Source organism: Alligator mississippiensis, chromosome 12 (assembly GCF_030867095.1).
Source record: "Alligator mississippiensis isolate rAllMis1 chromosome 12, rAllMis1, whole genome shotgun sequence".
Lineage (NCBI taxonomy): Eukaryota > Metazoa > Chordata > Crocodylia > Alligatoridae > Alligator > Alligator mississippiensis.
Genome location: NC_081835.1, coordinates 51,485,286 through 51,541,698, shown reverse-complemented (window position 1 = coordinate 51,541,698; position 56,413 = coordinate 51,485,286). Strand labels below are relative to the sequence as shown.

The window sequence follows — 56,413 nt, the reverse complement described above, 5'->3', positions numbered from 1 at the left end:
GTTTTGATTGGTGGAGCCCATCCAGCAATCAGGAGGCATCAAGAGAAATAATGCCACACCCCTTTCCTGAGTGGAGGGGAGAAGAGCTTTTCCAGACCTGAATGAAGACTGCAAACTGTTAGGTCTGGAAGACTTCAGGGGCGGAGCCCTGGAGCGTATAAAAGGAGCTGTGCGTTGATGCGTCGGGACAAAGAGAGAAGTGAGGGGCTTAGAAGAGCTGAGGAGAACTGCTCAGCAGGGTGAAACAGTAGCCCAGGAAGAGCTCCTGAAGACTTCTATCAGGGGAACGTGGCACGGCTCCAGCGGTTAGACTCTCGGTGCGCAGCATGGCGCACAGCGTCCAGATCCTGGGAGCTGTGTGCAGTGGCTCAGGTCTGCAACCTTTGGCATGCAGCCAGAGACATGGTGCACAGGCCAGCGCACAGAGCAGGATCTTTGTGGTCCCTGGGGCAGCTCAGGTCCTCAAACCCCAGAACAAGGCTGGGAGCTCGGTGCAGGAGGTGCTGCACAGAGGGCGAGAGACCCTGGGAGCTGCTTGAGGTAGGTGGCTCGGGTCTACAGCTGCTGACACGGGGCAGCAGCTCAGTGCAGATGACGCTGCCCAGAGGGTCCAGGAACAGACTGAGCCCCAGTGCTGCACAAGGCTGTCCAGGCCTCCAACCCCTAGCACAAGGCGAAGCGCCCACTACACACAGTGGTGCATGTGGCCCTAAGCCAGGACAGCGGCAGCAGAGTCAGGCAGCAAGAAAACCTGGCAGGAAACAGAGCTTGACCTGAAGAGCAAGAGGCAACCCTCTGGGACTGTGGAGTAGTAGTTACCCTGGAGAGAGGGTCCCCACAGGGGAGGGACCCCCAGAGGGTTGTGAAAGGCAACCATGTGGGCTGCTCCTGGGTGATAGCGGGTGAGCTTAGGAGTCTTTGGGGTCTTCCTCTCCTTTTTCTTTCCCCCCCACCTCCTTTCCTGTAGTAGTACCTTGGGAGTGGGGCCCTTGCCCTGAAGGGTACCTAGGTAGTCTAAGGACTGCTGATTATATTTGTGGACTGTGCCTCACAGTTTATGTGAATAATTTGAAGTAATAGTCTGTATATGAATAGAGTTATACGGTTGCCCAATCAATATCCTTTGGTCTGGTTTGTTCTATTGTTCATCTGTATTTTAAATGATAACTGGGTGTGCGTGTATATATAATCTATGTCCTTACCCTTTAATGGTTTTGTTAATAAATTTGTATATAGTTAAGTAATTGATTGACTGGACCTGACTCTACAGGGAATGGAGGCGGCTGCTGGGCTTTTGTGTCCCTCCACAGCACGCTGCCCTGACAATAATTCCCTCAATTGGAGAGGGAAGTACAAACCTGTGTACACCTGGGCTACATTAATCTGAAAACAAGCAGAAGGTAGGACAGGGTGACACCTTTCCTATACATGTGCTCTGACGTGTTATAATTAGAATGCTTTGGAGCAGACTCAGTTAATTCTAATTAGCATGTTCCAACATGCTGCAGCATCACATGTATTCAGCACCCCACATTTCAAAATGTCACCAGGGCACTTTAACTAAAACTCGTTTAATGAGCTTTAGTTAAAGTGTCCCCATGGCCATTTTGAAATGTGGGCTGCTGAATACATGTTACATTGGCATTTTAATTAGAGCGGCTCTCTGAGAGCCGCTCTAATTCAAATGCCATCCCCCGACCCCAGAGCATATGTATAGACACCCTTAGAGAGTAACTGGTTCAGAGAAATGAAGCATCTGATGGAGTCAGTTGCACACACACAAACTCATGCCTCCCTGAACCAGTTAGTTCCCTGACTTTCCTCCTATCTAGATTGGGGCTATGTATTGGAAGGGACCTGATACCCCACTGCTGGCCAAAAGAGCATGCTGTCTCACATGGCAACCCAACATCCAACAACAAGTGAATTTCTAATATAATTGAGGAAAAAAGCAAACCCCAAGCTATTTTTTTAACGTGATCTTTCAGGGTTGGGATTTACCAAAGGACAAGCTAGTAATGTGCCAGCACATGGAAAATACAGGACAGCATAGAAACACACCCATTTTCTAGGCTGTGCTATTCCCTGGTGAACATGAGATGAAATACATGGCATGTCATGTCTCAGCTGGGACATGAGTTTAGAGGAGCATAAAATAAGTTTTTTCACTGTTGTTCAGTTAAAGATTTGGCAGGAGGAAAGAGAGCCACATACAGATTGGGGCTGATACTGACCCTGAGCAGTTGTGAGATTTCATTGAGGTCTATGATGCCAGCACTGGAATGTGCACAGAGCTTTAGCTCTATTCACCACAGTGAGGGGGAAGAAGAAAGCTCTTTTATATGGGTCAGTTATCCTTATGACTTTATCAGTGGTACCTGTGGCATGGACTGTGCTGATGTCACAGCTAGACTCTAGCTCCACCTTTCTCCTCATTCTGAAGGCTGCATATAGCTTTAGAGACAGACTCTGCACTTGCTGCTTTGCTAATTCACAGCTTCCTTTTTTAACTCAGCAGATGCAGGAGAAGGAGCCTAATGTCTTGGCGTGAACTTCTTCCCCCTTGCCTAGTTATTGTAGCCGGGCTAACTGGGATCCTGCTGCTTTGTGTCTCTACTAAAATTGTCAAGATCCCCCCTGGGAGCAAGGTAAGGTGCACTGTGCCTGAGTTGGGTTTAGCCAGGCATAAGGCTTGCAAGGGCTTCTGGTGTTAATGGTGGCATTAATGTGCACAGAACACTAATCTTTTTGCCTTAATGAAGGGAGCCTATCTTTTTGCTGAGGCTTTAGTTGGAGTATTTTGTCTAGGTCCTTAACAAGTACCTTGTTGTCTCATTGTTAAATACTGTACTATTAAGTAAACTACCTCAATAGTAAATTAATCAAGCATTGTTCCTTCCCCTCTAAAGGGACATAAGTCAAAGCTTGGTACATAGTACTTCCTCTAACCTGAGGCAGCTAGCAGTTGCAGCAAAGCCCAGTATCAGCAAAGGTCATTTTTGCAAAATATTAATTACTGAAAACCGCCTGGTGTTTGCAAAACTTTTCAAGTTGGGACACTGCATGAAAATATTTGCTGCTAGGTCTGTCCTTGGTTGCAACCCACAGGCGAGATGTTCAAATAACACAAAACAATGTTTTTGACCATACGATCATTCAGTTTGACCATGAGCATGCACCCTTTTTATTTGTGTTTGATAACCGTTAGTATAAGGAAGTTTGTCAGCTTGGATAATTAGGGCATATCTTTTTATTGCACAAATTCCTGCATTTGCAGACTAAGAGAAGAACTTGCACTTGACCAAAATGATTTGCTATTCTCCTAAAAGGTGTAGCTGTCCAACTGCGAAACAAACAAAAGAATGTGATTTAGGTGTCCACCTGGGCAACCAAGCTGTAGGCCAAATAGTGCTTCATCCATTTAGCAACTACATAATAGTGAATGCATTTTCAGGGCTCAGGTTTGGTTCTTGTAAGAAGAGCTAAAGGACATTTTCATAGGTCTTTGTGGAAGTTCATGCCCATTGTAACTTAGTAGGAATTAGGTGCTGAATTGCACTTTGTGCAATTGGTTCATCTAGTTTTCTCTGTTGTGCAGCAGCTCACATGTTCTTACAAATCCTTATTACAGACTTTAAATGGGGCTCCCACTGTCAACAGGCAGCATTGCCAGATTGTGCCTAGACATTTTTAGTATATGCAACATTGTGGTGCAGTAATAATTGTCATGTTATATTTTTGGCACAGGGCTATCTTGCCCATTACTCATAAAGCAGCCAGTTGTATTTCTTGCTTTCCTCTTTCATTTCCCACTTCCTCCAGCACTTTGCAGACAGCTAAGTGTTATATGGTGCCCTGAAAACACAGCCCTGCCCCGTCAACCATTGAATTCATGCTGAAAGCAACTGTCTGAGTGGGTACCCAGCACGAAGTTACTTTCTGTGATTAGCCTGGCCCTTGTTCATTAGGCAGGATTTGAAAAATCTACTTGTGCATAATGAGTGAGAAGATTCCTCTACAGATGTGCCACCAATCTACTTGTGCATAATGAGTGAGGCGATTCCTCTACAGATGTGCCACCAACTTTTGCAGAATCAACATTTTAATTTAAAGAAAGTTTCTAGCCTGGTTATAAACCTGAGTTTACAAATGTTTATGGGGAATGCTTGATGAAACAAAGTCTGGTAAGTTTAATTTGTCTGGCCTCGATGCTCTGACCAGCAGGTAGGTGGCTGGACCTATTCATGGGGTAGGTGACTTGTAAGATCTTGATGAGATGAAGATGAGAAAGGAATAACACTAAAAAAAACAAAGAAAGGGTTAGAGTAGCAGAGAGCCACTCCATCACAGCAGGCACCATCTAAGAGAATAATCACAGGGCGTTACTCTTGCAGCTGGCCATACTGAGTACTTGTGCAATGTAGCACAAACGTGTAATAACAAGAGTGTGAACATGTGTGCAACAGGAGAATATCTATGTATGATCTTGTGGGTTTTTTTCAGTATGGCATTGTTCTGGATGCTGGGCCATCCCACACTACCCTTTTCATATACCAGTGGTCAGCCAAGAAGGAGAATAACACTGGGGTGGTCAGTGAACACAGCACCTGTACTGTGCAAGGTAAGATAGCTGATTTGCTGCTACTGAGTGGATGTCATTTATTTCTGGCACTGGGTGGATGGAAACTAAGGAAACTTGTTTTAAAGACATTTCTTTGCAAGCTTCTTGAGTCAAGCATCCTATATAGTTAAAGGTCAGGTTGCTGATGATACTGAAGACTCGGCAGCCCAATCTTTCTGAGTGGTCTTTATACATGGGTAGCTATCACCCTTCACTTGAGGATCTCTGAGCAACTAGAGGTGAGTGTTTTTACTTCCACCTTACAGATGATGAAATGGAGGCACCAAGAAGATCTCACAGTTGAAGTTCTAACAATGAATTAGTGGCACAGCCAAACATACCAACTCTCCTTCCTAAGGCATTTCCCAGTGGAACAATAATGGACGACAGCAGAAGCAGAACTAATCACAGTGGGACTTACATATATATTTTAAAAGCTTTTAATTCTGAAAACTGCTTTCTGCAAGATCAACTCTTGCAGAAATCAAAATCCCATGTCTAGCCTTCTTCACTGTAAAGAAGCTTCCTCAGTGTTATCTCGATACCTGAAGAAAACTGCTTCTAGTTATCCTATTGTAGCAGCAAAGATGTCAAACCCTTGTCCTCCCTTATGTTTAATTCAGCAAAGAGAGGAAAGAGCTCTGCCTGTCACCCGCAGCTCACACTCCTAAGTGGTGAACTGTGGTTAGATGTGTCAACATTACAATTATGGTAGTAAGCAGTTCGTAGCAGCCCTAGTTACATCTAGCATCGATAATGCTCACCCAGCAACTTTTCTAACCATCTAGTCAGCCACAGCCTGTCACTAGCTTAGAGCTTTTGCATGTTATTGGCTGCATTTGTACCAGTGAATGCTGGGAAAATCTGAACACCTCTCACACTATTGTGGTTCTCCAGGGGAGGGGTGCTGGATGAACAGGCACAGAGCAGCACTCTCAGCACATGTGGCGGTGCACTCTTGGGTTGTCTTACATGGAAAACTGAGAAGGAGGAGGAGCAGAGTGAAATCCAAAGTCCATAGTTAGGCCCCTAAACTTCTGTACCTGAGGAAAGTTAGGGGCTTCAGAACACCTGGCACGTTAAGTGGAGACAACCTAAGATGGCCAAAATGAAATGCTGAGGAAGAGGCATGCCATGCCCCCTTCAGGGCTTCCATAGCTAATTCTACTTGGGATTCATAGCCCTGACTCCTCTCCTGGAATTAGGCATTTAAACCCTTTTGGACTGGAGTTTGCTCCTTTCTTTTAAAATAACCAGGGGGGAGATAGTGCTTTTGATGCAATAGCTCAGGGCATTTACTCATGATGTGGGAGACCTGGGTTCAGTTCCTTCCTCTCTCTGAGGGGGTACAAACACACACCTTCCACTTCTCTGGAGAGTGTCCTCACTACCAGGGTCTCAGCTGCTCCAGGGTGGTAGTGTTCTTTACTCTTCCTTTGAAGCTGTGCAGAAAAAAACTTAATTAGGCCAGAGAAAGGGAGCAAGAGGAAGTGTGACTGTACCCTGCTAGTTTAGTAATGCAGCTGGTAGGAAGGACTTGTGGGTTCCAGGACTGAGCTCTGTGCTGCTATGGCCACATGTCTGCATAAACTGCAGTCATACCTTGAGTTGCGACATAAGCATATCCTAAGCTTTCATTATAAGCCTAATTTCTTATTCCCCTTTTCAAACAGTGAAACATTTGATATAAAACTATAACTCTAAACACTGTATGTTATTTCATGACTAAGAATGCATTTGTTGTTACTATCTTCAAGCCTAGGCAGAGTAAACCTAAGACAGATTTTTTTTTTAAATCAAACTTCAAGGAAACTGAACAAAGGTCACTTAAATCCAATATTGGCATGTATATTAGAGACCAAAAAAATGGATCTAACATTGGCACTCTGTAGCAAAGGAAAATTGGAGAAAATATAGCTTAATCTATTTATTTTCTCAAGAGCCAATATGTGGGTCTAAAGATTATTGGTTAAATTCTAACTTTAAAATCTTCCCACAATTACCACTGCAAATAGCTTTCACCCAGTGCTACATTCTTTCCTTCTGCTCCTACATTTAATAGTCTATTCTGAAATTATGGGAATATCATTGGGTTCCTACCAGTGTTTTGTCATCCGATGACATCCTTAATGAACAATAATGACTGAGGCAGGATCTGATCTCCAGGACACATCCTACTGAAGCCTGAAAGAGAAAGGGTAATAACTACCGTATATGTTTAAGCCTAGCAAATACATAAATAAGCAGCCACAAGCATGGTGTACAGGTACTTATTTAGGAAAACACTTACACGTACATAAAATCATTAGTATTCATGAAAGTCTGGGTTTAAGTTTTAAACACCTACTTGTATTTAAAGGCATGATTTCTTAAACTGGGTCATAATCAAACCAAGTTCAAGAGCTATTAAATTGGATACCCGATAGCAATGGGCTAGTCCTGTATAACTGTAAACACTGTACATTATTACATGACAAAGAATGCATCTGTGGTTATCAGGGATCCTGGTTTTCTGTTTAAAAATTGTAAATTCTCTGATAAAAAACTACAAATTTTCTGATTAAAATACCCCAAATCTGTTATTTAAATGAAATGCCACTATATAGCAGTTGAACACAATGTTTTATTGATATATTTACAATTTTAAAGCACTTTGGAACCCTACCATTGCTTCAATCATTATAATAAAAGAAATTCTAAATACCTATATATTTTGGCATTTGATTTTGGGATTTTTATCATGGAAAAATCAGAGCTTCCCCTATTCGCTTTGTGTGGCAGGACAGAATGAAGCCAGGCAGGGAGGCTTATGGTGCTGCTGGGAGCTCCGCACCTCCATGGTTAGGAGCCCCCTGCCTAACCAGCAGCAGCAAGGGACACAATGCTGTGCTGCTACCCTTGCTGCTGCTGGGAGGGCAGGAGGCGCCATGCCATGGTGGTACGGGGCTCAAGGCAGCAGCACATAGCTTCCCTCCTCTGCCCTGCTCTGCTATGCTGGGTCCTGCCCACTGGGTTATGAAGGCCCTGGCGGTAGGGCAGCAGGGAAGGGAGCCCTGAGCCCACAGCAAGCAGCCCGCACCCACCCTGTGCACAAATCTGGGGGGCATGTTCCTTCCATGCCTCCCCCGGAGTGTGTGCAGTGCCAGGGAAGCAGCCCCCTGGATGACCCAGCCATGGCCTTGTCTCACTCCCCAGCAGTGCCCTGTGGCTGCACGTGGCCCCATGCTAGGCAGCAGCCCCAGCCCTAGCCCTGCCCAACTCCCGCCCTCCCACATACACGTGACTGCCTTCCTCCAACTCCCTCTAGCCCCTTGCAGGCTGGAACTCTGCCAGCCTTCAAGGGAAAATCCACCATTTCCTGTGTTTTTCTTCTTTAAAGGAAAAAACACAGGTTTTTCTGCATTTTTCCGTGGTGAACGGAAAACCCGGATCCCCGGTGGTTACTGTTTTTACATGTAGAGTAAACACAAATGTTTGTTGTAAGAGATTTTTCTAGTTCATCGGTTCTCAACCTTGTTAGATTCAAGGCACTTGTAGTTAGATTCCTGCACCCCTGATAAAATGCCAGCTCCTAGTTTTCACTTGGTTTTTTTGACTACAGAAAAATAACAGACCAATTCTTCTGTTGCAAACATCTCAGAAAGACCACAGCAGATCAGAAATGTTTTTCAGACTATGGATTCCTATTTAAAATCTCTGGGATTGGTTTTTTTTTTTATGAATCACGTGTCGGTATTTGCACACCTAACACTGCTAATATTGTGCAGCACCCCATGGCACCATTAAAAGGATCTCATAGCACTGTGGCTGAGAATCACTGTTTTAGCTGTTTATTTTCAAAGTAATTTGTTTTAAAAATATTTTAAGAAAAAAATCACTGTGCGTGCATAGGACACTTCTGGGCTCTGAGCAGAGCCTTCCTGTACAACTGCTGCTGGCAGCCACAGTGACTTCTAGAAACCTTCCTCTACACATGAGGAAGTGGTTTGAGAAGGGAGCAGACACATGAGTCCTGGCTTAGCCTGCTATGTCTGTGTCTTTGTCTCTTTCTTGAGAGCAGAGACACTCAGTCATGTCCCTGTGGGTTGCGATAACCTCAGATCTCTAAGCCAGAGCTTTTAGGGCTGATATAGTGTAGCTTGGTAGAAGTAGCTTTGCAGTTCTTGGCCTAAATTTGCTGTGTCATATTTATTCACATTCATTTTTATCTCCCTGTGCTGAAGCATCATGGTTGAACATTTCTGCAGGCAGGATAATGGTTCAACCTGGTGTAATATTTGATGTACAGCTTTGGTCATATCTTTAGAGGCGTCTTAAAGGTGAAATGTCTCTGGCCGTGTCCAGATGTACAAGGGTGTATGCTTGCAGCAGCACAAATAGTAGCAGCACAAATTTGTTCCGCTACTTTGTGCTGAAGCACAAGCCTCTGCACATGCACTTTGTTGTGGGACACATTATTGTCCCAAACTGCCCATGCCCAGCTCCTCCCAGCTCCTGGCATGCTGCTTTGACTGGGCTCCATGTGCTGTGCGGGGCTAGCCAGCAGGCAGCTGTTGTGCTGAGGTACCCTGTACTCCAGCCAGACAGCAGCAAGTGGAGACAGGGGAGCAGGCAGCCCAGGGCACACCTCCTCCCATCTCTGTGCACTGTGGAGCCTCTGCACTGAGGGACACTGCACCCCAGCCAGCTGTGAACATTGCAGCAAGGGACGTTCAGGCTGGATATTAGGAAAAGCTTTCTTGCTAGGATGGTGGTGAAGCACTGGAACAGATTACCCAGAGAGATGGTGGAATCTCCATCCTTGGAGGATTTAAGGCCCAACTCGACAAAGTGCTGGCTGGGATGATCTAGCTGGGGATGGTCCTGCTTTGAGCAGGGCGTTGGACTACATGACCTCCTGAGGTCCCTTCCAACTCTCATTTTCTATGGTTCTAAGATGAGGGAGCAGGCAGCCCTGGGCTTGCTGCTCCCCTGTCTTCACATATCTCAGTGTGGGGGCTCCGTGCTTGTCTTGGCACATGCTATTTCAGTGTGCTTTGCACTATTTCAGCTTTTTTGCTACTGGGAAATCTCTGTAGCAAATTATTAATTTAATGTGAAATGCATGCGGTTTGTGGTGCCACAAATCGCACATGCCTGCATGTGTGGATGTGGCCTCTGTGTCTAGAGGCTCCTGACCCCCTCCATCAGTTCATTCTGTAGTAATATTTCTTGAGTTTCTTTCCTGCATTTACCATAGGCCCTGGAATCTCTGACTACTCAACATGCCCTCAAGAAGCTGGAAACAGCCTAAAGGCATGCCTGAAACAAGCAATGGAGGCAATTCCAGAGCAACAGCACAGCCAAACCCCTGTCTACCTGGGAGCAACTGCTAGTATGAGGCTGCTTAAGTGAGTGGAGGTTTCAATTGCTCACATTTATAAACTATATAACATTGTCTTCTACTCTCTGTTCTATAATAATGGTTCATCTTTGACTATACTGAACAGGTAAGCTTGGCCAGCAGAAAAGACAAAAAGCCTTAGGGTGGTTGTACATATGACAGGGGTTTGGTCCATTGGGTTACTGTCTATGCCCCCTAAATTGAGTTTTTAACTGAAACCTCTCCATTTCAATTTCTATCACTGTATATAAGTGATTGTCCTGGCAGCTGCAGGTGTCTGCTGAAGGCACAAGTGGCAAGCAGCCTGATCCTTCCCCCCCCACATTCCCCCCACCACCTCGGGGAAGCCTGGCTGCCTCTTCCGCAGCACCTCTCCCACCTAATCTGGGCCAGTGATCTGTCAGCTCACCTCCTGGCCATGGGAGAGGCGGGCAGGCTCCACCAAAAAGAAAAAAGAGTGGGCCCCTTCCTGCGTCTGCCTTCAACAGGCTCCTGTGGCCAGCAGGATGCCTGGGGCTGCCTGGGAACAGTCTGGCTTGCCCCTGGTGCAGCGTGGGGAGGTGGCAGGAGGGTGGCAGTGTTTGCTGACAGCTGGAGAAGGTGACAGGAATGGTGCATAGGGTGCTGGAAGCCTGGGCAGGCTCAGGGAAATGCTGGATCAGGCGCCTCCAAGCTGGGGCAGCACCCAGCCAGCTAGCAGCCCACCTAGGCTTCCAGCACCCTCTGCACTGTCCCCACCGCCTTCTCTGGCCACCAGCAAACCCAGCTGCCCTCATGCCGCTTTCCTGTGCTGCCTCAGGGGCAAGCCAGGCCAATCCCAGGTGGCCCCAGGTGCAGGAGCCTGCTGAAGGCAGAAACACTGAGAGGCCTGAAAGTTTTTTCCCCGTGGAGCCTGCCCGCCTCCCCTGTGGCTGGGGCGAGCTGACTAACGGCAACATTGCGAACTAAACTACATTGGGAAGTTTGCAACGATGCAAACTCATTTTAAACCCACAAAACTCAGGGACATGTAATGTCTGATGCCATTAAGCCATGCAAAAGAGAATTTTTGTCACATGTCCATCATGACACTGTCACAGGGACAAGCATCCTTATTTGTGCTACCAGCTAATTTACAGTCTTCCTTACTGTTTATGCTGATGAGGAAGCCTGCATTTTTGGGAGATGAAATGTGTGCAGGGTAGGTAATTTAGCTGGTATTAACCATGTCTTTCTGTAACGCATGGATATGTACCAGGGATACTTGCCAGAATGCTGCAAGCTGTAGCATGAATATCCACTGTATCCCAGGAACTTATGTGGCTTCCATTACTGGTTTCCATGTTAGCTGAGCACCTCAGTATTTATGGTATTTATCCTCACAACACCCCGAGAAGGAAGGGCAGTGCTGGTTTGCTACTTCAACAGAGGAGGAACTGGAGCATAACCACCTGAAATGATTTACCTATGGTCACACAGGCAACCTGCTGTGGAGCAGGGGGGCTAAGCCTGTTTCACCCAAATTCCAGGCTAGGGGCCTAAACAGTGAAATCACCCTGAGACCTTAGTTTTTGCTTCCACAGTCTGTATGTACTTGTTAGGCAGCATGACTGTGCTAGTAATTGGTGCAGCTAGTTAGTGCAACATTACAACTACATCTTGTTGTGGTAGTTCTCAAAGTAGGCATCGTATCAGGAGCACTGATGCAGTTGCCATTTGACATTGTTCCTGGGGCTCCTTATTCACTAACATGCTTCTTTCCTCTTCACTCAGTCTCACCAACCCTGTGCTCTCTGATGCTCTTCTAGCTGCTGTGACCTCCACACTGAAGTCATACCCCTTTGACTTCCAGGGGGTAAAAATACTATCCAGTCAAAAGGAAGGGGTGTTCCTGTGGGCTGCTGTTAACTATCTCCTGGAGAACTTCATCAAGGTAAAGGGGTCATAACGCTGAGTTGTGTCAGCATAATGGAGTGCAGAAGTGACTGGAAGTCTCTCATAATCAAACAGAGATAGAATGAAGGTCGGTGAACTAACCTTGATGGTTTGGACCCACCAGAGCTCCTGACAGTGGCTTAAAACAGTACACTTAGGAATGGTTTAAATTCAGTTATGGCTGAGCCACGTTTTGGATGTGTGGTTGGTTGAATAATATCCACCAAATACATCATTTCAGAATGGTGTCTAGCTTTAATAAAGTGCTAGGCAGATCAAAGCACTTTACAAGTGAGAGCAGCATCATTATCCCCATTTTCCAGGAGGGGAAGCAGAGGTGAACTAACTTACCTAAGGTCACCCCAGCAGCCAGTGGAAGGGTCAGAAATAAAACCCAGCTTTCCTCAGTCTCAGTCCAGTGCTTTATCCCCTGGGCCCCACTGCTTCCCATTATTTCAGAGAGAACTTTTTGTCAAGAATTTGTTAAGTTCTTGACAAAAAGTGATCCAGGTCTCTTTCAAAATCCAGCCCCAGTCTGTAGTCTGTACACCCTTTCTCTTGTTCTTTACCAACCATTCCACTCAAATTCTTGAGATCTGCTCCATATGCAAAACTGTCTTGAGACTATAAATGAGTCTTGTTTATACTTCCCTGGCTGCCTGGTTCTGTTTCCTCCACAAGTTGGCAGCGCTCAATAGTTCTGCTTTGCCTGATTCAGAATCACAAATCTGTATAAAGATTAAACTCCTAGATGTTCAGTTATTGTCTAAAGGGCTGTATTCCACTAGAAAGCCGATTTCATGTGATGTGCAGTGTAGCTCTGGATTTCACACAGGCCTGTCTGTTTGGACAGGTGCAATGCAGAAGCAGCCTCAAAGGGTGGGAGGTTTCATCCAAAGAGAAAAGCAATAGTTTGCAATGGGGACTTGGATGGGGGAGAACTTGATGTTGCAGAAGAACGGCAGGGGCTGCAGAAGAAGCAGCTCTTGCTCAGGTTGGTACAAGTTGGGGCTCTTCTCTGCTTCTCAGGGTTAGGAGGATCTCTGTTTTTAAAACCTTCCTCTCCGATTCCCTTTGGTCTAGTATGCATGGACAGGACACTGGATCCATTCCAGAAAAGGAACAGTAGGAGTCATGACCCTAAGAAGAGACTCCTTACAGATGACTTTCATGTTGAAAGGAGAAAGCCAAGATCCTGAGAAGGAGGTGATGCTACAGCTGTATGGGCACACATACAAGGTCAACACCCATAGCTTTCTGTGCTATGGCAGGGACCAGGTCCTTAAGAGGCTGCTTTTGAAAGTTGTACAAGTGAGTGTCTGCCAGGGTGGTGCCCACCTACTTCATGACTGCTTCAAACCTGTCACATTAAATGAGTATAACTAAAAAGCAATAAAGTTAGGTCACTGAAGTCAGCTCAGACACCCTGTAACGTTGATACTCCCTTAGTACAAGCAAGGAACATGTCTGTAACAAGTAGTTAGCAGTAGGTATGCTTGAACTGAGTAACTTCAGTCTGCTTCAGAAGATAAAATGAGTAATATACAGTTCTCCAGCAGCCCAGGATGCAGCATTTCCTAGCCCTCACTCACGTCCAAGGGATAGAGCCCAGGGCATTTATGCACATACATTTTTGATCTGCAACATGCTGGAGATCCAGCGTGTCAGAGCAGATTCAATTAATTGCACACTGCACTGCATCATGTGTGGTTGTACCAGTGGCAAAATGAACATCAGCGTGGAGAAAATGGTGGTGGTGTGCTTCTGAACGAAAACTCCTTTGATGTGTTTTAGTTCAAAAGCACACCACTGCCATTTTCTCAGTGCTGATGCACATTTTGGCTCTTATACAACTGCATGCGACACAGCGTGGATGCTTTTAAAAGCACCTGAAGCTACAGTGCAATCATATGTATAAATGCCCCAGGTGTCCTGGCTGCTGGTCATACCCCTGCCCTCTAGTGACAACTTAGAGCTTTGCACACAAGAAACAATCCTTAACGTACAACTGCTCAAGCACATTGTAACTTTAACATTACTTAACCTTCCACAGATTTAGTATGGTCTAATTGTAATATGTAACTTCACCTGTATGTGAAAGGACTGAACTGACACGGATGAAAAAGTTGGGGATGAACTGCTTTGAGAAGGCGGGTTGGACTAGGTGACCTCCTGAGATCCCTTCCACCCCTAATTTTCTGTAATGCTATGAAATAAGAATGGAACATTTACTGCAAACTCAAACTGAAAAAGCCTGCTCTTCAATCCTGAAAATGTGTATGACTTATTCAACTCTTTTAACTTTCTCATGCCTCTGCTTCCCTGCTTTGGGATGGAAGAGAAGATCAAAGTATTGTGAGAAAAGCTGTATTTCTGGCTTGGCAAGAAACAAGAAGGAGCTGAAATCCTAGAAGGGGCATTTTTTTCTCAGTTTCCAGCCTGGAGGGTGGCAAACACTGGCACACCCCGCTGAAGCCAGAGTGAGAGCATTCAGCACCATGTGGGTTTAAGTCCCAACTTGGCACAGGTTAAAACAGTTTAGGGCAGCTAAATGGTTCTGTACTCAGTTTGTAAGAACCTTTTGAAATCTACCTGTCTCTATGATAAACCTGGTTTGCTGAAGCCAAAGTGTTCTAAGTTTTGTTGCCATTTGCCTTCTTGTTACAGACTCTAATCCCTCATTCTCTGTATACCTGTCCCTCTAGGACCAGGGCTATGCAAGAAATGCATCTAACCCCTGCTGGCCTCTTTCCTACTCCCGCAAAGTTCTGCTTCATTCTGTGCATGCTGACCCCTGCACTGTCAGTGACGGACCTTTAAGCGTACCTGCCCACGAGGACACGTTTCACATCACTGGCTCCAGTAATTCTTCTGCCTGCAGGAGACTTGTGGGAAAGTTGTTCAATTCGTCCTCCTTCTGCAGCTTTTCAGATTGCCCTCCACATGGAACTAAATTTCTGGTAGGTTCTCATTTATATTAGTGTATGCTTTAAGCAGGAGTCTCGTAAGAGATGCACCCAGGTGACAAGCTGAGAAATATAGTAAAATTAGTAAGTGTGTATGTGCATTCTCTGCTGGAATTAATCAGAATTGGTCTGGCTATATGTAAATGCAGCACTACTTTCTTCCTCTATTGCATGGCTGTTCAGCTTGTAAATGGCCAAGGGCTGCATGCTGTGCAAGCTACACTAGCGAGACTGCATTATTGTGAGCCATGGGCCACTGGGCTGTACCCTCCTACACCATACATGTGGGCATCCCCTCTGCCACACTGCTGCACCATGTCATAGGCTCCCCCAGTGCCACAGGCTGCGTCATCTCACTCCCTAGGGAGGATGCAGGAAACAAAAACTGATGGAGGTGAGGAACTTAGAGGCCCCAACTTCAGTAGCTGCCAAAGAGATAATGGGGGCAGTGGTCAGTCAGGTAGGAGGCCAGGGGGCAACACATTAACTCCTCATGGACTGCCAGTTAGATAGCCTTATTCTATTGGACGGAACAAGACCTCTTCAACCATATGCTAGAACCATGAAACTAATAATGGTCACAAATTTTCTTTGAGCTAAAGGGGTAGGGATCTGCAGAAGTGGCCAAAGAATCTGAATTGTGTTACCACAATAGGCTCAGAAGGAAAAGTAGCTCCCCATTTTAATTCATGGTGTTTTGCAGGAAGCACCATGAATTACAACAATCCCATGGACCCAACAGACATTCGCTGTTGGGTCTCAGACGTTGGGGAATCAAGCCGCTGTTTATAGCAGCCGTGAGCCTGCAGCTGCTCTCCCCATAGCAATGTCCCTCCTTGCTCCCAGCCCTGGTGCTGTTTCCAGAATGAGAGGGGGGAAAGGGAGCAGAAGAAGCTCATTCTGGGGGTTTCCCAGGGGATGCTGGAGGGTGGGGTGGGTGGATTTGAGTGCCCCCCCACCTCAGGGAGGGACTCTAATCCACCCGCTTCATCCTCCAGCAGAGGCTGAAAAAAACTCAGACTAAACTCCTTTTGATCCCTTTCCACACTCCCATTCTGAAGACAGCACCAGAGCAGGGCTGAACTGCAGTCAGTTACTGAAGGTGCTCTGTTTTGGAGTGTTTTCATGTGATGAAGGTTCAGATTGTGGCAGGAGTGGGCCTTTTTACAGTGCTCTGCAGCCATGCACTTGTACTTGGTCACAGAATGAGGTTTGGCCAGATCAGGTGATCCATTTCTGTCTGCACCTAGTGATATTCAAAACAGTGACAGCCTGCTGCTTCACAAGTCCTCTAGGATCTAAGGGCACCTATATATGTGACAGACCTCTTCTCTGATGTGCGCTAATTAGCACACTCAATTAACCGAGTCTGCTGGAGCATGCTAATTAGACCACTCTAGCAGCCTCTGTGTCACATGTATTAAGTGTCCCTGCATTCCCAAATGGTGGTGAGGATGCTTTACCTAAAGCCTGCCAAATGAGCTTTAGTTAAAGCATGCCCCCCCGCTGCCATTTGGAAGCATGGGACGCTGAATACTTGTGGTACTGTGGGCGCTTTAACTAGAGCGACTCTCAGAGCCGCTCTAATTAAAGTGCCTCCCTTCCTCCCCAGAGCACGTGTATAGACGCTCTATATGATCAAGGGTTCAATGCAACTTGCAACATTATCTGTCTGTGTGGTTTACTCACTAACTTTTAGGTTGGAATATTTTTGGTTCAAACACCACAGTGGGATGATGTAGCCACTGTATCCCAGTTTCTCAGTGGTCTGCAGTAAGTTCTGGGGAAAACTTTACAGTGAAAGGTCCTAGATGAGCTCCAAATCTATTTTGGGCTTTTATCTGCTCTAGTATCTGCAGTCACACCTTCAGAATACATGCTTCTGGGGAAAGTAATGAAATGTAGTAGATTGCAGGCCCTAATAAGAGTACTGATTCCTGGCATGTGAGGCCTCCATAATGAGCTCTCTGAGGGCATATATATGATTACTCATCTGCCTCACTTGAGGGATTGAGGGGGTATAATTTGTATTGGTTATTTTTGCCTTGACCTAGGTGATTTCTGAGATGTTGAATTTCCTGAAGGAGATGGCACCCTATACTGACTTGGGCCAAGCGACTGACTTACTTTGTGGGATGTCTAAGAAAGAGGTAAGTGAGAGAAAACCCACTTGTGTACATGGGGTAGGCAAAACCCCTTCTGGGGCTACAACTACTAAGACCTTTGGCTCCTCCATAAGCATATGTAAGACATCTGAAAGCATTTCTGAGTATTGCAGCAGTTCAAAAAACCATAGCACAGAGCAGGGAAGGGGAGATTTGGTCATACTAGAGGACTAGGAAAAATGTGATCTGTGAATATTTTAACTTTTCAACAATTTTTGTTATTAGCTGAATGAGAAGTTCAAGGAAAGGCCAAACATGTTTGCTGACCACTGTACCCTATCCACTTTCATCTACCATCTACATGCAATGGGATACCAGTTTGACTTGGACAGTTCTGGCCAGACTGCATTCCAGGTCAGTAATGTAGAATGTGATGCTTCAAGTAAGAATTGTCTTTTCAGTGAGTTAGATAGGAGTGCCTTAGATACACATCATAAGCAAGCAGGTTAAAATTCCAACAAGCAACTGTGCATCTATTGAAACAAACCATAACATGGGGGACATAAGACTTTCATAATTAGTGGAGGAAGGCAGATAGCCTGGAACATATTTAAAAAAACAAAGGTAAAAAGACATCTTCATGGCTTTCTGACTGGACAGTTTTGTCTGAGTTAAGAGATCCTGAGTGTCAGGATCAACCAGGCCATGGGTGGCCAGTCACTTAATGACTGGCTAGGGGTCACACCAAGTATCTATGGAAATCCAAGTCATCAGGTCAAGGGATGAGGTGGTATCATGGTCAGGACAGATGGAAGATCAGAGACAGGAGGTCCAAACAAGGCAGGTGCAGGGACTGAGATGAGGCTGGGATGAGGCATGAGCAAGGCAGAGGTCCAGAGGCACAAACAAGAGTGTTGTTGCTGGGACAAGTCCCACAGGATGTAGGAGGAGTTTTATATACCTCCTGTCAGGGGCTCGCAGTTCCTCCTGGTCACTTGACTTCTTATTAACATCCTCATGGGAGGGACCAGGCTGGGATGGGGCTGGTATCTGACCAGGCAGCTGGTGGAACCATGGACTTCACCTCTGTTTGCTGGCTTGGCTGCTCTGGGTTTGAATCCAAGTGGTCCTAACAAGGGACTTTCCCTGCATGTTGAAAGTCCCCAGAAGCTAATACTCACTTATGTTTGGGGATCTGATATAATCTCTTTGGGTTCATTTTAAAATTTGGGTTCAGATTTTGAGTCCTCTAAAGACAGAGGTGTTTTATTCAGAGCTATCTTTAAAAACTAACCTCTCTGCACTTCTTGGCTTTGGCTAGGGCCAGAAGCAGAACATTTTAAATACCTAAGGAGGAGCTGGGGCTTCTCTCACAGGGCCTACTCTTATGAGACTTCTGAAGTAAAGTGACTTAGATCAAATTAACTGAGCTTTGAGTACAACTGCTGTGATCTGTTTGAACACTCAGACCTTTTCAAATGCCACCAGTCTCATGATCCCGACCCCCTCTCCTCCTCTCATTATTTTTTTCATTAGATCAGTGATACGTCAGCTGGCTGGGCTCTTGGGTACATGCTGAATCTGACCAACATCATTCCTGAAGATGAGCTAATCCTTCTGAAAGGGATTGAAAATGGGGTTTGGTCATTACTCCTCATCCTTTTGGTTCTGCTGCTCACTGGCTCCTTCACACGCATTTCATACCGAGTGGTGGTAAAGGATGATGCGCACCCGGAGAGTTGAAGGACTCCTCCATGAGATTCCAGTGACCTGGGAGGTTATTTCAATCTGCTAACAGGCTGCAGGATTGTAAATAGAGACAGGGGACCTTGTTCTGCAGGACATCTCAGATCCAGACATGAAGCAAGCTAGCTGCTATCCTACACCAGTGGAAGAAGAGAAGCTGCATAGCTGTTGTCCAAAGCTCTTTATTGTCCATTTCCCCGCCCAGTCACCTCACCAAAAGGCAAAGAATGAGAAGGGGCTTTCAGAATTCAGGGCAAGAAGGGAATTCTGACAGCCAGGCCTCCTCACTGGACTAATCATACTGTAAATTCTTACATGGATGCCATAGACAGTTCCCTGATTGCCCTGATTGCTGCAAACGCATTGGTAGATGGTTTCCTCTGGATCTGTGAAGGCAAATCTGAGTGGAAAGGGCTCTATTCTCAGTCACTCCTAGAGCAGCCATAGGGTGTCTTGCTGGAAATCAGTTACTCTCTATTTACAACTTTTTAACTGGCCCATCTGAACCAGTTGGAAATCTGTAAATGACAGGAAACTGGTCTTGAGTTCTTTGGAGAATCTGACCCATCAATGCCAAGCAGAACCATGTTGGTTTTGTATGAGAACAAGTCTTAAATTGTCTGTACGAAATGCTGATGAAATGTTAGCCGGCACAAGGGAACATCAGATTAGGACTGAGGTATTCTGAAAATGCAGCCAGAATGTAATTGCAATTGGCTTTTGATGTTCTGGTTAGGAAAGCAGTTTATTAGCCTTGGTAACAACAACCCATTTGTCTTCCATCTTACTTTTAACAATGAGTGTCCACACGAGTTGTCCTGGCAACCTATTTTTTCTCATAGGTAAGAATCTTAAAAAATAAATGATTTTTATCATCTTTATTTGAAAATATTGCTATTACTAATTTTCATCATGGTATCACCTCAGGCTCCAGGGCCCAGCTGTGATAGGTGCTGTACATACACATTTGAGTGCCAGTCTCTGTTCCAGGATCTTCCAAGCTAAGAGGACAATGCAATGAAACATGGTAGGGAAACTTGAGGGGTGAAGTTGTTTGCCTGAGGTTATGCAGCATGTTCATGGCAGAACCAGGAATAGCACTCAGGACTCTTGCTTCTGGTTCAGTGACTGGCCTGTTAGACCATGCTTTTAAGTTACACAGATGTCTACATTTCCAACCATGTACTTCTGGCCTGCCATGTTGCTGCAACATTCTTGGAATACAGGGCTTCTGGGAATGACGTCCTGTCATTACTTAACCGTTGCCTTTGATGCTTTGCCATCTTCCCCGATAATAACCTTCATTTGGTAACACGAATTCTGGGGACATAGTAGTGGTATAGGCACAACTCAGGATATTTCAAACTGCTGCAGAAGGATTAAAAGAGAATCCCTCAAGTAAAGAATGTAGGGTGCAATTTCCAAAAATGTCTCAGGACTTAAGAGCACAAGTTCTACTAAAAGTCAATGGAACTAGTGCTTCTAAGTCACATACAACCAGATTTGCCTAAAGGTGTGGAGGCGTGGTTGGCAGGATATTGGAAAGTGTCCTGGCTCATTTCTTTCAAGGGGAGTTTGGTACCTTGCACTTTTGAAAATCTTACTAAACACCTAAAAGGTTCTTTTAGGTGCCTAAATGTCTGTAAACATATGACCCTAAAGCACATGAAAACAGAGCTTGACCCCTACATCACTCAGATGTTTTCAAAACTAATGTTGCTGTGTTTATAAATTCACATAACAAGGCAGTTCATGCATTTCAGGGTAGCTAAGTAAGGGTCTGAAGCCCCCCAGGGGAGTTTGGGGAAGGATAGGGAAGCAGAGTTAAAACGGAGTTAAAGCAGAGTTAAAACTTTGGCTATATATTTTGAGCAGCACATTGGTTATTTTTAACTGTAACATTTTGTTAAAGTTATTTTAATAGGCAGCTTGTGCTATTCACCAGTGATCAATATGGGTTTTTCTTTGTTGTTGATACTTACAATTTTTTGTGAAGAATGGGAACAATTTCTATCTTATTTTTATGAATACTGCATGCACCTGTGTTCATGACTGTTATGCTGTCTTTTGCCTAGGTTCAAAGAGCTATCACCTGAAAGAGCTCTCTCTCCTTGGCAGGAAGGCTTAGGCCAGTGATTCTCAGCCAGAGTGTCTTGAGATCCTTTTAAGGGTACCATGGGGCCCTTACAAGGTTAGCACGGTTAGATGTGCAAACATGATTCACAAGATAAACCCAGAGATTTTGAATAGGAGTTTATACTGTTTAAAACATTCTGACCTGTTGTAGTTTTTTCTCAGATTTGGGCAACAGAATAATTGCTCTATTATTTTCCTGTATTTTAAAAGGAAGAGTGAAAATGAAGAGCTGGCATTTTCTGTGGAATATCTTGAGTCCAACAAGAAGTTTCATAGATGTTAGGGACTGGAAGGGACCTTACAAGATCATCAGGTCGAGCCCCCCTGCACTGGGGCAGGGAAGACCGCTGGAGTCAGATGACCCCAGGAAGATGGGCATCAAGACACTTTTTGAAGATCGCCAGGGTGAGTGACTGTACCACCCCTGGGGGAGTCTGTTCCAGACCCTCAGCATTCGACTTGTAAAGATTTTTTTCCTTATATCCAGTCTGAAGCAATCTTCAACCAGTTTGTGCCAATTGTTTCTTGTCTTCCCCTGGGGTGCCTTGGTGAACAGGTTAATTTAAAAAGTTTGCAAAATGCTGCTCAAGGCAATCCAGTCTATGGTACCTAATTGGTCTTGTACCTGCCAGTGCCCTTTACCTTTGACCAACCAAAGCTCATCAGTCCTGTCTGGAATGGGGGAGGGAAGATTCATAGATGTTTGGGTCAGAAGGGGCCTCAGTAGATCATTGAGTCCGACCCCTTGCCCTTGGCAGGAAAGAGCGCTGAGGTCAGATGACCCCAGCCAGGTGGTAGGGGTTCAGGCAGGATTCTGCAAAAAACTCTTAAGGATGTAAAACCCTGATGCCTTAAGATCAAGGGAAAGCTAATGTCTGGAGGTGCAGAAGGAATCATACTCCCAGAAGCATGAGTACCCGGAAGCATGAGCTGTCCCTACAGTCTGATGGAAATACTCAGTGTGAAATAGGATGAGTATGGAGACCTTTTCCTGATTCCTAGGGACAGAAAAACACAATTTTGTTTGGAAGAAGCTGCTATAAGTAAAATAATTGCAGCCCCTAAAAGTTCCTAACACCCAATTGAACCTGCCGAAGAAGAAAACACAGTCAGTAGACATGGAAGACTGCAGCACAGAAACACAGTTAGGGAGTGTGACTAATTTGAAATTCCATATTGAGAGGGAGCAGAGGCAGATGATTTTATATTATTAAAGGGATGGGTGTTTCTGGTAAGAAATGTATGCTATCCTGATACAGGAGAGGCCTACATTCCTCTTGCTTGGACCACTGGTGACTCTGCATGTTGCAGAAGTGGTATGCTAGGTGTCCAGAGTAAGAACAGCTGTGTAGGCAGGGTGGAGAAGCAGAGAGTTATGTTGTTTTCAGGTTTCTTCTTTACCATGGAATGTCATGGTACTGGAGTTGTCTGATTTTCAATATTTTTGATTTCCCAAGGAACTTTGCCGTTTAAAATTTCCCCAGGAAAAAAAACAAACAAACTGAAATTCAGAAAAACTTGAGTGATAGATCCTGGAAAAGTGGAGTTCTGAAAGAAGGCAGCTCCTAAAGTGGAAAGACAAATAGTATCCTATGCACAGATCCTTTGGAAAACAGCTCCAATTAAGAGGGAACCAGGGGGAGAACTAGAAGAACCAACAGGGAACCCACAGCTGGGGTACTGTGTCCAGTTTTGGGCTCCACGATTCAAAAAGGATGTGGAGAAGCTTGAGAGAGTCCAGAGAAGAGCCACATGCATGATCAGAGGTCTGGAAAACAGACCTTATGACGGGAGGCTGAGAGCTATGGGACTCTTCAGCCTGGAAAAGCACAGGCTCAGGGGCGATCTGATGGCCACCTATAAGTTTATACGGGGTATTCACCAGGATCTGGGGGAACGTTTGTTCACCAGAGCACCCCAAGAGATGACAAGGTCGAGTGGTTATAAACTCCTGCAAGACCGTTTCAGGCTGGACACAAGGAAGATCTTCTTTACTGTCCGAGCCCCCAAGGTCGGGAAACCCTGCTGCCGGATGTGGTTCAAGCACCTATTTTGAATGCCTCTAAGAGAAATCTGGATGTTTTTCTTGCTGGGATCCTATGAGCCCAGCTGACTTCCTGCCCTTGGGGCAGGGGGCTGGACTCGATGATCTTCCAAGGTCCCTTCCAGCCATAATGTCTATGAATAGGAAGCATCAAGACAAGGATTTTCATATCATTCCCTAACTTTCATGAGTGTCCCTAAGGACCATGGGTGTGTCCAGATGTGCATGGATGTTTGATTCCCTGGGGATAAATAGCAGCAGCGTGCTTTGCGCTGCTGCTTCTTGTCCCTGGGGAATACCCGTGCCACACGTGCTTTAATGCACATATTGCCCTGGGTGGCATAGGAGAGGGTCCCCAGAAGCCTTACCTGGGGTCCTGGGGCCTCCTGGAGCTGCAGCCATGGCAATCCTGCCGGGTGGAGCCTGGCTGTCAGCTGCAGTGTGGCTCTGAGCGGCCCGGCTCTGCTTTTTAGCAGAGCACGCAGCCCTAGCATGCGCTGCTTTGGGTTTTTTTTCTCATGGCTTTTTTGACCCTGGATGTCCAGGAGTAAAAAAAAAAGAAGCAGAAAAAAACAAAAGGAAACAGAGCAGCACATGCTCAGGCAGCATGCCCTTGCAGCACAGAGAACTCCGAACTGTGCGGTATGTGGTTCTGCAAATGAGTTGGACACGCCCCATGGGTGCACTTGTCAAGGCTGAAGTTTGCTTCAGACTGAAAATCTCTTCTGAACTTAGTCTGTTTTGCTCTGCTGTTAGGTGAGTATGAAGGCATACTTAGAATTTCTTCAGGCTTTTTTCTGCACTTTTTCACTCATGCAGCTAGTCCCTTTAATTAACTAGTCAGCCAAACAAGTGCTTACTGGTTTAACTCTCCATAGCTACATGACTTTACTACGGATTTTCAAACTAGGTTACCACAGGCAAAGTTTCTTACTGAGTAGCACAATTCAGTGCAGATTGCTGATGGAAGAGGTAAAAACATTCCTTATTTGCTTCCCCCTACATTGATGCATTGTGCACCTGGGCATGCCCATGATGGGGTCAGAGCCTGGATATCTCTAGTGTTAAATTTCTAGGTCCACTTCAAAATTCTCTTCTCCTGTGCTTCTGAGAGATGATTGAATTGAAGACAACCATTGACAGCTGCAGTGGAAGAGTTCTGTTGATGACTATCAAAGAGGGAATAATCCAAGGGGACTGTTTACTTTGATTTCATTGGGCGTGCGCACACATGCAAGCACGTGCATTTGCAGCAGCCCAAATAGAAGCAGTCCAAATTTGAGCCAGGGCTTTTTGCCTCAGTGCACATGCCTGGACATGCACTTTGGTGTGGGGCAAATTGTGCCACTTGGGGCAAAATAACCCTGCCTGGCTCCTCCTGGATCTGCAGCCAGGTGGAGCTAGAGCCCAGGACCAGCACCTGTGCTGTCCCCAGCAGTATAAAAAGCTGCCCTGTCCTGGCCCCAGCAGTACAAAAAGCTGCCCTGTCAAGTAGCTTGGGGCTACTTGCTCTTAGGAGCTTCTGGGGCCCAGCCAATTGGCACTTGGGGACATTACCCTTTGTGCCAGCTGGACTGCTGAAGCAGCCCTGAGAGTTCCCTGCACCCTCTACCCACTGCAGCAGTCTGGTGGTGGGGGTTGCTGCCTGGCTGTGACCTGCTGTGCACCTGCCAGACCCGGATGGGGACTGCATAGCCAGTAGAGGCATCTGCCCCTCTGGGACAGCTGCCAGTGGGCTGTGGCTGCAGAGTTGACCTTGGTGTGCCATGTGTGCCCCTGCCCAGCCATCTTGGCAGCTATCACCCGGAAGATGTTCCCAGTGCGGTGGCCTGCTTTGAACTGTCAAAGCATATCCTCCTGACCCCAATTGGCCAGGAGGTCAGCCACCTCCAGCTGGGTCCAAGGTGCAAGCTCTGAGCAGCCTCCTCTGCCTGAGTCCTGCCATTGGCCTCCCTAGCAGGAATTCTGGTGTTCCCTATTGGAAAACTGAAAAATCCCTGATAAAGAAATCCCAAAGTCACTCTGTAAAATACCCCGAAATCCATGTTCCTCCATAATTAAAAAAAAAGACCACTATATATATATAGAGAGAGAGAGAGAGAGAGAGTGAGAGACAGATCAGTTGGGCAATGTTTTATTGATATATCTAGAGTGTTAAAGCAATTTGGAAGCCTACCAGTGTCTCTATCGTCATAATAAATTAATTTTAAATACCTATATGTTTTGCTGTTTGCCTTTTTTTTGTTTGTTTGTTTTTTTTACCATAGAGCAGTTAGAGCTCCCTGTGACCCCTTCACTAACCAGGATGTAGGGATAGCTGCCCCAGCAGCCACGGCTCCTGCCAGCAGGTCTAATCCTGTCTGACAGCTGGACACACAGGGAGTATGCTGGGGGAATGTGGGGTTTGCAGGAGGAGGGTAGGAGGGGAGGTGGGGGGATGTGGAGGGCTGTGAGGTGTGTGGGTAGGTGTGGATGGATTGCAGAGGGACTGTGCAGGGGGGCTGCTCAGAAGGGGAGGGTCCCCTGCCCCCACATGGTGCAGCCCCCCTGCACAGCTCGCAGACTGCCCCCCACAGGGGCTACAGCCCCCACACAGGGGCTACAGCCCCCTAACAGGGCCCATAGCCCCCCACAGGGGCTACAACCCCCCCAACAGGGGCCACATCCTCCACCCCTGCTTACTCCCCCAATCCCCCGGATTGCTGCCCCACCTGGCCCCATCCCCTGCCAGCAACTGCAGCCCCCCAATGGCTGCCCCACACAGCCCCACTCCCCGCCTGCACCCCCATCCCTGATGGCTGCCCTACCCGACCTCAGCCTTCCAGCACTTAAAAAAAAAAAAAAGCCAAAATAAAAAAAAGCGTTGTACTCACTGGCAGTACCGAGGCTGTGGGGGGCTCTGGTCAGCAGGGCATTGTGCAGCTTCAGTTGTCACCCAGCCCGTGCTGCTGGGGGACAAGGGCAGCTGCTACTGCGGTGAGTGCTGGGCTTTTTTTTTTTTTTTTTTTTTTAATTTGGGGGATGTGGGGCATGGATCTGGGCAGGGCAGGGATCGGGGGTGTTCAGGGTCCAGGCGGGGCAGCCATCGGGGGGCTGGGGGAGCGGATGGGGCTGGCGGGAATCCTCCCCATGGCCCCCTCTCCCCTTGTCCAGTCCCCCTTGCACTTACTGGCAGGAGCCTGGGTCCAGCTCCCTGCAGCTGGCATGCTGCCTGCTCTGGACAGGTAGGCAGCATGCTTCATCACCAGGGTGAGGGCCAAACATAGAGATGCTCTGGCAGGCTAGCAGAGTGTCTCTGTGGAGGACCCAGCCTCCGGTTGCCTCAGGACACAGTCCAGTCCCGTGCCCTGCCCCACTTTTTTCCTGTGTGGGTTTTTTTGACCTCATTGCCCCCATGCTGCAAATTTGTAGTGCAGGGAATATTTTTTCATTTCCCGGAAGAGGCACCTGTGGACTTATCTGGATATGCCCATTGAGTTGCATTGAATTTTGGGTCAGGCCCGCAAGCAGGAGAAACAATGGGTGCATCTACATGTGTAGTTACTGCGCAGTAACCTAAAGTTAAGTTACTGATGTTAAGTTACTGCGCAGTATGGGCGGTGTCTACATGTTCATGCCCATACGGCACAGAACTATGGCGATGTATGCCCACTTACGCATAAATTTGATACCTGCTTAATGTATGTATCAAATTTATGCCCGATTAGTTACTATGCAGTAAGGCACATGTAGACATCTTACTGTGCAGTAACACTGGGTGAATCTACAGCTGCACCCTTAAGGCAATGTAAGAGAATTACTATTGCATTAGTCACCTTAACACTATGTGGGCTGAGCAGGTGGGAGCCCAGCATACAGGGCAGCGCATGCTACTGCAGACACTGGAGCCGTGGTTCTGGCAGCAGGGAAAGGTCCCCCTGCAACTCCCTGCAGGGGAAGTGGGCAGCGCAGCACAGCCAGGCCTGGGGCTGTGTTGTCTGTCTGAAGGACCTGATGCTGCTTTCCCTGCCCCACAGAGTGAGCTGCTTGGCTCAGCCTGGGGGGGGGGGTTGGGGCTGTGTCTGCTCCCAGCTCCTGGTGCTGAAACCCAGCCTGTGCACTGGGCTCCAGCCTGTTCCCCTTGGACTGGAGGCAGGTTATATAGCTGGGACTGGGGCTGTTCAGGGTGCTGACCAGGGCAGACTCACATGGTCGCTCAGCAAGCCAAGTTATGGTGCCTTAAGGCGTTAATGGCTGTACGTGTAGATGCTGGCCTAAAAACTGCTTACTGCCAGTAAGTTACTGTGCAGTAAGTTACTGTGCAGTAAATGCACATGTAGACTCACCCTGTATGTAGACTGATGTTTTAAGCTGTTAAGTGATATGTTTGAATGGGAAATCTCTGCTGTTTTATAAATGATAAAAAAGATTGTGATGGCTACTTACACAACATCTGCTTCATTAAATGTATTTATACCTGAAATTTATTTAGTTCCCCAGTTGTGGGTGTTTGACCTTGCAATGTTGGAAGGAAGCTCCTGACAAACCTACATATTGGCATGTCTACATTAAGAGATAAGTCTCCAGAACCAGAACAAGGTCCCTTCACAAGCCCTAGAGAGTCTATCATTTTAAATATTTCCTGAAAACTTTCAGAGGTTTCCCTTTGTCTGAGTGGAGACACATTCTGGACAATGATCTCAGTAGGGACAAAATGTGGAGTACAGAGGCAAACTGAAGGAAGGAGAGTTGAGAGGTGGAGCCAATATTGTAATTCCTATTGCCTGGAAAAAACACTCAGCTCTGAAACTCCAATCCAAAGGACAGCCTGATGAGAAGATGAATGGAGCTCCCATTACAGATACCAGCACCAGCCATGGAGAGGGCTGCACAGCAAAACCTCCTTGCTTTACTGTGCTTAGCAGTACCAAATTGCCAGACATATGCAAAAGTAAGTAAAAGACCAATCTTACCTTCATCAGATCCATAAGTCTGGAAGAGTTTCATTTTGAAGGAAGGGAATGGGCTGGGCAGAGCTATTTGCTACTCATCTTCTGTGCTGTTGGCTGGATATAGTTACTTTGGGGGCTGGATCCAGTCTGTGAGCCATAGGTTGAGCACCACTGTCTCAGAAAATGCCTAGAGAGATATTTTGGATAAAATGGAACTGTGAGGAAAGAAATAATCTCCTGTTGTTGGAATCTAACTGTGAACATGGAAATAGGAATTCGTACCTCCCTTGTAAATAAACGGGAATGCATCAAAGAATGATCTATTTCTACCATCAATTTCTTCTCTTCATAGAAACCAGCAAAGACTCCAAATTCTGGTTACCTGCTATGGTCAAACAAGGCTTTCAGTTCTATTACATGTGTTAAATACTGTGCAATTAGAAAGAATAATTTACATGATGCAAGCATGAGGAAGACATTTAATTCCTGCTTTATATATTCAAATCTTAGCACAGTCTCAACTCTGAAACACTTTAGATTTCAGTCTGCCAAATAGGAGATGTCTGGACTCAAAGCAGAGCAAGGGTTGAACCAACAAGGCACAAGACCCAAAACCTACAGCCAGATGGGATAAGCAGGAGACAGGATTTCTGCTCTGATTCTGCTTTCTCCTAATGGCCAAGGAATTGTTCCCTATAGTCCCTCCACAATAAAAGTCATAGAGAGACGTCTTGGGATGGGCACAGAAGCCTGGTCCTCCTGTTTGTATCTGCACCCTGCTGCCTGGTCTGGGGCATGCTATGCATTACATTATGTAATTTTTCCAAAAAAAAAAGAGTTCTGTCTGATCTTGCATGCAGATCCAAGTACCCTCTGCAAATCACAATTTGCATAATGTGCCAATTCCTGTGATTCTAGTACATACAACAGTTATTTAATGAATAGCCATAATGATCCTGGTTAAAATCCATCTTTAGGACCTCATGGGTGAATACAATTTACAAAGTCTGCAGAGAGTATAGGACATACTGTACCCTGGTGTAAATTGGCTGGGTTTCATTTATGGTAGTCTTATATAGAGTTTAGATAACGGATTGTATAGGATGGTTTTGATATATAAATTCCCATGGTTATTTCTGCAGAATGTATTTAGGACACTATCTTCTCTAGGAGTAAGGAACAGCAAGGAACTGTTATAGAGAGAGGGGATCCTGAGAGGCTGGTACACCACCTACACTAAGGTCTGTAAGCCTATGACCATGTTTTGTGACATGGACACAGATGGAGTTGGCTGGACTGTAAGTTGGAAGAGTGAAGGGAATGCCCGGTTCTGATGCCATCAGAGTTGGTGGGGCAAACTGCTAATGGATTTCACTGGGTGTGGGTTAGAGTCCAGGTTTTGCTTGAGCAGGGAAGTTCCTAGAAAGGGCACAAAGCATTTTTAAGTATTTGTATCTGTGGGTGATCTATTTCTTCACGCCATTGTAATGATAGATTGTAAGTGAAAACAAGGCACAGTATGCCCAGTCTTGATACTAACAAAGTTGGTGGATTTCACTGGCTGTGGGATTGGTCTAAAATTGTGTTGATTAGGGATGTTCCTAAAAAAGGAACAACTCAGTTTCTGGTAGTTGTTGATCACTAGACTTCTTCCACCAACTTTATCTAACTGAGCTGGGTGACATCTAAGCAACTGCGGGGTGTTCAATACATACCCTTTTCCTCAATGTTTCATACTGTAGACTTCATTACACACTTAGCCAATAACCCAAAGCATCAGGCCAAACACCCCGACAGCACCACAGAGACATCTCCACCAAATCTGCCAGGCACTGGGAAAAGCTATGTTGATATTCTGTGGCAGACTTATGTTGCTAGTTTGCTGGCCCCCTACTTTGTCCTCCTCATGTGGATGACCACCCAGATTAAATCCATAGTAATGATGGACATTTCTAGACCAAAGGAGTTAAACTTCTGCAGACTTTCAGGAGATATCAGGTCTAGATCAAAATCTATATCCAACTCCTGCCATCTCCAATCAAATCACGATTTTCCCCACCCCAGGACACCTTGACAGCAAGATAGGCACCACAAAACTCAGCCTTATGTACAACCAAACTGAGTCAGAAATGTTCTCTGTCTGCCTCCATAGTTTTAGATTTTAAAATGAAACAGAATTCATGCAGATGTTCTTGATCATATTTTAGGTGGTCCAGCATTTCCTTTATCTCCTAAAGAAAGAATTCATTAACCAATCATTCAAAGGCAGACAATCTATCTCACCCTGATCTAAGTCCCAGCCCCCGGCACTTAATATGAATCACATCTTGGTGCAAAACCGAATCTGGCATAAAACCCCACTTCACGTACATTAGCTCAAGAAACATTACTAAACCTTCCTGTGGGTGAGAAGCTTGATGCAGAAAAGAGAAACCAAATTGTCTTTCACATCAAATCTCCCTGACTTGAAGCACATTGCATGGGCACAACCAAAGGGCCTGCAGGCCCAGTCTGTGTGATTTTTTTTTTAAATTTAGAAGCTAATGTTGGAAATTGCAAAGAAGTCAGGTCCCCAGCTGCCACTGAATGTAGGACCAAATTCCCTTTGGATCCTGTAAAAAATCCTAATTCCAAATCTTAAAATAAAAATTATAACTATGTATCAGCCAGGCAGAACTGCTTTACTGGGACTGCTGGAAATACCACATACAAGGGGGCAGATTTCCAGGACAACTCCACTGACAGTCAGTTTCCTGGTTTGGTGCAAATCATCAAGGGGCACTGGATGCAGGGGCAGTGCTGAGCTCTTTTGAAAAGCTCTTTCTATGCCCAGCTGAACTCCCTCATGATTCAACCTCAAACACCAAGAGCACTGCAACAGCAAGCTTGTCATTCTCCCATAAACAAGTTACTGAAGGTCTGTTCCATTTTGAACCACATTCACCAGTGTCACCCTTCTTTCCTGATGGAAGAATTGGACAGTAAGAGCAGAGATGTAGCAATCTGAAACAATTTAAACTGAAATGGAGAGTTGTCAAACAAGCATTGTGGAACATGTTCTAACAAACTAATGAAGTACTTGCTGATGGGCACTAATAAGCCATGGACCCATCATTCATGAGAAGATGGTGGTTTCAAAACAATTCAAATTGAAATAGGAAAGGTTGGCAAACAAATATTATGGACAATGTTCCATCAATCATGATTCCTAAGTAACAGAGTATTTGCTGATGGGCACTGCTAATTGATTGTAAAGGGGCATGTGCAATTAAACACATAGCACTCTGCGGAGAATCGTTTCTTGAATTGTTTGAATGTGACAAAGGATAGATGGAGGAAAGTTTTGATAGAGTTCAAATGAAAGAATATGACAAACCAAAATTCTGGAAAATATTCTAGAAACAGATGAAGCAAAAAAGAAATCTTTGCATTTTAACACATTCACCTGTCTCTAATTTTACCTTTCTTCTCTGTTGCTCCCATCATCACGGGCGGCCTAGGAGGTCCTATTTCTCCTAAAAATACAGAGATAAATGTGAATGTCCTGCACACTCTGAAGAAATTAGAACACTCCCCAATTCCATGTCTCCCCTTTCCGACTACCAAAGCAGATTCCCATTTCAGGCTTGACAACACACCTTTCTGTCCTAAATCTCCAAGTTTTCTTTTGAGACCCATGACACCAGAAGGTCCAAGAAATCTCATCAAAAAGTGAGCTTCTCACTATTAATGAGACCTGTTAGATTCAGTTCTAGAGGCATAAAGTAACATTTATTAGAGCTGCTGGATCTGGCACATTCTGCAAATTGTGACTTATAGAGGGAAATCAGATCTGCATGCAAGATCAAACAGTTCATTTCCTGGCTAGAAAGGCAAATATAATCCAATTGCATGAGTGTGCCCTCCCCTGCCAAGAGAACAAAGAGAACAGTGCCTTCTGACTCTGCGTCCTCATCCCAGAAGGTCTCTCTATGGTACCTATTGTGGAGGGCTTACAAAGGACACTTTTTTGGGCATTGGGAGAAAGCAGAATCAGAATGGAAAACCTACCTCTTGCTTTTCCCATCTAGCTGTGGATTTTCTACCCTGTACCTCATTGGATCAAAGTCTCTGGCCAAGAAATGTTCAGTAGACTGAACATTGAAGAGGGCCCAGAGTTGATACTGTACTGAGTTATGAATCTACAACAGGAATTAAAATTCTCTCTGAAGCATACATAATTAAAGTTATTCTGTTCAGCTCTATGCTACTTAATACGTTTAATAGAACCATGAACCTTTTCTTGACCACAGCAGCAAATCAGAGTTTGGAGTTTTTGTTGGTTGATTCCATTGAGGGAAGACTTTGATACTGGAAGGGAGGTATAGAGAAAGAAGTCTTTCCCACAGTACTATGTAACCTCCCTTAGATCATGGCCAACAGGACACACAGGGGTCATGCTATCATGGCCACCAACATCCATCTTACCTTCCACTCGGTGTAGGAGGTATTAGTTGTGTCTGTAATTTCACTTGGCTTTCTACAAATAGGCTCTGAAGTGGGACAGATAGGATTGGGAAGCAGTGTCAAACAGCACAGGAACTGAAACACATGAAGGGTAGAAGGCAAAAGAGACAGTGGGAAACCTGTTGAGACAGTAGCTCTCAGAAAAAGTCTAAGTTCTTAGACAAAATGCTGGCTGAAAGGTTTGGATCTGTGAGAAAAGAAAACATCTCCTGTTGTCAAGAATTGTCCTGTGTATATGAAAAAGGAGCTTGTACCTTCCTTGCAGTATCAAATTTGACACCCCCGGGCCCTGAATCCAGATGTGGCCATGGGTAGCACTGTGGCTAGGGTTACACACAAATACAACATGCATCTAAATTCCCTTTTTTTAAAAACTAGAAGTGATGTCTCTGCCCTTTAAACTTTGTTCCTTGACCCCTGAAGCTAACATTACAAGCAAGGCTTGCTCCTTTATGCCCTCTCAGGCAATGTACCTGATCCTCCTAACCCTTAACCTGACTCCATTGTTCCTAATCCAAAGGCAAACACAATTGTTTAACACCTAGAAGTAACTCCCTTCCCCTCGAAACTAAGTTCATGTGCCTTAATCCTGTCTCAGCAGCCCTTAAAAGCTAAATCTACATTCCCATCCCAGTTAATTCAGACATAGGTCCCATCACCAAGTGGTCTTTCAGTTGAAAAAAACAGTCTGTCTATAGTCTTCAGGGTTGTAGAGAAAATCTCCCACGTACAACCTCTGCCTTCAGAAAGCAAATGGAAAAAACAATGCAAAGTGTAGCATTTCTGCAGCAATTCCAGGATTAGTTGGTGTTGGACTCACGTGTGTTACATGCCTGAGCTCAGCGGTGTGGCTGTGCTTACTTAGTGCCAGGAGAAAGAATAATTGCACGCAGAACTGCAGAATACATGTCCTCTTTTTCCCAAATGAACTAATCCAACACCAACTACTCTGCAGAGGCTTTGGGGAAGAGGGGAGAGCCTTAGCCCTATTCCCTTAGCCCAAAACATTGCTCAGAGCTGCGATGGCTGCTCCTAGAGAAGCCAGATGGGAAGAGCTTGCAAAGTGCAAGTCAGTCTATCTTTTGCTGTAATCCTTGTCTTCTCTCGGGATTGTGCTCCTTTTCACAACTTTGTCTATTGCTACTTGTCTGTTAAACTGCAAACTACTCTGCTCGGGCTTCCACAGAAGGAAATACTGAAGAGACTTGTACTGCTTTGCTCATGAAACTAAGAGGAAGTGATTAGGGTAGGCAAAACACAGTTTGGAGAAGATACTGGAAGTTGGAGGTATTTTCCTTTTCATAGTAAAAGGACAAATGGAAATGGAAAAGTATGAAAGTGACCTAACAAAACCCAATTCTATCAAGCTCAAAAATCATATGTAAAACTCACTCTCTTCAGATAGCATGAAGTCCTAGAGGCTAGAAAAAGCTACCCAAATGGTGGCTCTAAGTTGCAGCCCTTGAGCTTCCACCCAGTCATCATGCCCACTATCACTCCAGAAGCAACAGCAGCTGGAGTCTCCAGGCTCTCCCTTGCTCCTCATGTTCTGCACCCACCCTAACAGGCAGTGCAGCATGGCATGGGGAGCTCAGGGTGAGGCCAGGAGTTTGTGGTGCAGTAGTAGAGGGTCACCCATGGGAGTGGGCACTGTAGTTGTGGGGCTCCTGTGTAGGCAAGTGCTGCCATAGGGACAAATTTTTTTTTTCCCCAGTGGGTGCTTCAAGATGTAACCTGCCCCTGCCAATTTACTTTTAACTCGTTGCGTTCCTGTGCAGAACCCCATGCATGCCTAGAAGAGGCAATATGTTATTTCTACTCAGCTCTGCAGCATCTGTAAAGATTGGGTGTGTTAGTGGGTTTTTTAGTGTTTTTATCTAATAGCTGATTGAATCAGCTTTAGCTGAAAGTGCTGAAAAGCCCTGCTGAAGTGCCTGATCTTTACAGATACTGCAGAGCCAGGTTGAACCAATGCATTGATTCCTCTAGTACAGCGTGTTTTTTTTCTGCAAGCAGCTCTGTGGGCACTGAGCACCTGCTAACTTTTTGGGGTTTGCATTTGAGCCCCAAGAGCACCGATAGAGTCAGTGCCTATGGGTGCTGGAGTGTTAGTGTGGGGCTGCTGCAGCTGGGGGAGAGGAATGAGGCACTTACATGGGTGTGTGCTGCAGGGGGTGCACATGCACACTATACAGCAGGTGGCCCGTGACCCTCACTGGTGCAGCTCATGGGCTGTGTGGCTTCTGGACACTTAAGAGGGACAGCCCTGACTTAGCCCCCTACAGAAATTCAGCACTGGACTTCAGGACATAGCACCATGCAGCCAGTTGTGAGGAAGCACAATAGAGCAGCCCCTTGTGACAAATGCAGTGTTTTATTTGGTTCCAAGAATGATCAGAAAGCAATGTAGGGTGCTGGGACTGTCCAAATATTCTGGACCCTTTCGTCCACAACCGTCTGCTGCTGCCCTCCCCCACCTTCTTTTTGCTCTGGTGTTAGCCACAGGTCAGTTCTGCTGCTGCATCATTTGGGCCAAGATGCAACTGCCAGCAGAAAGTATTGCTTTCAGGAGAGAAGCATTCTCTGTAATGCTGTACAGAAAAAAAACAGTTTAGTGAGCTAAGTACATGAGTGCATAAGAAGTGCTGTATTGGGTCAGACCCATTATTTCATCTTGCTCAGAGTCCTGCTTCTGTTAGTGGCAGAGATGAAAGCCATAGGGAGAGCTTTGATTTGTTTAGATCTAGAGTGATCTATTCCTTATTCCATACTCTCTCCAGCAGTCACTATTATTGGTTTAGAGATACCAAAAGAAACATCTCTAACAGATCTGTTAATGGCTATTGAACAAAATGATTGTTAATTAATTTCTCTAGTCCCTTGAACCTGGCTATGCTATTTGTTCTACCACCTCCTGTGGCAATGAATTCCTCGTCAACTATGTGTTGCATAAAAAAGTACTTTCTCTTATTAGTTTTCAACCTGCCACCTACTAATTTTAGTGGGTTCTAATTCTAGTAGTTTGGGACTTGGTTAACTACAGTTCCCTGTTCACTTAGTCTGTTCACACCCTTCATGATTTTACAGACTTCTATCATATTCCCCCTCAGTCTTCTCCTTTCCAACCTGAAAAGTCCTAGCCTTTTTAGTCTCTCTTGGTATGCCAACTGCTTCACGCCCCAGATCATTCTGGTTGTCCTTCTCTGTACCCTTTCTAATTCTACTACATCCTTTTTAAGATGCAGTGACCAGAACTTCACAGAGTATTCAAGATGTGGGTGCACAATGGATTTGTATAATGGCATGATGTATTCTCCATTTCATTTTTAATTCCCTTCCTAATGATACCTAATGTTGCCTTGGCTTTTTTAGTTGTTGCTGCACGTTGAGCTGACACTTTTAGAGAACTATCTATGATGACTCCAAGGTCTCTTTTCTGAGTCATAACAACTAGTTTAAAACCAGCACTGTGTACAAATAGGTAAGGTTATTTTTCCCATGTGCATTACCTTGTTGACATTGGTGGTCATCTGCCATTTTTCTGCCCACTCACTTAGCTTGATGAGATCTTTTTGCAGCTCCTCTGCATGAGCATGGGACTTGACTACCTGGAATAATTTGGCATCGTCTGCAAATGTGGAGATTCTACTGTGTGCTCCCATTTCCAGGTCACTGATGAAAATGTTGAACAAAACTGGACCCAGCACAGATCCCTGTGGGACCCTAACTTTTGACCTCTTTCTATCCTGAAAAGAGACCATTTAGCCCTACATTTTGCTTCTTATGTTGAGTGTGACCCCTTGTGTGAATTCCCATGGAGTTAAACTGGCCTAATTTTTTTTCTCAGTCCATTTGTAGGAATGAAATGTTCCCTGGCCTGTCTGCCAGGTAATGCCATGTTCCTGGAGATATTATGAATGGGTTTTACCTTTGAGGACTGAATTATGATTGATTATTATACTATGTGTGTCCCCAGTAAACTGTTACACACTTTTTGTTAGGGGGATGCTATTGATTTGTAGTTGAGAACAATGTGCCATTGTGATAAAACAATGAATCCCCTGCCCTGTGCGAACTGAATGATGTCACAGTTAACATAATTGGCAAGGCAGTGTGTTCTGTCATTTGGGAGCCTTAGTGTTCATCTTCCCCTCAGGAGGACTCAGAATCTCCTTGACTCTAAAAGAGGATGTGAAGAAATCCCCTTCTCTCTGCCCCTCACTTGAGTCATTCCAGGTGAACCTCTCTCTCCCTCTTTCTTCTTGGTTCAGGCTGGTCACCAGGTGACCTGGCCAGATAAATTCCTGAGAGAAGTGGGGAATGCTCCCTTCCTCCGGTGGGCATTTTGAAAAGCCACAAGTAAAGCACCTGCAGGCAGCTGTCTGGATGATTGTCTGTAAGTAAAGACTGGAAATTAGCCAGGAGTTAGGATGCATGTTTAGATTAGAGGCAGACAAGGTTTAGATTAGATGCATTTAAAAAGGATTATTATGCCCAAAACCATATAAGGCTCTGATAATGTTTGCTCAAAGTGTATTCTGACTTCCTTGTTCTATGAGCCCCCCGCGATGAATAATGTATTGGGTTACAGCATGCCTTGCTGTGGTACAGTGAAGGAGGGAGAGGCAAGCCTTTTTGCTCCCAGCTCGGCCAGTGGAGCTTGTTTGTCTATATTCCCTCAGCCTTACTTGAGGTTATCTTGGGATGCTTCAGGCTGAAAGAGGCACCCAGAAATATTACCTGTGGTCACAGCAACCCCAAGGGTCACAGGGTCTGTGTGCCGTGGGCTGCACAGAGCCCTAACAAAGACCAGTGCCCACATGGTGGCAGTGTTACCCCATGCTTGTGGGTGATCTCCAGGAAGCAGGACAGCTGGCTGTAGGCACCCCATAGAAGACCCTTGAAACAAGGTTTTGGGGCCTGTCACAGTGTGGTGGGTGGCTCTGCGCAATAGCAGCCCCTTCTGTGCCACCACAAAGGAGTCTGAAGCTCATCTTAACTATTTCTATCTTAGCTTCTGCCGTTTCACATGCTGGGTTACATTCCCAGAACCTCTCTGTTGGGATGGAGGTATTGCAAAGGGTACTTGTGCTTCAGTCTTTGGACTGACATCCAGAAGATGTGCTTAATACTCGACTCTGTCAAAAGGTTCCTGTGGGGCTTTGGCAGGTCACTTGGAAGCTGGTTGCCTTTTCCACCTAGTACAACACCACCTCAAATAGTATCACAAGAATATAAAAAACAAATAACACAAATTATATTCTTACACCAGCAAAGGCCAATAGGTGAATATTGGCATTTCTGAACCAGAATTCAGTTTGTTGGCTGCCAAAACCTCTCTTGTATGATTTTCAGTCACAGGTAAAGAGCACTGCATTACCTACCCTTCTCTGGAAAGCCTGCAAGGAAAGGAAGGGGAATCACATCAGTTGATATACTGAAAAAAAACAAGGGCAATATTAATATTGTAAGCCCCCCCCCCCCCAATCAATCACTCTTACATTTGCCCAGATTTTCTTTGCCTCGCAGTGTTTTAATGTGAGTTCACACTGCTATTGATTTTATTCGTTACTTTTACATTTGGCAGAAAAACTGATAAAGGTGGAAGAGACCAGACGAGATAATTCTTTTCATATATAGTCTGGCTGTCAGTATTCATAGGCCACAGAACCTCAACCCAGTACTATGCAGAAAGCTAAGGCTCATATTGACTGTAGGGAAAACATATGTGACATGAGTCAGTTGCTGTAGAGAAAGAATAATAGTAAGGACCTTAAGGATCTAAAGCCCTTTTTCTAGCTGAGCAAATGAGCTTGTAACACTTCTCCCCAACTCTCACCACAGCACAGCTGGTGCCTAATGACCCAAGAGAGAATCACCACACTATAGTAGTAAGCCAAAATGGAATAAGGCAGTAAAGTACAACAATATTTAGAGTTGGTCAGAAATTTTTCTGAACTCACTAGAGTTAAAAAACGGAGTTCTGCAGAAACAGAATTGCTCTATTGAGTCATGTGGACTTTACTGACATTTCCTTCTGAAATAGAGAAGGGAATAAATGGAGACATCCCATTTTGACATTTACTTAATGAAACGTTTTGAATTTTCTTCTGACAAGGCCTTTTCATTTTTATCACTTCTTGTGTACTCCACAGAAAAAGCAACACATTAAAAAACACACAAAACATTTTGACCAATCAGAAGTACTTTGGAGATGTTGATATTTTGGGTTCTGAATCACAACAGTGCCAAATTTGAACCCTCTAAAACCTTTGCAAAAGAGAATTTCCATCCACTACACAGTATTTTTGCTCACTCTTCCCATTTCCATTTGCTTTAAAACAAAGAGGGCAGAGTTTTCTTTCTTTTTTTCCCAGTTACTATAGGCTTTGGACACTAGTAGAACCAAGGCCTATAAAAGCCTACCAGGCCAGTCAGCTCCCTATCTCTCTCCCACTTTGTTGCCCTTTCCTCCAAGAAATTCAGAATTTACCTACCTCCGGTTCAGCTCCACAGTCTCATGTTTATCCAAAACACAGCCCAGTTGGTACAGGAGGGGAGTAGCAGCTTAAGAGAGTTGGCAGAATCTTTCCTTAGATGCTCTGCTTCTTGTGATCTTGCTTCATCATGATGGCATTAAAAAATTGATTTCACTTTCATCATCCACAGAGGCTGTTACAAATACCTAAATATACTTTGTGTACATTCTAGGAACATCCCTGTTCCTATAAAACCTTGGAAGAAACCCACACCTAGTGAAATCCATTGGCTTTTTTTCCATCAACTCCAATGGCACCAGGACTGGGCATCCCATTGTATTGATCTAACTTACAGCCCAGTCACCTCCATCTGTGTCTATGCCACACAACACGGTCCTGTTGCAGTCTTTTGGCTAGATGGTGTACCAGCTGCTCAGGAATTTCCTTTTCTGTAACAACTCCTGGCAAGTACTTGCAATTCTTTGCTCCTGGAGAGGAGGGTGACTGAACGTTGTAACTACATTATGAAAATGGTCCAAGGAATGGTGATTTAGAAAAGTTTTTGTAAAAGTCTGGACATCAGGTTGCAGATACAAAAGGAGTACAGTGCTTCCTGACCCTGTGTCCCCATCCTAAAAGGTCTCTCTATAGCTTCTATTGTGGAAGGCTTACAAAGCACCCTTCTCTGGGCTTTCAGAGAAAGCAGAATCAGGGTGAAAAGCCTCTCTCTCTGTATTCCCTGTCTGGCTGAGGATTTTTTATCCTGCACTTCACTGGCTCAAATTCTCCTGCCAGCCCTCTCCAGACATCTTCTGCCTGGCAGACTGAACTCTGAAGAGGTTCCCAGGTTGACAATGTGTTGAGTTATGAAAAAAACAGGAATTAAAATTCTCTCTAAAGCATGCATAATTGAAGTTATGCTCTTCAGCTTTATGCTACTTAATAATTTTAACAGAACCATGAACCATTTTTGACCATAGCAGCTAATCAGAATTTGGAGTCTTTGTTGGTTGATTCCATTAAGGAAGAACTTTGAGCTGGAAATAGCTATTTCTTTGGTGCATTTACAGGAGGTCATAGGCCTGGCCTTTCCACTGTGAACTCCTCTCCTGTTAGGAGCTCTTATTGGAAAGTATCCCAAATAGAACTAAACTCTTCCAAATAGAACTGAGGGAATTGGCAGAGGTCATTGCGGGACCCCTGGCACAGCTTTACGAGCACTCATGGTGCTCTGGCGAGGTGCCAGAGGACTGGAAAAGGGCCAGTGTGGTTCCCATTTTCAAAAAAGGGAGGAAGGAGGACCCAGGAAACTATAGGCCAGTTAGTCTTAGCTTGATCCTGGGTAAGCTTTTTGAGAGAATTATCCTGGCACATGTCCGCGAGGGGCCAGCAGGGGAGATTATGCTTAGGGGCAACCAACATGGGTTCATTCGAGGCAGGTCCTGTCAGACCAACCTGGTGGCCTTCTATGACCAGGTCACAAAATCCTTAGACGCAGGGGTAGCAGTGGACGTAGTCTTTCTGGACTTTAGGAAGGCCTTCCACACTGTCTCTTACCCCATTCTCATTAAAAAACTAGGGGACTGTGGCATTGACACCTACACAGTCAATTGGGTCACTAACTGGCTGGAGGGCCGCACCCAGAGAGCGGTGGTGGATGGGTCATTTTTGACCTGGAGGGATGTGGGCAGTGGGGTACCCCAGGGCTCGGTCTTCAGACCCGCAGTGTTCAACATCTTCATCCGCGACTTGGAAGAGGGGGTGAAAAGCACCTTGTTCAAATTCACAGACGACACTAAGATGTGGGTATGCTAGAAGGGAGGAATAGGCTGCAATTGGACCTAGACAGGCTACAGGGGTGGGCAGATGAGAACAGGATGGGTTTCAACACTGACAAGTGCAAGGTGCTGCACCTGGGGGGGAAAAACCAGCAGCATACCTACAGGCTGGGGAACTCCCTTCTTGTCAGTGCGGAGGCAGAAAAGGATCTTGGAGTCATTATTGATGCCAAAATGAACATGGGCCAACAGTATGGGGATGTGGTTAGTAAGGCCAACCGCACCTTGTCATGGATCCACAGATGTATTTCAAGCAGATTCAAGGAGGTGATCCTCCCCCTCTATGCGATACTGGTTAGGCCGCAGTTGGAGTACTGCGTCCAGTTCTGGGCGCCCCACTTCGGGAGGGATGTGGACAGCATCGAGAAGGTCCAGAGGAGGCCACCTGCAAGATCAGGGGGCAGCAGGGCAGGCCCTATGAGGAGAGGCTGAGGGACCTGAACCTGTCCAGCCTCCACAAGAGAAGGCTGAGGGGGGATCTAGTAGCCATCTACAAACTAGTCAGGGGGGACCAGCAGGCATTGGGGGAGTCCCTGTTCCCCCGAGCGCTACCAGGAATGACTAGAAATAACGGTCACAAGCTGGCAGAGGGTAGATTCAGACTAGACATCAGGAAGCACTACTTCACTCTCAGGGTGGCTAGGATCTGGAACCAACTTCCGAGCCAAGTGGTGCTGGCTCCTACTCTGGGGGTCTTTAAGAGGAGGCTGGATGAACACCTTGCTGGGCTTGTTTGACCCCAGTACTCTTTCCTGCCATGGCAGGGGGTCGGACTTGATAATCTACTCAGGTCCCTTCCGACCCTACCAATTAGGAAACTATGAACTCCTTCTGGTGTGCACAGAGAGAGAACTCGGTGCTCCCCTCCCTTCCGCCACCCCCACTCCCAATCCCATTCCCCTTCCCCCAACATGGCACTTTGTGCAGGGGCTAGTGTGGCCCTTAGCTTCTGCAAAGTAACGGAGCAAAGTAAAAGTCTCTCATTCACATGTGCTGCTGTCCTCATTCATACAAAATGCTATTGCTAAGCAGCGTGAAGCAAGAAGGGTGTGCTCTGTAGCCCTCTCCAGGAATAGTGATGGTCTCTGCAATGGTAGTTATGGTGGTATTCTCCCCACACTCTCCTCTCTTTGGGGGTTTTAAAGCAGAGCGTTTTTCCAGGCAATAGGCATTACAATATTAAGCTCCATTTCTGAACTCTCCTTCGCTCAGTCTGCCTCCGTACTCCATGTTTTGTCTCCACTGAGATCATTGGGCAGAATATACCTCCACTCAGGCAAGGGGAAACTTCTGAAAGTTTTCAGTTACTTTTTAAAATGACAATCTTCTGTAGCCTTACAAAGGCATCGTAAGTAATAGGTTGATCTTACTCTACATGATGGACTTTTCCTCCTGCTTTAGGATTGGCTTCAAAATCCTCTGGAAACAACCTAAACAGTCCCACTGGATCAGTCCCATATGAATGCCTAGCTACTGAGCAGGAAAAATCACTGCTGATGTAGCTGCCTTCCTAAATCCCCTCATTTCACTCATGTCCCATAATGTACCAAAAAGGAGGACTTTGGGTTGGAGCTTAGCATTTAAATTTCTCCAGATTCAGATGGGGGATTTCCCATGCATGCTCATAGGCACAATACATTAAAAGAGAGACTAAATCGATTAATTTGTATCCTTTCTTTTTTAACAAGCTCCAGGAGCATTTACACGTGCCCCTATTCTGTTGTTGTTACTGTACCATCATATAGTACTTCCAGTTGCCCACAGCTGTGGGCCTTGCCCCAACCAGGGCTGTCTGGTGCAGCTGCACTGGCCACGTCAGCTGCCAGCCAGCCCGTATGGTCACAGCACAACCATGTCTTTTTCAGGGAGTTGGCGGGAGGGAAGCCGTCCTGGGCTGGTGGTGGTTTGGGCATGCTCCTCCCAGCAGTGATGGGGTCTGGCCCTTTTACACTCTCCCATACTCCATAAGTACGGCAAACAGTTTGGGTTTGTTAACACCTGCCTTGCAAATCTTAGGCTTGGGTATTGGGTAGGGGTGTGCAAAACAAGCACTATTCAATTCAGATTCAGCCCGAATCGAGGACAGTGATTTGATTAGTTGATTCGGATCACTGTCCCTGATTCAATTTAGCTGAATCTGAACCTGAAGATTCAATGCTGATTTGGAGAATCAGCGATTTGAACATAGACACAGCTTTAAATGTTTTTTCTACATAGCTTGAGGTAGCAGCGCGGCTTGTGAATACTGTGATGCTGGGGTGGGTGGAGTGTCCCACAGGAGCATGGGGGGCCCCTCCACATACTCGGCGGCAAACCTAGAAATGGATCAGAAGCATGTGGCAGAGACCCCCTTGCAGTGTGGAGCAGTGGGTTGCAGTGGGGATTGCCCCCCTGCCTGGCAACAACTGGTGAGTGGGGGCTCTTTTTTAAACAACCGGGATTTTGGGTGGGCAAGGCAGCCATGCGGGGAGGGGGCCTGGGAGAGTGGGCAGGGGTCGGAGGGCTGGGGGAGCAGGCAGGGGATGGGGCCTGGCAGGGGTCCCTTCATGATCCCCTCTCCCCTGCGAGCAGAGATTACCTGAATCGCTGAAACTATTCGAATCTTTTCTGAATTGATTCAGAGAGCTTCGAATCAATTAGGACCTTTTAATTGTTCCCCTGATTTGATTCGGATTTGGAGATTCGGCCACCGAATCGGGCCGAATCTCCTCCAAATCAAATCAGCACCCAAAGCATCACACAGCCCTAGAACATACCTCTGTTTGTCGCTATTTCACTGTTTGTCATGAAAGAAGTAAACAAATGACAGTAATTATCCAGAGATCTGTCAGGGTTCAGCGTGAATAAAGCAACATGCACCTCTGTATTTACTCCACCCTCAGAGAAGCCCTCCACGGCAATTCTGCACAGGGATTTTAGACATAGCTACACATAACCCAGACACCATAAAACTACTTTCAGGATATTCCTGTATCAAGTCCAGTTACTGGGAAGCAAAAAGAGCAGCCCTTTGTGACCAATGCAGTGCTTTATTTGTTTCTAAGGATGATCAGAAGGCAGTGGCGGGTGTTGGGACTATCCAAATGTTCTAAAACCCTTTGTCTAGAATCTTCTCCTGCCCTGACCTTCCTATGTGTTTAGCGTTGGCCTGATTTTCATTTCTGAAGTTTTCAAGGAATATTTATACCCTTTCCATTTCAGCCAGTTCACTCCATCTGCATAACTTTCATGTATTCCCCTCTTGTAAAGTCCATTCAGATTGGATTCATGGCAAAAAAAGTACCACCAGGCTCCTTTGTAGCTTTCTACACAGCCGGCAAAAGTAGGGTCATTCCATTTGTCTTTAGTGGAGAATGGCATGCCATTGTGATAAATCAACGAATCCCCTGTGCAAATTGAATGATGTCATTGTTAACAGCTCACAGCAAGGTAGTTCTACAGCAGGCATCTTAGCCAGCTCTGTCATTTGGGAACATTGGTGTTCATCTCCCCGTTTCAAGGGTACTCAGAATCCCTCTAATTCTGAAATGGGAATCAGAAGCTCATTATAACCATTTCCCTCTTGGCTCCTAATGTGTCACATGCCAGGTTACATTCCCAGCAGCAATCTGCAGGGAGTCAGATATTGCAAAGGGCATTTGTGTTTCAGCCTTTGCACTGAGACTCAAAAGAACTGTGGCCAATCATTTTAAGAAAGGACATCTAGATACTCAGTCTTTGGGAACTGAAGGAAAAGGAAAAAGCTCAACCTTTCTTTAGGAAAGTGCCAAAACATCTAATGCTTCAGTCTGCACAGCTGCCAACACATCTCCCACAACCCTACAATAACTACACCCCACAACAGAAACCTCACTATTTCTGGATCTTACACTTGCACCTCCAGAAATGTTGTATATCTTACCCAGTGCACCAAATACCCTGATGGAAAATATGTACAAGAAATCAAACAACAACTGTGCACAAATATAAATGCACACTGAAAATCTATCAAAGACAAGAATACCCAACTACCTGTGGGTGCACACTTCTCACGAGACAATCAATCCCTCTCCGATCTCTCAGCTCTAATCCTCAAAGGGAATTTACAAAACACTTTTGTAGAGAAGCCTATGAACTTCACTTCATAAATCTACTGGATACTAAAAATATGGACTCAATATATACATTGGACTTATGACACATTACAACTTGCCTGACATCTGATTCACCAGGAACCTTGCAGACCTGACCCCTTACACTTTTCTCCCCACCAACTTTTTCCCCTCTCCTACTTTTCTGCCCTTTGTCTTCCTAACTTACAGCTATTTCCTTTTTTCACAGACAGCCTCTTTTCTACCTTGAATTACAACTACTGGAGAGTCACCCTTACTCACCTTTGGCTCCTCCCCCCCACTTTTTTCCCATCTCCCTTCCCTGCTTTAGCTTTTGTTTTCCTAATTTCTATGTATATACATTCTCACTGATATCCTATCACACTTTTAGCTTCTCTCATTACATGGAATCTCAGAACAGCAGAGATTTCCTATGCCTGAAGAAGGGTGATTGTGCCTGAAAGCTTGCTAGAAACTTTTTTCCAATTACTCAGTTGATCTTATAAAAGATACCACATCTACTTAAAGAACCTTGCCTGCCTATGCCTTTAGACCAACATGGCTACAACTCAAAAATCCAACAGCCGGATTACAGGTTTTTCATATTTACAAATCATGTTCTCTCAATCTAAAATGATTCAATTTCTATCCTGAAAGTAAGAACAAAGCAAAGGTTAAGGCTTGTTCTTGTTTTATCTCTACTTTCTGTGTCTGTGTAACAAAACCCACCATTAATTTCCTGCTAAGCCATTTAATCTTCATTCAGGCCAAAAAAAAAAGCCCAGCAGCTGTAATGAAAACAGACTTTCAGGACTGTGTAGAAGTAAATTCAAGCATCAGATCGGGTCCCAAGAACTTTCACAATGACTGTGGATATGGAGGGATTCCTGTTACTTCTGCTTTAGGAATTCCTTGCTTTGTAGGAATTTCTTGTCACACAAAAGATTGAGCAACAGTGCTGAGTACCTACCTGCATCACCTTCACTGTATTTTCCAACAGCCATCATGTATTTTTGAGATTCATCTAAGACCTTGAACGTTTGGTATTTGGCAAATGCAGAGTTATTATCAAAATCTGTGAGGTCAATACGAAGTTCAGTTAGCTCTAATGAAAGAAATTGAAAGAAAGAAAATAGCTGATCATATTCCATCCTCATTTTGCATCTTCAGAACTTTTTTACTCAACCATAACTGAAGAACTTGGTCCAGTATTGGAGCACTATTTTTCATGCCTATCAAATACACCCAACCAAGCAGTACCCTTCCTCTTGTTTGTGACACCAACTTTTCCTCCTTTCCACTAGAGTTTTTCTTCACTTCATCTGCACTAACAAACTACTGTACACCCTTTCTTGGTTCCACCTACACTTTAGTAGTACCACAAGAACTGGCAAGAAAAAACCCTCTGAAACCTTTCCTGCTTGAATTCCAGATGCTACACTCCAATGTGGTCTCCTGGAGTCTTACTGTCCTGACCATAAGGAATGCTGCTCATGTGTGGACAGTGTAATATGAGGAAGTGGCTGGGAAAAGGCCAAAACATGAGCATCTGGAAATGAAGCCCTCAGAAGGCGATTTCAGCATTTCCTAGTGTATTTCAGACCTTTGTGTTTGCCAAAGCAACACAGAGAACAGGAGTATATACATGACAGCTCGTATGCCTTCAGCAGTCTGCGTTCTGCAGTCCCGCTAGCTAGGTTCTCTGTGCTTTTTAATGAGACAATATGGGACTACATGAGATGCTGACTACAGAGTAGCCTAATGATACTATGCAGTAGTGCATCACAGCATAGACAGTGCTAATATGCTACTGTGCAGTATGATTAGGTTACTGCACAGCAGCATCACTTAAAAGAATTTAATTAGTGCTGCTGCACAGTAACTCCGGTTACTGTGCGCTTATTTGGTACTTGTTTATACAAGTAGTAAATAAATGTGCAGTAACCATGTACAAAATGTGCAGTAAGTAATCACCTAGCCAGAGTCATTTGACCCCAGTACTCTTTCCTGCCCGCGGCAGGGGGTCGGAATTGATGATCTGCTCATGTCCCTTCCGAACCTACCAACTATGAAACTATGAAACCACTGCACAGTAGCATCTCATGTAGATGTGTCCTATGTGTACTTTTGAGAAACAGATCATATGCAGTTTGCTTCATCACTCTAGCCTGTCAGTCTAGGCTTTTTCTGAAGCCAATATGGCTATCGTGTGAATTGCTCCAATTAATTTTTATGAAAGGTATGTTTCTGAGCAACATCCTTGTTCTCAGTTGTCCACCTTCACTGTGCTGTGGCCTGCAGCAATGATTCTCCACTGGCTGGCTGTAGCCCCCCAGGAAGTCATGGAGTTGCTACAGTTGGGTCCCAAGCGTGGCAGTGGAGTTGTGGTACCTGGATCTGTGTGGGTGCTGAACGGTAGATTGGCAATGGGCCTGCCAAAGGGAGTGAGATAGCTGTGGCTATGAGATCAGAATGGCCTATACTACATACTGGTAGTTGATAAGTCATTTCATAGAATTAATAGTCTACTTAAGCAAACACGGGATGGTAGCTACTACCTGAGATCAGTCTCTTTCTACAGACAACACAGCAAAGTTTAAAACACACCCGCACCTCCTGTCTCGTTTTCTTCTCTTGGAGCCTATTTAAAATTCTGTTCTGCACTCTCTTCACATGAGGATGCAGGTAGGATTTGGTGGGAAAAAAAAATGCTGTTTTGGGATATTTGCTTACTTGTAGTCGTCAGTATGTTAATATTGTCATTCCCCAACCAGAATTCAGTCAGTTTGCTGCCAAAACCATTCTTATATGCTTTCCAATCACGATAAAAGTCTACTGAACCGTCCATCCGTCTCTGGAAGACCTGCAAGGAAAGGAAGGGGAAGAACATTAGTTATTATTCTGAAAAAAAACCAAGGGTAATATCAGTCTTGTACAGCATCAACAATCAAATTGCTGTTAAACTTATCTGGATCTTCTCTTCCTCATGAACATATGAGTTCAGACTTGTATAGATTTTCTTCTTTATTTTTACTTTTGGTTGAAGACCTGAAGAGGTGGAAGAAACTAAAAGATAACGGTATTACTATTGTCTGGCCTCCAGTATTCATTGGCCACAGAACATCACCCAAGTACTGCATAGAAGCTACCAGTAGAAGCCTAATGCAGTACACAAACCCAGTGTGAAGTTCCCTATACTGGAAGGCTAAGGTACATCTTGTATGTAGGAACAGGATGTGTGACATAAGGCAGCAGCTGTAGAGGAAAAGAATAAGAAGACTTTCTAAGCCTTTTTCCAGCTCGGCAAGTGAGCTTTTGTGATCACATGAGACGCTTGTCCCCTGAGTCCCACCACAGCCCAGCTGGTCCCCTATCCTGTTACTGTATTAGTAGGTCACAGTGAGATTGGGCAATACCCTGGTCATATCCAAATTACTCTCACTTTCAGCATCCACTCCCTACCACTGTGACACACGAGACTGGGCAGGATGGACATATGATCTGACCCAGTAAATGGCAGTTCTTATGTTCTTATAATATGTTAATAAAGTACAATAATATTTAGAGTTGGTCAAAAAATCTTCTGAATTCTAGAGTTTAAAAAGGCACTTCCATTGAAATGAAAAAGCTTCATAAAGTCATGTGGACTTCACTGACATTTCCTTTTGAAACAAAAGAAGGAAAAGTTTTTGAGAATGCTGGAATATTTCAAAACTTTTCTTTTCAACAAGGATATTCCTTTCAAATTTTATTTTGTGCTGTATTAGGACATATTAAAAAGCAACAACAACACTGGATTAGAACACTTCGATTAATCTAAAACTCTTTGAAAATGTTGGTAGTTTGAATTCTGATTCACAGCAGTCGAATGTGAATGCTCTAAATCCTTTGCAAAACATTATTTCCATCCACTGAACAGCTCTGAGGGCCTACAAGACCTCACCTGTCCTAGACAATCAGTAACCCATTCCTCCCTTAGCTTACTGACCTCTTCTTCCCCGAAATTCTAAAGAAAAAGAATCAAACTTGTTACTTTCAGATCCCCAGCCTCAATTTTATCTGAAACGCTTACCAGTTTGCACAGGAGGGTAACAGCACTTTAAGAGACTCAGTAGCATCTTTTGGATGTTCAGATTCTAGTGATCTTGCATCATCACCAGAGTTATTACAAATACCTGACAATGCTGTATTGTCCCTTCTAGGTACATCCCAGTGCAACAAAGCTTTGGAGCAAGCTCACACCCAGTGAAATACATGCCTTTTGATAGTATCAAGACTGGACAGTCTTTGCATTGTTTTCACTTACAATCCAGCCACCTCCATCTGTGTCCATGTCACAAAACACGGTCATGGGCTTACAGTACTTAGGATAGATGGTGTACCAGCCACTCAGAAATACCCCTCTTTCTAACAGTTGCTTGCAATGCTTTGCTCCTGAAGAAGAGGGAAATTCAATTTAATTAATACATTCTGAAGAAATGGCTAATTACTCAAAGACAAGTGATCCTGAACATTTTTAAGAAGCAAGATGTTTCAAAAAGCTTTTTTCTTGCAGTTTAAATCCTAGGGCACTTGACATCCTTTTTACCTTGTCTTCCTCAGTCTCAAACTGAGTTGGATGCAGTATTAAAACTGCATGCATTTGATCTCTCTACACTGTGAGATAAATTCCATGTCCCCTGAATGGGAGGAGGTGACAACTTCTGCAACCACTTGTGATGTCTCATTATTATAACACTCACCGTTACACCATATCTGGTCCAAATATTCCTGTTCTGTATAGGAAAAAAAATGCAGCTCAGGATGATTCAAGCCAGCCAAGAGACTACTGTTTTCCCCTCAACTCCCGCTCAACCCATGTGGCAGGTATGTATCATAAATTACAGAGCAGTAAAAAATATATGATTATGTGAACAGGATACAAGCTTAAGAGGGACCAAGACTCAGAGTTTTGCTTTGCTCTAAGCTGTGTGTATTTCACCTCCTACTGCCTAGGAAATGACCTGCTCGGCAGCACAGAAGTGGAAAGGGATCTCGGAGTCCTAGTGGACTTCAAGATGAACATGAGTCGGCAGTGTGACGAAGTCATCAGGAAAGCTAATGGCACTTTATCGTGCATCAGCAGATGCATGACAAACAGAGCCAAGGAGGTGATACTTCCCCTCTATCGGGTGCTGGTCAGACCGCAGTTGGAGTACTGCGTGCAATTCTGGGCGCCGCACTTCAAGAAGGATGCGGATAACCTGGAGAGGGTCCAGAGAAGGGCAACTCGTATGGTCAAGGGCCTGCAGACCAAGCCCTATGAGGAAAGACTAGGGCACCTGGACCTCTTCAGCCTCCGCAAGAGAAGGTTGAGAGGCGACCTCGTGGCTGCCTATAAGTTCATCATGGGGGCACAGAAGGGAATTGGTGAGGTTCTACTCACCAAGGTGCCCCCAGGGGTTACAAGAAATAATGGCCATAAGCTAGCAGAAAGCAGATTTAGACTGGACATTAGGAGGAACTTCTTCAGTTAGTGGCCAAAATCTAGAACGGGCTCCCAAGGGAGGTGGTGCTCTCCCCTACCCTGGGGTCTTCAAGAGAAGGTTAGATGGGCATCTGGCTGGGGTCATCTGAACCCAGCACTCTTTCCTGCCTATGCAGGGGGTAGGACTTGATCTATTGAGGTCCCTTCCGACCCTAACATCTATAAACCTATGAATCTATGAATGGCCTGTAACCCATAGAGAAAGCTGAGAATGCTGGAAAAGAGCTTCCTGAACACTGCTGGTTGTGGCTATACATTGCACGTATAATGCTCATGCATCACAGCTCCCAAAACTACCTACTTTTGACTGCATGGTCTAAACCACTGTCAGAAAGCCCTCATCAGAGTTCTTAACTTTCCCAGCTAAACTCATCTCTTCACTATGAGCAATGAGCAATAAAACAGCTATTCACGTTAAGGATTCATCCAGTTGGCTTTATCAAAAACTAGTTTCGCTGGTAGGTATTTCAAGCACCTCAGGGTGTGAAATCCATACTTCTTTTTCAATATTTCTATAGACTTCAACATATTCTTAGGCAGTAAATGCAAAGAACACCAGGCCATACAACTTTTGCCCTCACATACTGCTTCAGTCCTATAGGGACATTATGTAGAGCACATGTCTACCAAACCTTCCAGCCCCTGATAAAGGTAGCTGTGCTGCTGTCTGCTGGTAGGCTTGTGTAGTTGGTTTCTCCCTTCCCCACTTTGTCCTAGTCATGAAGATGACCATGGGGACAAATGCCATAATAATGACAGAGATATTTCCAGACCAGTGGATTTAACAGACTTTCAGGGGGATCAGGTCTGGATTGTAATCCAGATCCAAGTGTGGTGATGCCTGCCCATCTCTTAAGTATCAGCTATAAGGGGTCAGCTAGTGGGACATGATGGAGTTCAGCATTACGTGCAGGTAAATATCAGGCAAAAGTTATCTGTGTGCTGCAGGGAGTCCTGATTTTAAAATGAAACAAAGTCCAGGAAGAGGGCAGACATTCTTACTTATTTCTGAAGCTGATCCAGGGCTTCCTTTGTCTCCTAAAGAAAAAACACATGAGACAGACTTTCAAAGGTAGGTAATCTCACCCTGATCTGAGTTCACCTCCCTCTGCCCCTGCACCCTCCAGCCCTTCATGTGAATCCCATCTTGGCATAAACCCCCAGTTTAGCTCCTTTACCCTGTTGAATGCTGAGTGTGAGACAAATTCCTTCAGATGCTGTCAAAACTCCAGCTAATCCCAAATCTCAAAATACAAATCCTAACTGGGTGTCAGCCAAGCAGAAATGCTTTACTGGCACTGTCTGGAATTCCACATATCATGCAGCAGATCTCCAAGAGAGCTTGAGCCCCAGGTAGCTGGCTGAGTTGATGCAAGATCTTCAATGGACACTGCCTACACAGACGGTGCCGAGCTCTTTTGAAAAGCTCCTTCTGCGCCTAGCTGAACAACCTACATCCCCAAGAAGAGCACTGCAACAGCAGGGATGTCGTTCTCCCAATAAAAATAATTATTTAAGTTCTCCTTACCTTGTCGACCATGCTTACCAGGGTCGCCCTTTTCTCCTGATGGAACAAATGGACAATGTGAGCAGGGACCTAGCAATCTGAATGGGAACTCAGAACTGGGGCTCGTAAAGCTGGGGAAGTTGAATTCTGACAAGGCAGCTTTGGAAAAATATTTGTAAAAAATGACCTTAATTTGATTAGCTGCTATTTATGGGTCCCCACACTTTCTTGCTCAGGAAAAATTTAAATCACCGCTGATATTCCTAACACTGCTGACCAGTCTTGTGAACATTGATATCAGATGCTCTTTGATCATCTCTCCCTTTAAAGGTTCTAGTTAGCTTGTCAGACAAGAGAAACTACCACGTGACCCCTCCCCATGAAGTGCCAGAGCTTTTGGCAAGCATTTTATGGTGTACCCACATGCCACCAGATCTCTGGGAAATACTTAGGAATAACAGACATTGTCTCAGCTATCAGTAGTGGATTTTCATTGAGTCAAAAACCAGGAAGAGGCCTGGATACAGGGAGCCTTTGACAGAATTGGAATCAAGAAATTTGGCAAACCCCAATCCTTGAAAATGTTTGAAAAAGCCCTTTCTCTTGAAATCACATATCTAGTCTCTGTTTGCTTTTACCTTTGTCCCCAGGTGGTCCCATCTCGCCAGGAGGCCCAGGGGGTCCGGTGTCTCCTATAGATGCAGAAAACAGACCTAAACATCCTGTCCATTCAGTAGACATTACAACATACCTGCAATCTCACATACCTGTCTCTCCTTTATCTCCAGGTTCTCCTTTGGGACCCATGATACCATAAGCTCCAGGGAGACCGTGGATAATATCAAGCTTCTTAGTTCCATTGACTCCTGTTATTTTTACTTCTGGAGACATGAAATGACATGTATTAGAGCCACAGGATCTGGCACATTCTGCAAATGTTAATTTCCAGAGGGAAGTAGGATCTGCATGCAACATCAGACAGAGCTGATGTTTTTTTTTGGCTAGAAAGGCAAATGTAATCCAATGGCATGGGTGCCCTGGACTTGGCAGCAAGGTGCAGATAGGAGGTGAAGGACTGGGCCTCCGGACCCTGTGTGCCAGTCTCATGGGACTTATATGGGGAGGGCCTGCAGAGGACACTTTTTTGGGCCTTGGGAGAAAGCAGAATCAAAGTGGAAAGCTTTTCTCCTGCATTCCTCCTTCTGGATGTGGCCTTTGTGTCCTGTGCTTTGTTGGCTCGACCCCTGCTGCTCTCTGAGTCCACACATCTGCTGCTTGGCAAACTAAAGTTTGAAGAGCTTTCAGAGTTATGATTTGAATTTAATTTAATTCAATTTACGAATTGAATTTAAGGGGTTTAAAATTTCACTTATATTTGCCTAATGTAAATTACTCTTCCGCACTGTGCAGTAGGACTTAAATATAGTAATGCAATTTTAAATCTAGTAGTTAACCATAATGTAGAGTCTTTCCTGCTTGTGTCCCTTCAGAGAAAAACATGGGGGGGGGGGTGGGAAATAAGCATTTCTTTGATGAACTCATGTGGATGAGGAAGGTGCAGGGTCCTGTTTCCATATGCCCAGGAGCACTCTGGCAACATATGTTTTCTTTTCTCATGGTTCTTCACCTACTTCAGCCAGCACACTGTTTAAAAACCCAACGTCTCTGTGACTCCTATGGGGAGGGGCTACAGAGGACAATCTCTCTAGGCTTTTTCTGAGAGCAACTTTCTCAGCAGGTGTTCCACCGACTCGTTGACCTTCTCCCCTTCTCATATTTCCATTCCCATGCTTCTTTGAATTGCTTCTCTTTTCCACCTACCATATCCCAGTGCAATCAATCCCCACATATGATTCTCTTTTCAGGTCACAGCAATACAGTTTTAGGGCCCCTTTCTTCATGAGAATAAATTGAACTTTGACATGCATTTGATCTCTGTGTCCCCCAAGTCTAACCCTCAATGCAGAGGCTACAGTGTGGCCTTGAGAAAAAGCTAGTAATTACCATACTGTTAAACGGAATGATTTGGTCTCTCACCTGGGCAGATCTTCTCTTCCTGACATTTTGCTACTGCAAAGCAAAGTAAAGCAAGGAATATTTGCTGTGTTCCCTTCCCCATGGATGTTGCTGGTCCCTGCTATAGCAGCTCCTCTTGTCTTCTCAACACTCTTCTTTGTACTGGGGCTTCAGAGCTGAGAGCTTTTTCCAGGTAATAGAAATTACAATATTAGGCTCCACCTCTGAACTCTGCCTTCCCTCTGTATTTTACACTTCTCCACTGAAATCATTCTGCAGAGTATCTCCACTGGAGCGTGGAGAGCCTTGGAAAAGCTTGAAACCATTTTCAGAACAATAAATCCTCCTTGTTCTGGTTCCTCTTTGGTCAGAAGAGGACTTCAATCTGAATGTAGAGATGTTAAGTTGTAGATTTGTCAGGAGCTTTATTCCAAAACTGTGAAGTCAAAAGTCCATGGCTGGGGAACAAACTACATAGAAATTCAAGTTTCATAAAGCAAATGTTGGAAAAGCGACCACTGCAATCACATCTCTTCTCATTTAGAAACAACAGAAATGGCCTATTAAGTGGTTTGGTCATCTGTGTTATTTCAATGATACACAGGCACTCTATCCTGTTCAGGGTCTATCCTAGTAAAGCCCTCAGCCTTGACAAGAAGAAAGGTATGGGTTCAGGTTAGCCTCAGCTGAAAAGACATAATATTCCTCTGAGACCCCAATAACTTGGTGGGATGTTTCAAAGGGAATGAGGTACATATACACTTTTGAAATGCCCACTAGGCATTGAAATGTCTTTAAAAATCTGGCCTTAAACCACAAGCTCTTCTTTAATATGGGGCTTGGTTCTTACATCACTTAGGCCATGTCTATACTGCTTCTGGAGCAAGCTCAGCTTGCCATGACTTGCCCAAGCATGCAAACTTAGATGCAGAGTGGATGGCTTGGGTGCAAACTGGACTGTGGTCAGGCTTGCCGGATATAGCAAATCATGAGGCAAATGCTCAAGGCTACTGAGGTTCATGACTGATGTGCCTATACTGCCACCCTTGCTTGGGTATTCAAGAATCAGGTGTCACTGTGTGGGGCTCATCTCTTAATGGCAGTGCTGTGCTCACTCCAGAGGCTGTGGGGGCTTTGCCTTAGATACTTTTGAAACTCCTCCCAACACCACAGGAGGGTTTAAACTTTTTAGAGACAGCTGGTGTGGGTCTCGGGCCCATTAGGTAGAGTCTAGGGAAGTCATGGGACAGTGTTAAAGCTTAGGTAAAAATTGTATTTAGGAGATGTGTATGTGGAGGGGGGGTGGGGTGGGAGTTAAACATGTTGGTTTTTACAATATAACATTTTATTAAGATTGTATTAATGGGCAGTCTGTGGCATTTTCAACTAGGGATCAAAGCGGGATTTTCCTTATTGTTAGTACAGACTGTGGAAAAGGTTGTGTTCTTTTTATGAATATTACATGTACTTCTATGTACTAGATTGGCATTATGCTGTTTGCTGCCTGAGTTCAAAGAGTTACCTCCCACAGGTACTCTCAGAACTTGGCCAGAAGTCAGGCAACAACTTTAGATAAACCTTTCACTGGTGCATAACTTATAAAGCAGATGCCAGTGTCTGAAGTTTAGCCTCTAACCAAGTTAAGCCCAATACTCAAGCCTAAGATTTGCAAGGCAGGTGCTAACAAATCCAAACTGTGCTTTTATACCCACTTAACAACTAATCATAGTGTGGGCTGACAAAGTTAGGAGGTAGCCATAGGTCTAAGTCAGCCTGCAACCTTGACAAGACCAACCATGTTTCACAGGGACATTCAAGAAAGATGTGGACACAGGTGAAAATCCCTGACCTATTCCTCTTATCTTTTGTGTTTTTCATCTTGGTTTCCTCTAGACTGGAGCACTTTTCCAAAGTGCAAGAGCAGTCCTTGCTCAGGCAAGCCACACTCTCCTCCCTTGCACTAACTGCCGTGATCTGCACTCTGCCGTCTGCTCAGGCTGGCTCCAGAATTGAGGCAGTTAGACATTTCCTGATGCAATATGATTTTTATCCCATTTGTTGAAAGTGAAAGGTTTCTCTGAAACATATTTGAACTCTCATCAAGCCACAAGTAGGTTCAATTGGAATCCTGCCTAGTTTTGTACCAGCTCCCCAAGTGGGCTGGTTGGAGCCCAGCTTTCTAAGGTCACCGCTTGAAAGCAAGTCTGGAAATTTTACCTCCAAGAGGAGGTAAAATCTGCCCCTAAATTACTTGAAGATTGGACTTGGGATTTTCAGTCACAGAGATGCTTTGGAAAAGCCTGTCCTCAATATTGTTGTGATCATAAACTTGTGTAACCAGGCTCTTTTTTAATTTCAGGGGCAGTTAGTAACAGTCTTAAAGCAAATGGGGCCAAGTCTGTAGAAGACACTGGGAGCAGTCAGAGCTGAAGTAGGAAATTTTATGTAGATGTGTTTGAAATGCCTGTTGGTTATTTTTAACTACAACTTTTCATCTTAGTTATTGCAGTGGGCAGTCTGTGCTGTTTTCAGGCAGGAAATCAAATGTGTCTTGACTGCTAGCGCAGAGACTTACTGTGAACATGTGGGCCAGGTCTTTCTTC

The 56,413-nt window shown here is 45.0% G+C and overlaps 2 protein-coding genes and 1 long non-coding RNA gene across 5 annotated transcripts; 1 reads left to right on the top strand and 2 right to left on the bottom strand.

Moving 5' to 3' along the window:
* Nucleotides 1-2,453: 2,453 nt before the first annotated feature.
* On the top strand, nucleotides 2,454-19,616 carry LOC102572316 (ectonucleoside triphosphate diphosphohydrolase 2). Of its 3 annotated transcripts, none has more exons than XM_019475963.2 (9): nucleotides 2,454-2,648; nucleotides 4,504-4,621; nucleotides 9,861-10,011; nucleotides 11,757-11,916; nucleotides 13,002-13,124; nucleotides 14,624-14,878; nucleotides 16,939-17,034; nucleotides 17,275-17,403; nucleotides 18,526-19,616. In XM_019475963.2, exons 1-9 carry the CDS (start codon nucleotides 2,538-2,540, stop codon nucleotides 18,730-18,732), a joined length of 1,350 nt encoding a protein of 449 aa, XP_019331508.2. In that variant the 5' UTR covers nucleotides 2,454-2,537; the 3' UTR covers nucleotides 18,733-19,616. The 3 variants fall into 3 exon arrangements, with proteins under 3 accessions (XP_019331508.2, XP_019331507.2, XP_019331509.2); XM_019475962.2 differs by having other exon boundaries at nucleotides 13,002-13,229; XM_019475964.2 differs by lacking the exon at nucleotides 13,002-13,124.
* On the bottom strand, nucleotides 5,119-29,103 carry LOC109280270 (uncharacterized). The gene is made up of 4 exons (XR_002086517.2): nucleotides 28,129-29,103; nucleotides 27,868-28,033; nucleotides 6,722-6,805; nucleotides 5,119-6,063 (listed from the first exon to the last, which is right to left on the bottom strand). It is a non-coding gene; the product is annotated as an uncharacterized LOC109280270 (long non-coding RNA).
* Nucleotides 29,104-43,513: 14,410 nt separating this feature from the next.
* Nucleotides 43,514-54,019, bottom strand: LOC102568382 (ficolin-2). Its single transcript, XM_006264838.4, has 10 exons — nucleotides 53,832-54,019; nucleotides 52,562-52,675; nucleotides 52,433-52,486; nucleotides 51,816-51,851; nucleotides 51,290-51,325; nucleotides 49,503-49,535; nucleotides 49,067-49,194; nucleotides 47,494-47,623; nucleotides 45,731-45,865; nucleotides 43,514-44,055 (listed from the first exon to the last, which is right to left on the bottom strand). Exons 1-10 carry the CDS (start codon nucleotides 53,911-53,913, stop codon nucleotides 43,799-43,801), a joined length of 1,005 nt encoding a protein of 334 aa, XP_006264900.2. The 5' UTR covers nucleotides 53,914-54,019; the 3' UTR covers nucleotides 43,514-43,798.
* Nucleotides 54,020-56,413: the final 2,394 nt, after the last annotated feature.

Bases quoted from the DNA above. Each gene is read 5' to 3' on its own strand.
- LOC102568382 (XM_006264838.4), bottom strand. From the start codon at position 53,913: ATGGGGAAGGGAACACAGCAAATATTCCTTGCTTTACTTTGCTTTGCA. The intron at 49,195-49,502 runs GTGAGTGTTATA...CCTCTTCTTCAG, and splicing joins GGACCAGATATGGTGTAACG to GAGCAAAGCATTGCAAGCAA. The intron at 45,866-47,493 runs GTAAGCAAATAT...TTCTTTCATTAG, and splicing joins TAACATACTGACGACTACAA to AGCTAACTGAACTTCGTATT.
- LOC102572316 (XM_019475962.2), top strand. From the start codon at position 2,538: ATGTCTTGGCGTGAACTTCTTCCCCCTTGCCTAGTTATTGTAGCCGGG. The intron at 2,649-4,503 runs GTAAGGTGCACT...GGTTTTTTTCAG, and splicing joins AGATCCCCCCTGGGAGCAAG to TATGGCATTGTTCTGGATGC. The intron at 14,879-16,938 runs GTAGGTTCTCAT...GCCTTGACCTAG, and splicing joins CACATGGAACTAAATTTCTG to GTGATTTCTGAGATGTTGAA.